General features: G+C 33.1%; 3 protein-coding genes across 6 annotated transcripts; 1 reads left to right on the top strand and 2 right to left on the bottom strand.

The window, feature by feature from the left end:
- Window positions 1-10,782: 10,782 nt before the first annotated feature.
- LOC117920752 (chlorophyll synthase, chloroplastic) lies at window positions 10,783-24,257 on the bottom strand. The gene is made up of 15 exons (XM_034838361.1): window positions 24,071-24,257; window positions 23,799-23,843; window positions 23,532-23,623; window positions 18,105-18,192; window positions 15,957-16,042; window positions 15,432-15,518; window positions 15,250-15,315; window positions 15,079-15,162; window positions 14,912-14,973; window positions 14,184-14,259; window positions 14,036-14,098; window positions 13,844-13,925; window positions 12,417-12,493; window positions 11,719-11,766; window positions 10,783-11,392 (listed from the first exon to the last, which is right to left on the bottom strand). Exons 1-15 carry the CDS (start codon window positions 24,162-24,164, stop codon window positions 11,330-11,332), a joined length of 1,113 nt encoding a protein of 370 aa, XP_034694252.1. The 5' UTR covers window positions 24,165-24,257; the 3' UTR covers window positions 10,783-11,329.
- A 13,448-nt stretch (window positions 24,258-37,705) lies between these two features.
- LOC117920214 (AMP deaminase) lies at window positions 37,706-54,748 on the top strand. 3 transcript variants are annotated; one of them, XM_034837621.1, is made up of 20 exons: window positions 37,706-38,283; window positions 41,299-41,480; window positions 42,031-42,241; window positions 44,061-44,239; window positions 44,339-44,390; window positions 44,508-44,635; window positions 44,778-44,957; window positions 45,196-45,263; window positions 45,397-45,539; window positions 48,441-48,502; window positions 49,516-49,629; window positions 50,287-50,427; window positions 51,467-51,619; window positions 52,064-52,117; window positions 52,195-52,305; window positions 52,398-52,571; window positions 52,661-52,741; window positions 53,220-53,318; window positions 53,957-54,080; window positions 54,186-54,748. In XM_034837621.1, the coding sequence occupies exons 1-19, from the start codon at window positions 37,899-37,901 to the stop codon at window positions 54,023-54,025; spliced, it is 2,586 nt and encodes an 861-aa protein (XP_034693512.1). In that variant the 5' UTR covers window positions 37,706-37,898; the 3' UTR covers window positions 54,026-54,080; window positions 54,186-54,748. The 3 variants fall into 3 exon arrangements, with proteins under 3 accessions (XP_034693512.1, XP_034693513.1, XP_034693511.1); XM_034837622.1 differs by having other exon boundaries at window positions 37,707-38,283; window positions 42,034-42,241; window positions 53,957-54,076; XM_034837620.1 differs by having other exon boundaries at window positions 37,707-38,283; window positions 53,957-54,076.
- A 6,629-nt stretch (window positions 54,749-61,377) lies between these two features.
- On the bottom strand, window positions 61,378-66,049 carry LOC117919812 (protein SCO1 homolog 1, mitochondrial). 2 transcript variants are annotated; one of them, XM_034837075.1, is made up of 7 exons: window positions 65,845-66,049; window positions 65,379-65,516; window positions 64,682-64,772; window positions 63,442-63,654; window positions 62,576-62,623; window positions 62,322-62,454; window positions 61,378-61,788 (listed from the first exon to the last, which is right to left on the bottom strand). In XM_034837075.1, exons 1-7 carry the CDS (start codon window positions 65,977-65,979, stop codon window positions 61,680-61,682), a joined length of 867 nt encoding a protein of 288 aa, XP_034692966.1. In that variant the 5' UTR covers window positions 65,980-66,049; the 3' UTR covers window positions 61,378-61,679. The 2 variants fall into 2 exon arrangements, with proteins under 2 accessions (XP_034692966.1, XP_034692965.1); XM_034837074.1 differs by having other exon boundaries at window positions 62,576-62,665; window positions 65,845-66,047.
- Window positions 66,050-72,089: the final 6,040 nt, after the last annotated feature.

The raw sequence follows: 72,089 nt of genomic DNA, 5'->3' as shown, positions 1-72,089 counted from the left end.
AACAACTTCATGTGTTCTTGAAACACAATTGACTTAACAACATTGGAATCACATTTGTTGGCAATAATTTCACAAGAAGCTTAACATGAAGAAAAAAAAATCAATATTGATCTTAAATGAGAATTCATAAAGTTTTTTAAGATTACAAGTGTTTGCATATAAATAAAAATCAATGTTGCAACCAATTGATTAACAGCAAATTTAAGTTTCATAAGTTAAATGCATTTAGATTATCTACCAATATTCCTAAACAAAACATTATAAACATAAGTAATTAGATTTATCGATGTTCGTGAATTTTTTTCATAAAAATTGTAGTTCAATATATCATATTTGTCTAAGTTCGATAAATTAAAAGATGATGTCTCATTCTACACAATATTAAAGATCTTTGGCATTTCTAATTCACACTTTCTAAATATGAGAAATGAAATTGGGAATTTGGTAGTTTAGGTTCCTTTAGCTCTAGATTTAGCTAATCAAATTATTGAAATTTTTTAATTTGTTAAAATTCAAATTTGATTTTATTATCTTCTTGCTATTATCTTTTAGCTAGTGAGGTTGAAACTTCTAAAATTGTACATTCCATATTATGGAAAAATTATTACTTTTTTAATACATGTATATATTATATTTATTAATTGTTTGCTTATAATATCAAGTAAATTTATTCCAAGATATTTGTTTCATATATTGTACAGCATATGTAATAGTTGATGTTAATATAATTCAAGTATACCTGATTATGAACTCTTGAAGAGATAAAATTATGCCATTAATAGCATAAAATTCCGTATGAATAATACTTTATATTCTATCATATCTAAAAGAATTCAATATGACCAACATGATCCCCATAGTAAATAATAATGCATGAACTCATTACAAGTCATGTAGACATACATTATGAAATCAAAAGTTTTTACCTAGTGACTTGTTTATCCATACCTCTGAAAGATAATATAACTTATAATGCAAATTTTTTTTTTTTTTTTTTATAAGCAAGCGAATATATTAAAGAAGGCTTAGAAGCCGCAAAGCATACAGGTAGTATACGAGGCTACAAACCCCTCAATCAAAAAACAAAACAACCCAACCCCTAATTGGAGGCTAACCACTCCAAGAAACCTATTAGGGAATTCGACTCCATATCAATTGTACACTTTAGCCCAACCCCAAAAGTTATACACAAACGAAGTTTTTAACTTCTGAAAAGCTAACACTCCTTCCTTAAAAGCTAGCCTATTCCTCTCCTTCCATATTGTCCAAAAAATGAATAGCGGGATGGATTTCCACACTTTTTTCCTTTTTCTCCCCACAAAAGAGCCTTTCCAACTACTAAGAACCTCCTTTATAGAATTTGGAAAGACCCACTGTACACCACACAACGCAAGAATGATATCCCACAATCCTTTTGCCATTGTACAATGAATTAAGATACGATTGATTGTTTCCTCTTCACATCCACACAAGAAACACCGGTTAGGGAATTGCCACCCTCTTCTCTGCAGCCTATCCAACGTGAGAACCTTCCCCCAAGTAGCTTCCCAAGCAAAAAAAAACAATTTTGGTTGGAACTTTGTCCACCCAAACATTGCTATGAGGAAAGTCCGCTCCTTCAGCATTATCCAACACCCTATACGCTTTCTTGACTTTAAACAGCCCGTCCGCTCCTTCCTTCCAAAGAACCGAGTCTTCCTCCAAAGTTACTCTATAATTCCTCAACTCAACTAAAAGATTGCCCGCCAACCCCAACTCTCAATCATTGAAGTCTCTTAACAGCCTTAAATTCCACCCTCCTTGACCCAGATTCTGATCCCAATAATCCTCCACTGTGACGTTCCTTTGGCCAGCCATGGAAAAGAGGTCCGGGAATCCTTGGGACAGCACATTGTTTCCACACCAAGGATCTAACCAAAACCTTATTTTATTGCCTTTTCCCACCTTGAACACCATATTTTCCCAACACCAAGCGGACTCCTTCAAGATCTCCTTCCAAACTCCAACTCCAAACACCCCATTTGTCTTCCTTGTCCTCCACCCAAACTCCTCTTGCCCATACTTAGCCTCAAGCACTTTTTTCCAAAGCTCCTCCTTAGCACGCACAAATCTCCAAATCCATTTGCCTAGAAGAGCTTTGTTCAACCCATCAAGCTTCCTTAACCCCAACCCTCCCTTTTCTTTATCCGCGCACACCACCTCCCATTTGACTAGGTGAGCCTTCTTCCCCCCATTGGCGCCTCCCCACAAAAAGTTTCTTTGAAGCCTTTCAAGCCTTCTTGCCACTGATTTAGGCATACGGAATAATGACATTTGATACAAGGGAATGCTGGCCAGCGTGTTCTTTATAAGAGTAATTCTCCCTCCTTTGGACAGAAATTGGCGTTTCCAAAGGGCCAGCTTCCTCCTCATTTTCTCCTCCACCCCATCTCAAATGGAGAAGACCCTATTAGGCGCCCCAAGGAGCAACCCCAAGTAAACAATAGGCAGCTGTCCCACCCTACACCTAATTTTAGCAGCCATTTCAAGCACCCCTTCCACCTCTCCTACCGGAATGACCATACTTTTGTCCAGATTAATCTTTAAGCCTGATGCGGCTTCAAACCAAAAGAGGATCCAGCTCAAATACAACAAGGACTTTTTTTTTTTGCCTCGCAAAATACTATTGTATCATCCACAAACAGGAGATGAGAGATATTGACGGCCTGCCCTCTACCTTTCCATATCCTACAGCCATAAATGAACCCCCCTTCAACGGCCCTCGTGATTAGCACACTTAGAACTCCCATTCCCATGACAAATGAGTAGGGGAAAAGGGAGTCCCCTTGCCTTAGCCCTTTTGAACTTGAGAAAAATCCAGCTGGAACCCCATTCACCAACACTAAATATTGGGCAGTGGAGATACAGCTCCACATCCATCCTATCCATTTTGACCCGAAGCCCATCTTTTGCATGACCTTTAGCAAAAATTGCCAATTGATGTTATCATACGCCTTCTCAATGTCCAATTTACAAATTAGACCTTTCTCTCCCTTTTTTTGCCAAGAGTCTATTATCTCATTTGCGATTAGGGAGACATCAAGAATCTGTCTCTCTTTGATGAAAGCATTCTGATCAGGAGAAATCACCTTTCCTATAACTTTTTTAAGCATGTTGGCCAGCACCTTAGCCAATAATTTATACAAACCCCCAAGCAAACTGATTGGCCTGTAGTCACCCAGTCCTCCACCCCCCCTTTCTTCGGTAACAAGACCAAAAAGGTATGATTTAGACTCTTAATGAAGGAGTTCTGTTCATGGAACTCCTTGAACATATCCAAGACGTCCTCCTTGACAATCTCCCAACATCTTTGCCAAAAGGCTATTGTGAATCCATCCGGACCTGGGGCTTTGTCCCCATTCATCCCCATTAATGCTGCATAGATCTCAACCTCAGAAAAAGGAAGCTCAAGGGCTTCCGCTTCTGAAAGACTGATCTGCTTCAGCAAAAAGCCCCCTATATCCGCCTTCCAACTCGAGCTTTCCGAGAGGAGCTGCTGGTATGCATTTGCAATTCCTTTCCTCACTTCTTGTTCCTCTATAAGCCTCACCCCATTTATCTTAATTTTATCCAGGGCATTGGCTCTCCTACGGGCATTGGCCATGCGGTGGAAATACCCTGTGTTCCTATCCCCTTCCCTAAGCCATAATTCCTGAGATAGCTGTCTCCAGTGCACTTCTTCCATCAACACCCACTTAGCATAATTCTCCTTAGCTGTTTTTTTGTGGCCTGACTGTTAAATTTCTCTCTTCTTCCACTGAATCCCAACGCTCCACTTGCTGAAGAGTTTCAGCTTTGTTTTTCTCCAACCTTCCAAAAACCTCCTTGTTCCAAATCTTTAAATTTTGTTTCAATCCCCTCATCTTCGCCGTTAACCTGTGGCTCGGCTTGCCTCTAACCACTATCCCTTGCCACCACCCCTCTATCAGATCTTTGAACCCCTCAGCTTTGAGCCACATGTTTTCAAATTTGAAAGGGGAAGGGCCTCTCCTTAGCCCACCACCCTCAAGCAGAACCGGGAAGTGATCGGACATTGGACGGGGCAATCTTCTTTGATTAACCCTACTGTATCGGTCTAACCAACTGGGAGTCATAAGAAATCTATCCAACCTGGCCCACGATTGATTATTGAGCCCCCCACTCCAAGTAAAGGATCCCCCTTGTAAAGGAATATCAACTAGCCCTAAATCATCTATGATCTGGGCAAACCTCCTCATAGCTGAAGTGATCCTCCCATTTCTACTTCTTTCAGCTTGGTACAGAATTGAATTGAAATCACCTCCTAAACACCATGGCTCCTCCCACAGTCCTTTAATTGCCCCGAACTCCTCCCACAAGCACTCCCTATCATCTCTGGAGAAAGGACCATAGACCCCTGTGAACACCCAGATTGCTCCATCTCCCACGTTCCTGAATCTACAGGAGATGGAGAATTGGCCCTCTTCCACCCCCAACATCTCCAACGATCTTTTGTCCCAACAAATCAAGACACCCCCTGTCGTCCCCATAGCATTCAAAACCTTCCAATCAAGAAATCTCCCCGGTCCTAGGCTCCTCACCACCTCTTCAGACATAACTTGCATCTTTGTTTCTTGAATACAGAACAGATCCACCTTTTGATTTCTGATAACTGACTTGATTACTTTCCTCTTGGATCTATCATTCACACCCCTCACATTCCAACTCAGAATTCTTAAATCCATTGGACAACTGTACTTTGGTTCCCTTTGCCCTGGAGAGGGCCTTTCTCCCTAGAATCCCCTTCATAATTAACAGAGCACTCCAACCTCTTAAGCTCCCTTTCAAACCTTGAAGTCTCCAACAGACCTTTGTCTACTATCTTCTCCCTCATTTTCCTGATTTTGCCCAAAAAATTCAGGAGTTCCTTCTCCAGACCTTCCGTTGAGAAACCCAGAAAATGACTAAATTTAACCAGGCTGTTTTCCTCCCAATTGAGCTAATCTTCCTTCCTACCTCTTGGAAAACCGTCTGGTCTACAGTCCACCCCGAATTTCTATCCATAGGATCGACATTGTTGACCTCAACCAAGTCCCAACAGCCATCCCTTCTCCCTGTATGTTCTTCTGCACTTGGTCTTCGTGACCCACTTCCAATCAGAATTCCCTTCCTTTGCACCCCAGAGTGGTCATAACACTCCCTCTCCGGAGTCCGACCGAAACAAAAGAGATTAGAAGAGGAAGACCCTTGTGCCCTGATACCCCCCATATTTACCTCTAAACCATACCTCGCAGCTTCTTCCTCTAGCATCCTTTCTGCCCTCTAATGATTTAGGTCCGGCTGCTGCCTTCTCCCCATTTCTTCTTCTCTGCATCTGACGAACTCTCTCTCCAGATTGCCATCTTTAATATGACCGTTGGAGCCAGAGGGAAGAGCTTTTAAAAGGAGCCCATTGTCCAATAGATGGATCTGGGCTAAGATGGCTTTCCCCTTATGAATATGGCCCAGTCCATAGCCTACAGCCCGCCCCGAACATCTAGATTGTCGCGGCCCAAACTGATCCCCCTTAGAGACTTCACTAACTGGAGACAAACAAGGCCCATAAGCCCAATTCATCTCCCGGCCTGGAACTAAGGGCCCAGTCTTTGAACCGGACCCCTGCAGCAGGCCCACTTGCGCCTGTGAGCCCTTTACAGCAAAGCCCACATCCTGCGACAGACGACCCGTCCCGTCCTCTGACTAACGCTGCGCCTCGAACCCCGCGCACACCATCTCCTTCACTCGTGGACCGGCGCGTGTATCTTCGTCACCTCCAACCTCCCTTCTTGGACTACTCCACGGCCCTATTTCCTCCCCTCTTCCTGCCTGAACGACGGCACCACCTCCCACCATAGGGTTAGGGTATATGTCATCTCTTCAACCCCTATCTCCAGCATGCCAGGGAAATTCTTGCCGTCCGATCTGACCAATATCTTGGCCCACTGCAACTCCTCCATGCTCTCCGTCTGTGAGTCGACATCTAAAAACCCACCGCACAAGTCTCTCACCCTTCTCAGCACCGACGGGACCCATAACGAAATTGGGAGCCCTAAAATCCTCACCCACACTTCCTTTCTTACCTCACCTTCCTCCAAACAACCCGATCTTGGATTCCAACGCTCCAATTCCATTTGAGCTCCTCCCACCGCCTTGTTACCAAAGAGGAGAACCCGTCTCGCTTCTTCCGCAAACTCAAATTCCAGCAAAACTCGTCCTTTTCCCAAGCTCGCCATCCTCATCTTGCCTTTCAATCCCCAGGTCTTTGCCATTTTCCAACCCAAGTATTCCAGATCTTCCCCTGCTACATTGCTAGGGCACCAGCTTCCGATCAGGCAATGCTCCAGCCTACTCAGGTTTCTACTTAACTCCTCCCGTCCCACCTCCACTCGAATGTTTTTGGACCCCTTATTCCACCAACCTTTCACCGTGTTCACAAACGACCTTCCCTTCACCATCTCCGGACGCGGCCTTCCCATTGCCCTCATTTCTTCTTGTTGATCTTTTTTGTCAATACTGAAATCCATCTAATGAAGAGCCTCCACCATCGCCATCCATCCCCCCTTGTCCCCTTTGCCTTTCGGAATACAAATACTGTATCTTTTCAACTCCAAATCAACAACCCCCAAACGCAAAAAGCAACCCCCCTGTTAGTAACACGCACCAGGGAGAAGCTTCTCCCCTTCTCCTTCCAGCCCTTTTCCCATCTTCCTTCCTTCACATCCTCGATGCACTGATGTAGGCCATCCATGAATAACCCTACACTATACAACCCCATGCGCACCCAAGACGACACCCCTTTCTTACTTTCCGTGATGGTGATTAGGGTTTTTCCTCCCTTCTCCACCATTTCCAGCTCAAAGGACTTGGACTCCACCCCGAAGCTCCTCGTCTTCCTTTTCCTCCTATTCTCCGCGCGACGAACATTCTCACTGCTGACAGCCTCACTCGCTCTCTCGTTCTCAACCTCTCTCGCTCTCTCACTCATCTTCTCTACATTATAATGCAAATTATTATTTTCATAAGACAAATTTTCTCATCATCAATAAGAGAAAAGTTGATTCCAAAAAAACAATGTGAAATTTCTTAGAAAGTTTTTTTTTTATGATACAAGCGAATATGATTTAATATCCCACAAGGACAATTAACTAATTGCTAAATAACTAGTACTACAATAGATAAATCTAAAACACATTTGAAGAATGATAAGCTTATGTCCTAGTATAACAAGTAGCTATGATAATGACAAATAAATCTAAGGTACGTGTGAAGTATGGTAAGCTTATTGGCTCGAAGGACATAATTCCTCAAAAGACAAAAACACAATAAAAACACTTAAAAACTTAATACTCTCAAAGAGGCCACAACATGACTAATCAATTCGACTTCAAAAATTTGATACTCTCGAAGTTGACTCAACATCCCACTACAGAGAGTCAACTATACTGCAATACCCTATACATATTACAACAAGATACTAAGTGCTCAAATTCGTAACTTGCTATCAATTATAGATAGTCTCCTTATGAACTAATGTTCATAATCTAACAAGGTGAAAGCTATCAGCCTATCAAGATTACCTCTATCACCCTTGAGGTACAAATCCTCCTATTATATGATCAAATGACATACTTAAACTCATTAAAAGCATGTCCAATTCCACTAAAAGAATTATTGCAATGTCACAAATTTCATAATCACACCTTAGGATCACCCAAGGGGACGCATTGTTTCAAAGTCCATGAGATATCATGGTGCCTCTATTTAAAATATCTATTGCTACTTCCACCAATAGTGACTCAATCTATATAGAATATATGATCACTTTACGATCTCACTCATAAGGCAAAATCACTGCTAATTTCAGCAAAAGCTTAATATTTTCTTAAAGTTTAGAGATAATACAATGTAGCAGCTTAGTAAAGTCATAACTCACCATAGGTCTTGTCCAATATGTAATCATACACAATAATGCACTCACCATGGGAACCTCATCCCGATGGTCAAGACCAATCATTCCTTTAATTAAGAGGTAGTGCACTACAACCTCAAATGAATTATCTAAGTTATGAATTGGTTGTGAAAACAATTATCTATTTGTAAGAAACTCATGACTTAGATCTTTCATACAACTCCTCATGCACCTAAATTATGTATAATACAAGAGATGTTAAGTCAGAATGCTTATAAAGTATAATACATGAAATAAGGATAAATAAAAGTGAAATTAGAATATCATTAAATAAATAATGAATTTCAAATTTATTACATCATATCATACTTTTAAGAGTTTTATCTTAAACAAAGAACCCCTAAAGAGGTATAATTTAAACAAATAATCTCTAAAGATGTACAAATTAAACGAAAGCCCCTAAAGAGGCATGGGTATCTCTGTACCTAAAACTAAAAGTGACCTCTATTAGTTATGAACATGATAGGAGAATGATAATATCAAAATAATGTTATCATTAACAATGCATCTATCTTACTTTAAATGACCTTTGACATCATGAGAAATGATAAAGATTTCAAATCATGAATTATGCAAGAATGTAAGCATAAAAATAAATGGCCAAAATGGAAAATGCAATACAGACAAATTAAACTCATTAATGAAATGAGGAGTATTTGGACTTATAATCCAGATGTCAAAAAATGTCGAGCTTGTTGAATGTAAATGGACTTGAAGTTAGCATTTGAAGATGTAAAATTGTTCAATATCAATAAGTCATTATACAAAAGTGTATTTGAGAAAATACAAAAAATAGTATAAGATTTCCTGTAAAAACCTTGCATCAACTCTTTTAATGACTCAATCATATTCCTAACTATCAAGATTGATCATCCCTGAAGGACATAATATGTATTATATAATGTATGTGAATCTATAGATATGTTAAAATCCCTGAAGGATTCAAAATGCACGAAGTAACCAAATCCCTAAAAGATTAACATGCCTAAAGCAAATAAGTCCCTAAGAGATTATAATATCTTATAATATATTTTAGATAATAATATGTAATATACGTTATTAAGTTACATCCTTGTATAAATTAAAATGGAGGTTTATAATTGTTACAATCTTATTGAAACTCCTAAAGGGTTTAGAAAAATGATTGATTATCTAATAAAAGATCTTGGAAAACCAAAATTTCATCTTGACTTGTAGATCAAGCATTTTTCAAATAGAATCTTAGTTCATAAATTAGCATAACACAACAAGTCTTTAAGCACTTTCATATAGAAAAATCACTTTCATTAAGCTATCTAATTTAGTTCATTCACTTAAAGTGAAAAATGACCTCTTTCATTAGTACATTGATGTATATTGCAAATTGTACATAACCAGATATAATATTTTGTCAATGTGCTTGCAAGATATTGTTTTGTAACACCTAAAAGACATTGGAATATAGTCAAATACATACTATGATATCTTGAAGATCAATCAAGCAACAATAATAGTCACATTTTCAAATCATTCAGAAATTCTTTCAATTCATAAAACAAAACATGAATGTGTATGACTAAGGTCAATGATCCAACTTATTCGAAAATCATATGGACTATCCTCTATCAAAGATCACACTACCAAGTTACATGAAGATAATGCTAATTGTATTGCATAAATTAAAGGAGGATTTATAAAATGTGACAAAACTAAGCATATGTCCCCCAAATTCTTCTATACTGATCATGAGTTCTAAGAGAAAGGTGAAATTGATGTTCAACATATTCGGTCATGTAATAATCTAGCAAATCCATTCACAAAAGTGTTACCTTTGACTACATCAAAAAAGTTAAAATTCAACATCGAAATACAAAGATTGGGAAATCTACTAGTTGACATATTGAATAAAGCATCATCATTTCTACATGAAAAGGAAAATATTAATATAAATATATTGTACTCTTTTTTCCTTCATTCAAGTTCTATCCCACTAAGTTTTACTGGTAAGGTATTTTAATGAGACAATTCTAAATGGTTAAAGTATTTAAAGGATATTATACTTTTTTTCCTTCACTAAAGTTTTTCCTACTAAGTTTTTCTTAGTAAAGTTTTAATAAAGCATATTATTATGATCATATAAGGGAAAGTGTTATAAAATATGAGAATTTATCAGATTATGAAAACTTATGGATGACCACCCATATTGATATAAATCTTTTTGTGACTCTCTGTAAATGAGAAAAACTTCTAATGAAATATTTATTCAATGTTCTTTCTTATAATTCTATTTTCTCTTAAAGCATTCTCATTTATTCTTTTATTTAACAACAATATATAATTTAAATCACATTTTTAATATAGATTTTTTAGATAAGATTTAAAAGTGTTTTAATTTTTAAATAATGAAATATCAATGAAATAAAACTTTTCCATATTAACATTCTTTTAGGTTTGGCCAACATCACTAATTTCTATCATTTTTCTATCCATTTTCATCTCATCAATATTGTTTTTGATCAATTTTTATCAATATTTTCACAATATATCTTAATATATCCATAAAATTCAACTACCAATACATTTGTGAAAATCAATATTTTCTTCCTTAGTTACACAAAGTATTAAGCCTTTTTAACTCTCCATATTCATGACAAGTGTTACCATCATCTAATTTACACTATAAATAATTTAAATAAGAATACTTTTAGATGATAAAAAAAAATTAATTCACCTTCCAATTATTTTAATACATTCTTCTAAAAAATTAACATAATATTCAGTTAAAATAATCATGCATGGACCACAAATAATAGGAAAATTAAACAAATAGATGTTTGCATGATTCTATTTTTAGTTTTTACAACTCTGTTAGGCCTTGCCAGGATAATAATAGAGCTTTACAATCCCACTAGTTACCTTCTAATTTTATTACTAACAAACATTAAGCAAATGGGAAAGCAGCCAAACATAGGGGGCATGTTTTTCCGTTTCTTCCCTTGAATATATATATGGCGCCTGAGAATGGGACATGCAAGCAATACGAGAAAAAGGGACCCGCAAGCTCAACAGTCCACTGAATACCCCAAATTTACGATGCTATTTTATGGCTTTGGACTCTACTATTCTAAAAGAGTGACCCAAAAAAAAAGTGAAGAGAACGGTGGAAATAACCGGCCGACATGGATTTAGATTAAGGCAATGAGGAAAAAGGAAAATTTGGCACGTTATTAACATACATGTGTAGCAGAGGCCGTGACACGTGGCATACTAGGTGTGCAACAGTGGATATTCAGTCTGCCACCGTACGCATTCTCTCCTTGCTTCATATGGTAGTTGCCACGTGAATCAATGGCTAGTTGCCAGAGCCGTCACCAAAAGACCAAGCACAAGAAATGGCTGTGCGCTAGCCTGCGGTAACGATTAAAGACAAACTTTAGTCATCCAATAACAGATGGATTAATTGAATGGCAAATTCAGATCAACTCCAGGAACGGGGTTCTGATTATGAGGGGGATTGGGGATCTTCTCCGGTACCATGTGTCTAAGTATCCTGCATAGATCATGCCTTGAGCAAAGATCTAAGCTGGGTACATGATGTTGCAACGAGTTGATGTTATGCTATGTGACAGGCCTTAACAGAAAAACATATAGAAATCACTCCCCACTCCTACTATTCAATGTTCTTGTGAATTAGTCTTACAGTTGATCTCTAATGATTATGAGGAAAACAATACCTGATATTTGACATCGTACTTGACGGGATCTTTGAGAAAGTATTGGAACTGCAGCAGAAGAACGCAGATGTTAGTATGAGACCAAAAGCAGAGTTCACCAACCCTTTTCAGAGCTCTATGTCCATTTACTGTAACTTCATCAGCCTCAAGAAAACAAAGGAATGCTTGGAAAAACACTGAAGTTTCTTTGAAGCCACTCTTATGTACAAGTTGGATAATCCCCCTTCCATAAGCCATTACAATATAATTTAGTTTCTAGAAGGCTCTTCTCACAAACATGTGAGAGGCAATAAACTGCACAATTTTAATTGACCCAAATAGAGAATCCCAAAACAATCAAATCCACTGATCTCACAATATGCATTGAGAATTAGAAGATAAATCCCTAGGTTATATTTTGATAAACACTAATTTTGCAAACTGTTAGAGATGTAATAGCACAGCAACAGTTTCCAGACTGTAAAACAACATTTACAGGGAATGGCACTGCATATAATTATACTAATGATCAGAAGGAGACGGAGTCAATAGTTTCTTCTAGGCAACAAGGATTTTGAATCCACTATGAGCAGAAATTAAATGGTGACTTTGACAATATAGTGTGCCCATTTGATATAAAAAATACCCATCTCAGTGGAAGATCCTAACAGTTAATGGTTTTAAGCAATAACATAAAATTGTCAAGAAATTTGCTTTACCTGGAAAATAACTTGTGGAATTATCAAACCAACAAGGGCTAAGGCATAATATGGTTTACCAGCCCCTAGTAGATACCCTGCAATAGCCAAATAATATCTGGAGTAATCAGTTAATGTATATTTATTTTCCAGAAACATGTCACCCTGTAAAATGAACCAGAGCATACTGAAATTGTGCGTGGCTGACATTCCAACCACAAAATAACACAACTATGCAAAGGCCATATGAAGCAATAAAATCATTGTCATTACTTTCGCCAGGTTTAGCCCAAATAATTTTTCTCTGGCAGGAAATCTAAATAGAAAAGCCCCTACTCCACACTGACCAGGATCCGTCTTTCAGCCCATTAATCAATCAATTGTTTCAAAACTACAGTCGGCCTAAGCCCATTTAGGTCCATTGCTGGTTCACTTGATTTCTCTCTCTTCATTGCCTTAAGGTTACTGCTTTCAGGGTTTCAATCCTTGATAAGAGTTTTCTCATTTTTCTCTCTCCAACAAAAAGCACCAAATAATTATTTTTCACTTAGAAAAGAAACATGGTTAGACATAAATTTTATGGAGCCTTTAGAGGCATTTTCACATTATGCTAACATCATATTTCATGACAGTGAGAGTGAGGAAACCAATGCAATTTGTATAAATAAAACTAATTTGTACAATACTGTTAATTTTACCAAATTCTGAGTTACACAATAATATTGAATGCTAATGCCAAAGGAGGACCAAGACACTCTTTCCAGCTTACATAAAAGAGAATAACCAAGAATCAAAAGATTGAATTTGAACTTTCACTATAGAAAAATAATTAAATAGCAAGCTCTCAATAGACACTAATGCATGATTCTGTCAATTTACAATTAAGCGAAAGGGTGACCTATAGGCACACATGCATATAGCGCACAAAAAATTCCACGTGATGGATCAGAGCCAGTCTGAGATTCTGAACCACCCTATTTAGGAGATTGTTCACCAAATTTCTTGAGTGGCCAACCAATTCAACACCATGAGACACTACAGCCATTCAGTACATTGATTATAATGTTGGAGAAACCAATTCAACACCATGAGAGACTATAACCGTTGAGTAAGTTGATTGAAATGTAGGATAATATTAGGACTTGTTCCGAATTTGCCAATGAATTGCAACCACCTAATGCACATGTTATTTACCCTAGAGCTGCACAATAATATATCTGTGCTTAGGTTCCCAAATGGAAAAAAGCTTGCTGTGACCCAATTCTAAATAAAGCTCTCCCATCAAGGTTCTAAATTAATATTGAAGTGTCAATTTATATATCATAAAGACATTCACTGAACATAAGAAGTCTTCATTTTATAGGGGTTAGCAACATGAATAATATTGATGCAAACATTAAAAAAAGAAAAAAAAAAAAAAAAAACCAACAACAGCAAATATTATATACCAGCCACTGATAACTGAGTGATGTCAATAGCACCCACACAAATCCATTTAGCAGTTTCAGCACCAAATGCCACCGGTAGGGACTGTTCAAACAGAATTACCATAGAAATGGTTACAACTACTATATATATGTGTGATTGATTATTTAGTAAAAGGATAAGATATGCAAACATGTAAAAGAGACAGGAAAAACCTGAAGTCCCAATGCTCTATCTCCTTCAACACTTTTAAAGTCATTTACAATGGCGATGCCCAGCTGACATGAAATGCAAAAAATAAATTATTGTTTGTCGGTTCTTATTATGCAACACATATGTTAAGGCACATCTGTGAAAGAATACCCCAGCTATGCTGTACAAGAGGGTGAGAACAATTATATCAGGATTAAGAGTCCCAAACAAAGCTTGACCAGCCCACCTATCAATAAACATTTGAATCCAAAAAAAGTTACTCAACACGATGAACCAAACAAATTTCATACTAATTATTAGCATAAATAAGAACTATAAGAGACAATGAGAATATAAATTCATGACGTTAATTGGGTAGCCTAGGAGATATATGTCAATGGCATGGTAATTGGGTAGCCTAGGATGCATATATGTCAATAGCACACTGATAACATATCTGATATAATCCCATGCACGGAATTCAACCCAAAATTTGATAGGTATTCCCACATCAAGGATGTCAGATCTCATAGATGCAATCAAGATAATTATCTAAGCAATTGTATCCTTGGAAGCATTCTTAATGATTTGCAGAAGCTAAATGATTGCCACAGAAAATTTTGAGTGATAGCAAAGTATGAGGACAAGTCAATTTTTCTGTAGAAAAGGATTCCTTCATCAAAATCCCTTAGATGCATCATAAACCAACATGTGCATCATGCATGTGTTGTCATTACTGGCCAGACATTACTGATTACTAGACAGTACCATGCAGTTTCCTCTTGAAAGACTGGAAGTAGAAATGAACACATGAACTAGATGGGAAAAAAAAATTGGATGATTTCTAAATCTGTCTATATCAAGTGTACCAAGGATTTAAAAAGAAGAAGATATCGCACCATGGCAAACTAATATAGCTAGCTCCTAGAGCAAAATTTCCAATCCACCCATTCTGTTTGAGCTGCAATAATATTCAGAACTTGATCAGTGATAAATTAGCTTTTATTATCCAACAGTCAAGAAATTAGAATGGCTTGACTAAAATGTTAAAAAGATAGGAAGCTACCTTTAAAGGCGGAGCAGAGTATATGTAAGACAGCAAAGATCCACCCAGAGCAAGGTAAAAAACTATAGGAAAGTCATGCCCTGCCTATAAGGCTCAAAAAGAGTCAGGAACTGATAATCAACTAGAAGAATTCTCAGCAAAAAACATGTAATGCCCATTTAAGAGACCTACCCAAACATCTAACAAACCAGCCAAGCCAAGACCTCCAAGCAGAAGCAACCAGATTTGAGTAATAACCTGAGATTTTCACAAAATAAATTAATAAATAAATGAAGACAAGGTAAAAGGTAATCATCAGAAATCAAGATTTTGGCTCTCATATATATAACATGCAATTAGCCATTATTACATACCTCATTTTCGGATATTGCCCCTGAAGGAATAGGACGATAAGGTTCATTAATTGCATCAATCTCTCGATCATACCAATCATTGAGTGTCTAAAAGAAAAGGTGACACAAGCACAAAAATTTACATTAATCAAATTCTTAAGCATCCTTTCAAGCAAAAGCAAGAACAATTTTGAGTGCATTTGGGAGTGGTTCTAAGAGTAGTAGAAGCACTTCTTAATGCATGGAAGTGCTGTCCTTACAAAAATTATGTATTTGGCAAAGTTTCAGAAATCACTTTCAAAAATCTAGAGAATCAATTTAAGTGATTCTTGAACTAGCACTTGGTAGATGCTTCTTTCAAAAGTCATCTTTTCATTATGTATTCTATCATCAAAAACACTTTCAAAACACTTCTTTGAATTATATTCAAATACTAATTGATTCTCCATGAAAATGTTTCTGATAAAATTGTTATAAGCTAAAAGTACTTTTACAAGAATTACTCCCAAATCCCAATTGGGTACTTCCTCTCCATCAGAAAAGTACCTGTGTATAGCCAGTGAGACATGGGCCAGACATAATCATGCAAACAATTGATTTGGCAACATCCTCCAAATTCCAGTGGAAGTTCCCTAACATGTGAGCAAAATCTGGTCAGAAGCAATTTAAGGGCAAGAGAGCTTAGAAGAAACCTTGTTCCGGCAAAAATTTGCCAGGGACCATCAATTAAGCACCAAGGGATAATAAGTTCTGGAGCAATTGGATAGCCTATTAAAAGCATCAATAGGTAATGTACCCAGAGTATCAATTGAATAAATAAATTATCAAGTAATTAAGCACCCAGAGCAGCAGATCTGCTCATTCACACTGTTTCAGCAACAAAAGCTTTGATACACATGTTTGTGCAATAAATGCAAAGATAAAATCATCCACATGCAAATTTTAGACAGAATAGAAGACAGATATAATTCCAGAGCCTGAAAACAATATGATGGTTGCCTACTTCTAGCATATACACATTGAACTTGAGCCTTGCTCCAATGGGTGTTTCCCATTCTTCCTTACATTTCTACCAACCCCATACAATCTTTATAAGTTCATCTTTTCCCTCATAACTATGAATTTTATTCAAAATATTTATCAAATTGAGATGGACTCATATAGTATATATTGGGTAGATGGTGCGGTGTGGAAGAGTGGGAGAGACCCAGTGGAGCAAGGCTCAAGTTCATTGTGTAGATATTAGAAGTGGGGAAACATAAAATTGTTTAAGTGCTTAGGAGTTGGTATCTATGTTATCTTTCCTTTATAATTTCTCTATGGTATGGTGGATCATTTCACTCTATCTATGGATGTAGGCATGGTGGGCCACACCATATCCTTACAATTTACGGCATCAACACTTCTATTGTCACAACACACTCATCAATAGAGTATGTTACTTAAATGCTTGTAATAAGATGCTGATTCTTAACCCAAATCAGCAGTAATTAAATGAGGAAATAGAGAAGTGACACATAGGAATCCGCACCCATTAAGCCACAACAGAAAATAAAATCTGTCATAACAAATCATAGACATATAGGCATGTATGCATATCCTGGATCCTTCTTAGATCTTTGAGACCAAAACTCAGAGCTTTTGTGAAAAAATAGAACATTGTTTGAGGAAATTTCACATCCATCCTACAATTTTTGGCACTAAAATGAAAAAAGAATTCAGAGAAGAGAATAACACAATAATATCATTTAGTTGGTTTACTAGGGTATCTTACAGAGCAAGAGGCCAATTCATGAATAGAAGTAAAGCTAATAAGAAAAGAAGTCTTTTTTCCCCTTTTCAGTGGTGGGATAGGATGAAAGAAGAAGTTTTGACTATAAAAAGTAGGAAATTCCTTGAATAGGAGAAAGGGAAAAGGGAAAGCTCCTGAATCACAGTCCAGCAGATAAAGTGGTGTAAGACTGTATTTTGATGAAGAAAAGGACAGGTCAGCTACGAAGCAAGAATGCGTAAACCTTTAGGGACTTATGCATATCTCCAAATGGTGGTAGAAACACTAATATGGTCTCATATTGGCAATTTTGTCACTCAAAAGGCAAATAATGTGGTGTAGGCCCTGTTTGGTAATTGTTTTCAAAAATAGTTCTGACAAACAATTTTTTAGAACAATTTTTAAAAATTGTTCTTTGACGTTTTGTAGAACAAATGTCTGTTTAGGAATTTGAAATATTTTTAACATAGTTTTAATATTTTAAAATATGTTGTAAAAAGAATTTTTATATCTAGTGCTTTATTTTTAATCATTCTACATGTTTGTATAATAATATTTTAAAACAACCCTCAAAAAACAAGTGAAAACAACTAAAAACAACTAAAAGATGTTCTATGAAAATACCCTATTTTTTGTTCTTAAGAACGGAAAACAAAAAACAATTTTTTGATTGTCAACCGTATTTTCTTATTTTTCTATTTTGGAGAATAGATAACCATTCTCGAAAAAAGATGCCAAACAAGCCTGCAAAGTTCCATAACATTGCTGTAGACTCTCTAGATTAAGCCCCATGAGCAAGTCCAAGAACATACTGAAAGATTTAACAAATTCCAAGTAAGAGCAAAAATGTTCAGCATAAATGTTGGGCCAGAGATAATATTAATTCCACAATATATATATATATATATATATAAGCAGAGTACCAGAAGCAGCAGCTCCACAAACCACTCCCCAAACCAACGGGGGCCAAGTAACAGGCTTTGTAAGTTGAAGACGAATCTTCCATTTATTCTGCACAATACAAATCATACAATCAACTCTAGTTGCAGATTTTAATCTTCATATAATTCTGCTAAATGTCTTTCTAATAAAGAAAAACACCTCCAAACTGCAGATAATGTCAATTTATTATTAAAGAACAGCACATAAGCCAAGTTCTAGGTCTGAAAATTTTAACCTAGTCTCAGGAAATCCACTTTTTCCAGTGATCATACTGAAAATTTTGTTATCACATGTTACCATACAAGAACATGTGCTAATCACAAAAATGGTCTTCACTTGAAATACATGCATTTCTATACATCAAATTAGGCTTACTGGCCAAAGAGTCAGAGAATCTCAATTCACACATACACTGAGTGGGAAAGTTACACTGTTAAAAACATGGGAAGAAACCATGAATGAACATTCCATTTTAAGTGGCTTCTTCATAAGATGCATGATTGGCCATTTGACCCTTTTTGGCCACCTCACTGCCTTGATTAGCTTCATCTAATCCCAAAAATTTTGAATCGAGATGGATCTACATTATGTGGGGCAAACCTGAAACAATTTTTTAATCTCAGAAAAGTTCTCACCAAGTAAAATATGAAAACCATTGTACAAAGTCCAGTCAAATTGGCAACCATTTGCTTATTAACCTTCTATTGAGGTTCATCACTTCCAACCTTGGCGAAAGATGTCAAGAATCAGATTACTTGTTATTTACCTGACATTTCATGATATGATTGATATCAATGCCGGAAAAGCCTCTTTTATCAAAGTAGCTTGTAGAGCACAGCTAGATTGTAAAATCCCATGACGGTTAGGTAGAGAATTGTGCCACTTTATATGCTAGACTCCTCTTAATTATGTAGACGCATAAGGCCATGCAAACCTTTGGTGTAAACCAAGTAATATCTAAAGGGTTACTGGAGATAATCACTTGTTGGGCATCTATTTGCCTATCCTTACAATCTGATGAGACCACAACAAAGACGTCATGCATGCATGAGAGGTGAATATGAGATCTCACATCGACTAGGGAGAGAACCACTATAGAACATCTTAGGGATAGAATTGTGACACTTTATAGTCAGCATCTTAGGTGCCAATCTCATGGGACGCAATGAGAACATTGTTCTAACATGGGGGGTGATTGTAAGATCCTACATTGGCTAAAAGGACAAGAATGACACTTTATATGTAGTGAACTTCTCTTAATTATGTGCAAGCTTTTGGAAAAAGCTGGACAATATCTACATAGGGGGTCATTGCATAGATAGTCTAAGTAAATGGATCCATTTTTTCTTGTATCCTAGTGTGAAGGACTTTACAAATCGACAATCACATTCCAAAATGTATTCTAACTAGTTTTCCAATTTATGATTCATCCACCTAAAGCTTCAAGAGGGTACAATTCAAGATCAAATATGTCTTTTTAGCATATCCTAGGGATCATAAGTGACCTAGAGACCACATTTTCATTATTAAAAATTGAAAACTATTACCAATTTATTTCATATTTTAATGGAGTGTTTAATTATACTAAAAAATACTTTTCCAAAAATATATGTTACTTGGACTCTTTCGTGTGCAGTGAAGGCAACCCTTCTTGGATGGAATGGAGTGTTTGTGGGGAAAAGGCGCAAGAGAGCTTGGCAAATGGCTCCTTTATGCATATTTTGGTGAGTCTGGAAGGAGAGAAATAGACTAGCTTTTGGGAATGAGGAACTCTCGCTTCAAAGGTTGAAATATTCTTTTGTATGTAATCTTTGGTCTTGGGTTAGGGTTTCCTTAGTAGAGAGCCCTTCTTCTCTTGTAAGTTTTTTAGACTGGATAGGCTCCTAGTAAGGGAAGGCGGTGTGTATACTCCCTGTATAGTTCGAAGGCACTGGTTTTTTGGTGTTTCCTCTTTTTGATTAATATACTTACTTTTTACTTATCAAAAAAAATATCCTTTAGAAAGTTTCCTAAATAATTTGTAAACCAAGAAAATTCCTAAATTTTAGGAGACTTAGTCTCCATTTTTCTTTCCTTCTTCAAGGGTGGGGGGGGGGGGGTATTGAGGAATTTATGATTAAATTATCAATGTTTATAAAACCAAAATAAAAAATAAATAAGTAAAAAATCTCTTTTTAATCAAAGGGAAAAGAAAAAAATCAATTCTCCTTACTTTTAATTTTGACGAACATCCTAAAATCCTCAACCATTTTCACCATGATACAATTAGGAGATTCACAAGGTGCATGTTACTTCTAATGGATTTTGTGAAGGGTTTATGATATGCTAGAGGGCAAGCATGGATTCTTTCATGGCATTTCACAAACTCATGGCATAGGAACACTCATGAAGAACAAGGTCATGTACCAAGATAGAACATGGTTGTGACTTTGTTTGGTATTCTTATAACCTCAACAGAACTTCTAGTGGATTAGTTAGCAAGCTATGATGGTCCCACATAGTGCTATTAAAGTTGATCACCAAGAAAATTGAAGCAAAAGGTGTCGCATTTAGAAGACCCAAACAAGGCATCTTCGAAAAGGCTATGTCTAGGCAATCTCCTCAACCAAGGCAATGGATGACAAGGCAAGCACCATTTTGAAGAAAAGGTGGAGTTATTCTTAGGCTCCATTTGGGATTCAATTTTATGTTTTTCAAAATCACTTTTGCAATAAGTTTATAACTAATTTGTTTGGTAAAGTATATAAAAGTGGTTCTCAAAGAATTTGACCTACTTTAGAAACAATTTTAAGTAGGTAAAAGGAATCTTTTCAAAAGTTATTTTCCAAGAATTGAAGCCCTTTTATTTAAATTGCTTGTCATGACTTCAAATAATTTCCTTTCATGATTTCACATGTGTACATATTATCTATCATCTTCTTCTACTTCAAGACATATCTCTTATGATGTATATTTTATATTACTTATTATAGAAGGCATAAGAAATGCCATCATAAATATGTTCACTTGAATTTAATTAAAACATAAAAATGAGTGTATTCCTTTTAGAAAATGAAAATGAAAATGAAAATGAAAACGAAAATGAAATTACTAAGAATTGGTTTTTAAATAATATAATGATTTATTTCATCAAAAGTTGATTAAGCTGTAGCAATACCAAACTGACACCTAAATATTAGTGCCTTGATATGGATGGTATCAATACTCAAGATCAATATATATCATTGTGTTGGATACATTCTCCTCAACGTTCTGCCTAGTAATATAAGAGAAAAATAGATTTGGAAGTTTTAAACTATAAGCCAACCAACCTAAGGAAATAAGAACATGAATTATGGATAATAATTTTTTTTGTTAAACAAATTCAATGCTTCTCATGATGTTGTGTGTGATATTTGATGTATTAAACAACTTAATATTACTTTGTTTATTCCACCAAGAAAATTTAAGGAATGAAAGCTTATTAGTATCGGTTGTTGAATGATTAGCCCAATAATGATGGCGAAGATGATGCTATGTTATGTTATATATTTTTAGTATGACAATATATAGCTAAAACTATACATATACTTGTTATCGCCTAGCTATGCTTTATTTTTCACCAATGAGGCCCATTGAAATTAATATTTAGTTTCTTGATTATTCCTACGGAAGGTTAGACTAGTTTTGACACTGTTTCTTTAACCAGGTTCCATAGCATCTGTAGGATTCACTATTATTCCTAAAATCATGGGAAATCTAACTCCTTTAGTTAAGGAGAGATTTTGTCGTCTGCTCCTTTTATATTTTTCTTTGTATTCATAAACTCAGCATAGAGTGTAATGGAAAGTATGAACTCTTTTCTTCATGAATGCATATTTCTGTTCTTTATTTCTTATATCAGAACAAGTTCAAAAACTGCTCTTTTGATTGCCCTTTGTTCTCTCGGTTTTTCTAGATTTTTTTTTTTTTTTTTTTTTTTTTTTTTTTTTTTTTTTGCAATAGCTACACCTACGAATGCAAGTCCGGGTCCTTTTTAATCACTATTGTGAAGTTGAATAATACAAACTTTCTCCTTTGGTCAAAAGTTGTACAAGTTTACCTAAGGGCAAAGGGTAAACAGAAGTTTAGCTTAGAGGGTCCCAAAGAAATTCTGGGGGAAAGCTATCTTTATTGCTTGCTATTAAATTAATAGACTTCCCTCCTCCAGTCTTAACTTTAAAGCTCCATACTCAATACTTTTTCCCCAATCATTAACCCTTAACTTTTCGATGTGGGACGCAATTGGGTCGTTACAATATACCACATTACGGCTTGGTAGCAGCCCTCCCCCCTCCCCCTTGCCCCTTCTGGGAAGAGGGCCCTCCCTGCGTGGTGCATGCTCTAATACCAATTATTATGCACACATTGGGTAGAACTCACCCTTGAAGACCAATTATTAAGGGGAGGGTGCCCAAGTGCTTATATGCCAAATCACTAACCCTTAACTTGCCCAAGTGCTTATAAGCCAAATCACTAAACCTTAACTTCTCAATGTGGCACACAATTGGGTCCTTACATATTGGGGTTGACTGTCTCTATTAGAGATGATGTGATGAATGGAAAAGTCATTACTCCTTATGTCAAATCAGAAGTTCAACTAGGAGACATCTTCACAAAAGTTTTCCACGGAGTTTGTTTCTACATCTTTGTTTAAAGCTAGGCATTGAAAATATTTATGCTCCAGCTTAGGGGGGGTGTTGAAATTAATATTTAGTATCTTGATTATTCATATGGAAGGGTAGGCTAGTTTTGATACTGTTTCTTTAATCAGGTTCTATAGCATCTCTAGGATTCACTATTATTCCTTAAATCAACGGAATTCCAGTTGTTTAGTTAAGGAGAGATTTGTGGTATACTCCTATATTTTCTTCGTATCTACAAAATTCAGCATGGGAACTGGCTCCTTTGACAACACTAGTCCCATGGCCTTCCAATAGCCAGTTGATTGTTTACACGGATTCCCCATAAATTGATGTCACTCTTTTTATTTACATTTTCATATTGTATATTGTTGTTTGGGGGCTGAGAAAATGTAAATCTAGGCAGTGAGAAAATACCCAATTGATTATGATCAAGTGGATAATGTAACCATAATGAAAGCTGAAGGGACCATTATCCAAAAGAAAGTAGTTGGAATCCAAGTCTTTGTTGGTATTGGCTGGGTGAACCGTCTTGAATATTCCATTACAGATGAGGATTCAAAGAAAAAAGGAAACGGTGATTCAAAAATAAAAATCAAAGAAACACGCTGATAATCATGATCGTAAAAGTGAGGTAACGTGCCATGTTGTTTGAGAATGGTCTCAAAATCATCATAAGTGAATTCACGAGCATTGTCAGAACGAAAGATTTTAATCTAGAGTAATGACCAAACACTAACAACTCACCGTTTCTTTGGCAGCTCCTTTAATGCCGAGAAGCTGATTGAAGTTCGAACCACTGCCGGCCGGTGCCTTATCCGGTGCCTCAGACTTCACGGCTACACACAAATAACAAACACAAAATCTCAAAATCCCCACGAGAAAAAAAAATAAAAAATTTAAATAAAAAAAAAAAAATCAATGTATCATCCGAGCTTTAGCAGGAGCTCAAAATTCAAATCACTTAAATTGACTCAGTCAACAACAAAAATAAGATCCAAAAGTCCAGAAAACCTTCATTTGCATCAGTCTCAGCAGCCCTAACCACAAGTCTCCTCCCTAAGAACAACACAGAGTCTTGTAAGCACAAGCACAAAACGTATTTCAACCTCAAAACTAAAACTTGAAGCTCGTTGACTCGCCGAGAAAATGTAGGAAAAAATAAGTAAAAAAAATAAACAAAATCGAAACCGAAACAAATGCTGCAAGATTCCAAGTTCCCAATTATTTTATTATCAACTATTTTCTGTGAAACCAAACACGGAGAACAGATGGTGCAAACTGACTGTGGAGAGAAAGAGAAATCGGGGGAAGGAAACGCGGAGTGGTCCTGGCGTTGGAGAGTCTGACTGATGACACTGTGTTGAGAAGGGAAGCCATTGACGAAGAAGCTGCTTCAGAGATTGGCGGAGAACGAGAGTGAGTGAGATGGGTTTGGGCTTAGTGATAACTGTGCCTGTGAATTGTTTCGGGTGAAGAAAAGGGGAAGTTTGCAGTGTAACTCAATGTATTTTAACTGATATCAGTTCGGTTACGTGGCGCGACTTGAATGGTTCGTGTCGCGTTGATAGGGCCAACATCCCCAAACTACAGTACATTTGCCGGCAACATGGTTTATTTTATCTTTTTTGTTTTTTTATTTTATATACAAAAGTAACTTTATTGTGAAAACTTTCTTTAACACCGATTACCAAACGCCGCCTTATTAAAATACTGTTATTAAAGCTATCTCACCGTCACCACCAAACGCCACCGTTTTAAGGACTTGAAATGGGCAGGAAAGAAGAATGAAATTAACCTCTTCTCTAGTTTTTAAGTAGTTTTTTTAAAATAACTTTTACGATATTGTTTTATTTTCAACCCTTCTTTGTATTTATATAATTATTTATCAAAACTATTCTTTAAAACATAACTTAAAATAATCAAAATATATTCTCAAAAAGCATTATAACTTTATTTGAAAAGTGTTTTTAAAAATTGTTTTTTAATATTTTATATAATAAAAATCAGTTGAACGTAAAGTGTTTTTAATTTTTTTTTCATGTTTTAAAATATATTTTAAAAATAAATTTTATCTATAGTATTTTATTTTTAATCATTTTTTATATTTATATAATTATTTTTAAAAATAATTTTGAGAAAACGACTAAAAGATATTATTTAAAAACACTATGAACTTATTTAGCAACTGTTTTTTAGCATAGAGTCGTATGACATGATGTGATCAATTTAGAATTTATTATTTTTTTCACAACATTTTAATTTTACTTTTATCAATCCTTATTTTATGCATTATATTTTATGAGCATTCATGTCTAATATATCTAACATTATGTATGAATTAGGTATTTTACGAGTTGCATAGAAGATCCAAGTCATTGGTTTCTTGAAAATAGATAATTTATTCACAATTAATTTATAGGTCTAAGCAACCCATTAAAGATTGTAGTGTACTAACTCCTAATTTGAAGGATGGTTGGTCTTAACCATTATGATGAGTTTCCTATAGTGAATATACTAGTCTGTATGATTATACATTAGGTAAGACATATGGTGAGTCATAACGTAAAGTTATCGAGTAGTTATGGTTTCACCAAGCTGCTATATTATATTGTTTCTCGACCTTAATGTAAATTGAAATATAAAATAGGAAATCAAGGTAGAAAAATTACATACCATTTAGGGATATGGTCAAGTTCACAACTAACTATTCAACTATCAAAAAAAAAGTTTTATCAATTATTTTATGTATTTAGATAACATCACTAATAAAAAATTTATTTTGAGAATTAATTATAAAAGTGTTAAGGAAATCCTTCAAAATGGTGTTAAAGGCTTTGTTTTAAACAAAGTTTTGCATGATAACAACTATTGTATCTATCTTCAATTTTCAAATTGAATTTATAAAAGGAACTTTAATTATCTTGTAGATTTTCTTATAAGAGAATTTTTATAAGAAAAAGATAAGTGCATCTAAACGATCTCCTCATCAACAATCAAGCCTAGAATCAAATAATCATGTGCAATATCAAAATTATCATATGTCTTCTTCAGAATCTTTTTTGTATAGAATAATCATAATAATATTTAAAGAATATATGAAATATAAAACATGCAGGTTTTAACATATCTATGTTTAATCGGTTAGCTATACAAAAGCCTACTACTTATGAACCCTCGCATCTACACAATCTTCAAGGTTTTACTACTCAAATCACAATACCCAAGAGCTCATCTCTTGGTCATCCCATTAGGGGTACCACATAGCAGACTCTACCACTTTTAACTATACCCCTTAGCCTAGCATCGAAACCCATAATCCCACATTAAGGCCTCCCCGTTACTACATTAGTGTTATGAAGTCCTAAAACAACACCTCATGAATATATGTGTTATGATGCCCATTAGATATTAATGTCCAAAAAGTCTAATAATTTATTATATTATAATGGCATATGTAATATCATTGGTTGTAAATATATGCATGATAATAAATAATTTCTTGAAGGCAAGATAACATTCATTTTTTGAAAGATAAATATAAATTATGTGCATTTTGACGAAATAAGAATTTAAAACTACAATTAAATTGTAAATGATGGCTCCACAAAGTCCGAATCTTCTCTTAATCAAAAGAAAATTTAAATGGACTTAGATATTTGGAAATTCCATAAAAAGGGAACTATGATTCTAAGGTTCCATTAACTTTTTCTTAATTTGATAACACTCTAATTGAAACATATAAATTTTTTAAAAATATAAAAGTTAAATAGATAACTCCAATTAAGATGAAACTTAAGTCAATGAGTTCTTTGATGAGTCTAGAAACCTTAGGATTTAATTGCTCAGTCAAATGGCCATCAAAAGGCCATTAATTAAGTCTCAACCTAAATCGGTTTTAGATTTGCCCAAAACAAAGTATGTTGCAATACTAATCACTTTCTCAAATTTTCTCACCAACCAAAAAGTCTTAAAAATTATGAAACTCTCCAAATCTAATATATGAGAGTCTAGAAAATTTTTAAAAATACTTTATCAACCTAAAACAAGTTTTAATAATACCAAACTCTCAAAACTTAAATTTGTCTTAACATACATTGTTGAAAATCCATTAACATTTACTTAATTATTTTCCTGTGAAAATAAACTCATATTCACATGAAAATAAACTCAAATTTAAATTTCTCATTTTTTGCAATTTTCACTTCACAATATGCTTTCACTTCCGCTATAATTTGGGGATCAACAACAACAGTTGGGGAGGAAGAATGAAGGAGGAAGAGGAGGGTTGGGTTGGGGATTTAGGTGTTTTTGAAATGAAATAACTATTTTGCCTTTGGTTATGTGGAGAACACATGCACCTTTCGTCCAAAAATATAACACTGTTACTTAAAAAATGTACATTACATGTAATTATAAAATATTGATGGTACATTGCTCGATTTTGAACTAGAGGGGGCAATATGCAAATTACGGTATAAGTTTGATAAGTAAAGTGTAATAAACCCTTAAAAATATTAAGATTTTCACGTATACAAAAATGTAATTTCTACTTACATGTTTTTTGAAAAAAAAGTTGATGAAGAAGGAAACGAAAACAGAAAAAATATATATATAAATGAAATTGTTTACCTTTAAAGTTTCCTTTAAATAAAGATGAAAAATCTTACTATCTAACTTCTATACCATTTTAACTCAACATATTTTTAAAGAAGAAGGAGAAGAAAAAAAAAAGGAGAAGATAAAGAAGAAACAATACAAAAATAAAGAAATGTGATTTTCTTTGATATCCTTATCTACATTAAAATGTGATGAAACTACCATTAGCTACCACTAAAATTTTAGGTATATTTCTCTTGTAGTGCTTAATTTGCCATGTGTCTATATATGACATTTGACAACCCTTAAGTATGACATATTGCACTTCTAATATATCTACAAATTAATTACACTTATACTAATAGTCTTGTTAATATAATTATTTTTGAGCTTATTTGAATAGTTTTTTTAAAAGTGTTTAACTTTTCTAATCATTTTTAATTTAATTGGGTTCTCTCTCTCTCTCTCTCTCTCTCTCTCTATATATATATATATATATATATATTTAAAAGTAAAAAAGATTTCCTATCTTAAAATCTAGGATGTTACATAAATATAATATATCATTTAATTTACTAATGGTCATCTTTTATACAATAAAAATGACTTTTTTCTTTTACCTTCGAATTATCCTAAAATATCTATATATCATTTTCCTCTTGTCCTTATCTTACAGCTTTTTTTTATTATTATTTTATATATAATAGTGTCATTTTATCCTAAATCTTCATATTTTTATGAACAACTTGATTGTGGATAGGTTCTTCATAATCTTCTTATCCATAAAAAACATATTGTTGTAAACTAATTAGATTGTACTTTGAAATAGTTATCAACAATTAGAACCTAACATGAGGAAAAATAACGATTGTTATAAATATCGTTTTAGGTAAAGCAGGTAACTTTTTTTATATTTGGTAATTTTATTTTTTGTAATCTTGATTTATTATTTGTTATAAATACTAAAATTTATATGTTTTTATTTAATATAAACTTTTCTTATCACAAATTTGGTAGTTATCAACCAAAATATAAGAAAGATGAAGTTTGCTGGTAACTTGACATGCAAAAAGACAAAACAAAAAACAAAAATAAATAAATAAGTAGATGCTTCATGAAATAAATAAGCACATGCTAATGATAATGATATGTCCTTTCATTATTTATTTATTTTCCTTTTTTAATATAATGTCATTGTGATGAATTGATTCGCACCCATGACCTACCTACCAAACCAATAATACTTAAATAGCCAATTGTGATCACCATGTCTCTAATACAATAAAGCTGTATCAATAAATGACTATAGTGACTTGTCCATGATGACTATATTTCCTTTTTTAATATAAGCTCTTTTTTTTTTCTTTTTTTAATTTGGTTAATAATTCAAACATTTTAATTCACAAAAAGTTGATGTATAAAAATAATATGAGAGGAGGGATGCTTTTGCATAAAAGAGTAGAAACAAATTTCAATACTTAATTTTTTTTTTTAGTAGATGATGTCAATTTCTTTGTACATTAAAAATTATAATTATGTGAAATAAATCATAATCTATATCAATGATTTCATTATGTAATTGCATACATTTTTAATGATTCTAATATTTTGAAAAGATATTTTGGGTTTAACCATAAGTTAATAGTTTGCATTTGATCCGTCAATCCTAGATAGAAAGAAGAAAACTTGTTTCTTGTTGTCGTGTAGGAGAGATTTCCATAGAAAGAGAATTTCCTTTTTCTTTTTTAAATAGTGATAATTTTTTAGTAGTCTTAAAACTCCTATAAACTTAAAGGTGTCCATTGGGTCGGGCCGCCCATTTTGGTCTATGGCACAGCACGACAAAATGTTGGGCCTAAAGAAACAGCCCATGCGGCCCGTCGTGCCCACAGTGCCGGCCCACTTGGCCCTTTTAAATTTCACAATTTGTTTTATTTCTTTTTATATTGAATAAAAGAATTATTTTTTTATATTTCATTTCCTTTTATATTCCATTATTTTAAATTTATTTTTATTTTGATAAAAAATAAACAAATTCAAATATAATCTTTTTTTACTATTTTTAAAAACAAAAAACTAACATTTTTATAAATTTTACAATTACAAACTCAATAAATATAAATGTAAAAAATAAAAAGTATAATTATTAGAGGTGTATAAAAAATAAAAAATATAATTATTAGAGGTGTTTAAAGTAACAAAAATAATTTTTATTTAATAATGAAAAAAAATTAAGAAAAAAATGACTTAAAAATTAAATTAAAATTTTTAACAAAGTAGGTAGCCCATGGGCCATGGCCCACCGACACGACCCGTCGACACGATTAGCCCGTGGACTTATGGGTCGTGTCGGGCCACCTCTTTTCCTTACATGGGCCGGCCCAACTTGATACACTTTACAAGTGGGTCGTGCTAGCCCGACATGTTGGCCCGTAATGACCCGATCAATATCGGGCCATGTTGGCCCAACACGTCCCATTGGACACCTCTATATAATAAACCGCTCCCTTTATTTCTCATTTATTGGGTCGTGGGTTAGGTCAACCCACTTGGTCACTCAAACCTAACTCCAACAATTTCACAATTTGTTTAATATTCATGGGTTTTATTAGTGGATATATTTTTAATGTTTTAATTTATTTATTTTCTTAATCACGTGTAAGGATACATCCATACTTTAAAATATAAAAAAAAACGTTACATTCATGATTATCAAATCTACCCCCATAACTTTATACGTCTAATAATACAATTAATAAACAAGGTTAAGAAAATTATCATTTAAAACGTTAGTATTCCACTAACAACTTTTTCCAAATCATTGTAATATCTTACAAAAGCAATCACGGATATTATGATTATTTAGAACGAATTAAAAAACTTTAACTTTTCTATCATTACTTTTTGTAATGATATTGTGAGTAGATTATAAAGTAAACAAATATTTTAGTCCTTATTGGAGATTCCAAGCAAGATTTGTTCCAATAAATATATTGCTTCCTTTCTATCATTACTTTAGATAATTGCTTTAATAGTTTTAACCTATGTCTTAAATTATTCACCTATAATTCAAGTCGGAATCTAGGCTACACTTAATATGGATGGGCCAGGCCCATGAGAAAAGAGTTACAGCCCAATAACAATATTTTTATGCTCTTGGGCTCAGCCACTGAAGAAGGCCCATTTAGAATCCATCTACTCCACTTTGACCATCTTAGTAAAAACAAATTTTAATTTTTAGAAATTTTAGGGTTTGTTTGACCATGTTTTTTGAAACTTGTTTTTAAGAACAAGTCCATGTTTTTCTTTTGCTTTTAAAAATGAGTGAAAACAACTTTTACTTGTTTTCTAAAAATTATTTTATATTTTACTTTATTTTTAAAAATTATTTCAAAAAAACAATGACCAAATAATGTTAGAAATTTTTAAAAACTATTTTTAAATCACATGACCAAATAGGCTCTTAATTTTTTTTTTTGTTCTTTCATATATTAGAGTTTAGAATCTTTAATAAATTCATAGCAATTATCGGGAAATATGACACTTTGTACCACATAGAATTGATAGACATGAGAATTTTTAAGCTTAACATATATGCTTTTGGGCTGCTTATTAATTTGATTATTATTGGGCATATTTGGAACAATGGAATAAATCATTGATGTGTGGATTTTTTCAAAATAAGAATAAGAATAAAAAAAAATCATAACTAGGTAAAAAAAAAAAAAATTATACTTGTTCTAAGATTTTGATTCCTTCCTTAAGCGTCATTCCCATTTCTTATTCCAATGAGGAAGGTACCTTCAACTAGTGAAATGAACCAAGCATGTACCTCTGAATAAGACTCAGGTGCTTTATGCTTGAGCAGTGGGGATTATTATATGTGCTTGTGTGAGTGAAAGTACGGTGGAATGTGATTCCTGACTCCACCACCCACCAAGCACGAAGCAGGTGGTTGCAATTGCACCCTCCATTGATGCCGGTGTCTACATCCCAAAATGGTCCCCAAGAACATTCACTAGCTCACAAGGAACAAATTTTGTGAATATCATGCCAATTTGGCAACAAATCCATTGCTTGTCTGTTTCCTTTTTCATCGATATCGAATCTTCAAAAGTAAAACCATAAAAACATTTAGATTATGTTTAGTTATTGAAAAATATTAAAAAAAGAAAAAAAAAATCAAATATTCAAATATTTTTTAACTTTGAGAATAGCTTAGTTCGTCTGACCTTGGGTTTGTTCCCCAATGGTTACCAATTCAAATCCCCTTAAGGTCACTAGAGGTTTATTCGACCGTTCATCCATGATTATCAATATATATATCTACGGAATAGACCAACTTGAAGCGGAGGTTAGTAGCGGGCCATTTTACCACCCGCGGTAACAAATTTTCCATGCCACTCATGGTCAGTTCATCCCCATCTCCCAATGTCATGCATCGTATCCAAGACTCCACTTTAAAGTATCTTTAAAAAAGGTTATCACGCATTAATCTCTTAGGTATAAAGGAAAACATTAAAAAGTGTTGCACGTAACACGACTCTTTATTATGGGCATTAAAGTTATAAATATAAGATTTGCTTTTTATTTGAAAATTAATATATGTGTCATTTGAATTTCATATTTTGGATAAAATTTAAAATTTTAATTTTTTATATTCAAGCAAGCTATTCAAGAATATGAATTAACTAAAAATGAATAATTAATAATTAGATGTATTAAGTACTGGAAAAAGTTTAGGTTATATTTGGTTCTAGAAAATTTAATAGAAAATGTAAGGGGGAAAGAAAATTAAGAAGAAAAGTAAAAAGTAATAAAAAAATATGTTTAAATTTAATAAGTTATTTTTATATGTTATTTTGGACTCATTTTACTTATTTTCCTCTGTTATATAAAAAATTAAATAATTTAAAAAAATATAAATTTTAACAAATTTTAATTGTATTTAATTTAATTTAATATTTTTTATAATGAATCAAACATGAGAAAACTATTTTCTTTAATATTTTTTTTTCTTTTCTTTGTACTTTATGAGAACCAAACATAGCCTTAACATGATGAAAAATATCTATCAGAATTTTTATTTTATTATTGAACATAGATGATAAAATTTAAATAATTGAATGTTGGTATAAATAATAAAAATAAGATATAAAAAGATAAATGAGACTAATGTACATTAGTATTGTGATTAAATGTAAAATAATACTTCAACCATAAGGTTAGGTTTGGTTCACGGAAAATTTGAGGGGAAATGTAAATGAAAAAAATATACAAAAGAAAAGTAAAAGAAAAATAAAAAATAAATTAAAAGTGATAAATTAATTTTAATTTAAAAATACATGAGTTTTTAACTAATTTTAATTACATTTAATTTATTTTGATATTTTTCATAAGACAATCAAACATGGGAAAATCAATTTTTTTGTATTTTTTATATTTTTTGGATACCAAATATAACTTAAAATTTCCAATTTATAACAATAGGCAAATAAATGAAAATAAGCTTTTTTGGAGTTACAAATATGCAAATTACGGAAACACTATCAAATCAAGTTTTGATACCATTTTAAACTACCAAATTTCCTAAACATTTAAGTTTGTAAAATTTGAATTCAATATATATACCATATTTTTAACTTTTAATTAATGTCATAAAAATGGATATAAATTTGAAAATAGTAAAAAAAAAAAATCTATACTTTAATAAATATTTTTTAAAATTATTATAATTTTTTTTCAAAATCCCCACCATTGTGGAAAATAAAGACATGGGCATTCATCTAAATGCAATCCAGAGAGTGAACACGATGTAGTAGCCCATTTGGGCAGACAACGTGCTGCTTTATCAGCATGTGTACTAAGAAACACTAAGAAATGAAAAATGGAAATTGCCCATCAATGTACTATATCCCATGATGTGATAGCCCAGGAACCTTTGCTGGATATGCAAATCGAATTTTCATTTCATGTCTCAAAAATAAAATAAAATAAAACAGTAAAAATAAAAAATATATAAATGTTATTTTCAAGACCTGCCACGCAAAGAATAATAGAAAGGGTTTCAAAGGAGCATCAGAAGCTATTTCCTCTCTTTACTTAATCACAATCATGCTTATTTTAATAAACTATCAATGCCACGTCATTAAATAACAATACAAGCTTGTCACCCTCTACTTACTTTTTTCTGAGTTACAGAGCAATACTATATTTGTAAATTATAATAGTCCAAACTCAGTGGAGGCCACGTCACACCTTGTTCTTGTAGATTCATAGCCAAAGGATTAGATTAGATTAGATATATTTTTGTATAGATATATTTTTTTTTTCTTGGCAGCATATGTTTGTTGGTGTCTGCATTTATATTATGGGAATGCACATAAGGGGAACCAAGGACGCTGGTGGTCCATGGATCACGTGAACCGTATCATAAAAATAGGCCTATTATTTAGGTGGCCCATTTCCCATCTACTCCCATCAATCATATCTCCTAGGTTATTTTTGAGACTTTTGATAAGAGTATGGTGATTAAAAAAAAATATTTTTAAATTATCATAGGAAAAAAAATAATTCCAAATATATGATAGTTTTTGCCACGTAAGAGAGAGGGTCCGGATAAAATTTTTTTTAACCGAAAATTGTCTTTTCAAAAGATGATTAAAAAAAAAATTAAATGGAAGTCGTCTCTTTAAGAGACGATTTCTCTTAGGAAAAAAAAAATCCAAAAGTGAAATCATATCTTCAAGAGACGATTTTCTCATTTAAAAAAAAATATTTTTAAAAAATAAATCCCAAATAAAAAAAAAATCCCTAAGGGAAATCGTCTCTTGAAGAGACGAGAGACGATTTCCCATTAAAAAAAATTAATATTTTTAAAAAATAAATTAAAAAAAAAAATCTCCAAGGAAAATCGTCTCTTCAAGAGACGATTTCCAATTAAAAAAATTAATATTTTTTTTTTAAAAAAAATCCCAAATTAAAAGAAAAAAAATCCCAAAGGAAATTTTCTCTTGAAGAGACGATTTCTCATTAAAAAAAATTAATATTTTTTAGAAATAAAAAAATATCCCAAAATTAAAAATAAAAAAAATATCCCCAAGGTAAATCGTCTATTGAGACGATTTCCCATTAAAAAAAAATTAATATTACAAAAAATAATTTTTTTTAAATCCCCCCAAAAAAAATGCCAAAGGGAAATCGTCTCTTGAAGAGATGATTTCCCTTAAAAAAAAAGGTTAATATTTTTTAAAAAAATTTTTTTAAAAAGAAAATCTCAAATTTTTTTTAAAAAAATCATTAAATTTTTTTTTTTAGTGAAATCATCTTTTAAGAGACGATTTCTCTTTAAAAAAAATATTTATTTTTTATTTAATGTGAAATCATCTCTTGAAGAGACAATTTGGCAAAAATAAAAAGAAAAAAAAAATTCCCAAATAGCTAAGCCCATAACTAGCCCGTTTGCTATTTTGAACAAGACTGTTTGCTATCATAGTTAACCCGTGTGCTATTTTGAAAAATAACTTACAGTTACACTCTATCAATTCCATTTGAAACTCAAACTTTAAAATTCTAAAAAAGAAAAATTATTCATGTGATTACGTTTAATTTTAGGAAAATAGTAAAGAAAGAAAAAGGGTAAAGAAAAATGATTTTTTTCTAATTTTGTTTTATAACAATAATATGAAAATAAATAAATTAAGTAGAATTAAATTAGTAAAAAATTTATATATTTTCAAATTATTAAATTTTTGGAAAATTAAAACAAGTGAATTGAATTTAAATCAACATATAAGAATAGTTTACTAATTTTAAATATTTTTTTTTCATTTTTTACTAAAGAGAGAAAAAAATATTAAAAAAAAAATGATTTTTTTAATAATTTTATTTTATTACAATAATATAGAAAAAAAATTAAATAGAATTAAATTAGTAGAAATTTTACGTATTTTCAAATTATTGCATTTTTAGGAAATTAAAATAAAGGAAATGAACTTAAATTAACATATAAAAATAGTTTTATTAATTTTAAATATTTTTTCATTTTTTTTCCTTCTATTTCTAAGATTTTTTTCTCTCCTATTTTCCTTTAAAATTTAGGAACCAAATATAACCTAAATTATTCCCCACGCCAAAAAAAGAAAAAAAATGAAAATAAAAACAAAAACAAAATTTTGTCCACTTGTCTACTAGCTGGATTATGGAAGCAAGTGTGCAGGGGGATCCGATCAATTAAAAGTTAGAACAATCCCATCCAAATCCTCCCCTTTAAATAGGCAAAAAGAATATCAATAGTAAAAAGGAAAGAAAGTACCCGCATTTTCCTCCCACTTCATTTGTCCTACACATCACTTGTGTGATCTTGTGGCTAATATCCAATGTTTTCCCATGATCCAAACAGTAATTAAGATTACCTTTTAACTTTTTCATGACTGATTTAGTGTTGATCTTCATGGATAGTTGAGTTCAAAGATACCCCATGTGACATTAAAGAAATGGTATAAAGGAATCCCAATTCCCACATTCCCCACTGTGTTCTGCACTAAGAGCAAAGAGCATATTCTGAACTTTCATGCCTACATGCCTTTTATCTTATCCCTTAAACTAACCTATTCTTTTGGTGTTTTCTCCCCCCTTCCTATAATCACAAATTATATGTCATTTTCTAAATAAAAAATATTATATATAAAAAAAGAAAAAGAAAAAATTGAATTATATTGTAAAATCTAAAGACATGCTTGATAGCTATTTTCGAAAATAATTCCCAAAAATTGTTTTGGAAAATAGATTTTTAAAATAAAAGTGTGTATAAAAACTTAAAATGTTTTTAATATTTTTAAATATGTTTTATATATAATATTTTATTTTTAATCATTTTACTTGTATAATTATTTTTTAAAATCGTTATAAAAAAATAAGTGAAAATATTTAAAATATGTTTTCTAAGAGTAAAAAATAGTTTTTGATTATTAATCGTGTTTTTGTTCCAAATAACATAAAATCATTCCAAAAATCCATTCCTGAACGGACCCTAATTATCATTATTATTACTCCAAGAGTATCCACAAACCATATTTAATAATAATAAAAACAAAGGAAGAATCACTAGATTTAACCCAATAGAACACTGAGGGCCTCCTTTTTGTTTTTTAACATGTGTTGGAGATTTTGTGCATACTTGTATTGGTGAGGATAATGAAAAGGACTCCACAATCCACACTTCAAATAACACGAGCCCCCTCCCCTATCCCAAACCCCTTTTATAACACCCACACCCGACATGGGCTCCACCCTACTCCTTTGTTATTTCCCATTTTTTTTTAATTTTTTAATACACCAAAAATTTAATATCAAACTCCCACTTCATTCCAACTCATCTTCATAAATTATTCAGATGTGACACTCGCCATCTTATTTTAATATCAAGAACGTAGTTTTTGTTTGTCGTATTTATGGATTAAATTTAATCGTAATTTGTAATTAATATGATAAAATCACCGAACTTGAATTAATTTTAGAGAATTTTTATTTTATAATTATTTTTATATGAGTGGGTGAAAATACATTTTTTTTAATTATTCTAAATATTATCAAAACATTATCCCACTTTTGTTATTTTTATACAAGAAGAGTAACATTTAATAAAATTTTAATGATATTAAATTTGGTTTGGTCAACTTAATTTAAACTTTTGGTTAAAATTAAACACAAGACCTAGTAAAAAGGATAATTATTTTTTATATTGTAAGACTTAAATTAGAGAAATTTTAACTGTAATTAATTTTTAACAAATTTTTACTCCTTTTAATATATAAAAAAAAACCAAAATTTAAAAATGGATAGAAAATTTTTAACAAATTTTAACTCCTTTTAATATATAAGAAAAAAAAAACCAATTTTTAAACAAAGATAGAAAATGGTAACAACTTAGCATGACTTTGAAGGGTAAAAAAATAATCCCTAAATTGTAAATTTAATATATATATATATTTTTACCAATTCAAATATTTACACGTAGATTAAATAAATTATTTTTATAAAAAAACAATGAGGATAATTTTGTTAAATTTTAAAATTTGATCAAATAACAGAAGAAAAAGGAGATGATTGTTATAAAAAATATACGCGAAAGGGAAAGATAGAAACAGATCAGGAGTAAAATGATTTTAAAAATAAAGAAGAAAAGGGTGATAGTTATTGTGAGAAATATTAAATATGAAAATGAAAAAGATAGGAAAGCGGCGATGCTACGATTACGAAGACAGCACTGAGAAAATCTATTTATCTTCCACAAGAGAGGAAGTGGCGAATATGTCCTCTTCCCTCTTCTCCCTATAAATACTTCCACCAAGCCCTTCGCATCCTCTTAATAGAACTAAACTCTCTCATCTTTCTCCTATTCTCCTCTTCTCCTCTTCTTCTGCTGTTTTCCACAGTAGTAGGGGTAGGGTTTCTTCCACAGAGTTTGTAAGGTTTTAAAGAGGGAAACGAAGTGTCGGGGTGGTGGCGGCGGAGATGGATTCATACGCTATCCATCTGGCCGTGGCGGCTCTGGTCGGGGCTTCTTTTGTGGCAGTATCAGCCTATTATATGCACCGCAAAACCCTAGCACAGTTGCTTGAATTTGCGAAGACGGTAGAGAGGGAACGGGAGCGGGAGGAGAACTCGGACGGGGTTGGCCTGGGAGACTCGCCGCAGCATTTCAGGAAGTACGGCGAGAAGCGAAGGAGCCACAGCAGCGGTCGGAGGAAGGGGAGCGGCTACAACAAGCGAGGCTCGTCGTCCTTGCCGGACGTTACCGCAATTTCCGGCGTCGGTGATGGAGAGGACAGGCGTAACGGGGAGTTTTCCGTCGACGGCATTCCGGTTGGCTTGCCACGGCTGCACACGCTTCCAGAAGGTATGCCTTTGTCGGACTTTTCGCCGGATGATTCTTGATTACGTGATTAATACAACTGCTAAAACGCTGATTTTTATACTTGAATATCATTAGTTTGAGGGGTATTATTGCTTTAATTCACATGCTCCATCAGGCCATTTGGTTGAAGGTGATCGGGTTCATGAAATAAGGTTATAAACAGACAAACAGTCCAGTCGTGATTGGGAATCTCTTTGTGTAAAGAGATTAATAATGTGTATTTGTTACATAAAGTTCTGGTCCACAGAGCAATTTTTTGCAAATGTATTATATGTGTTTCAGCCTAATGGCCAGATTTCTGTGGAGTTAGGAGTAAAGCTTGTCTGTGCAGCGGGATCTGTTTCAGTTTTTCCCTTTTTTTGTTTTTTGTTTTTCCCTTTGATCGATTCCAAATTTTTTAAACCTTGATCTTCAAATATGATTCCTGTTATTGAAGTAGTGTCAGACGTGTGATATTGGATATCTAAGGTTGAGGATTCATCAATATGTTTAGCAAATAGTTGAGATGATATTTGCCTTATTCATAGAAAGCTTATATGGAAGTGGATGAAGTGGGCTACCCGTTCTGTCTTCTTTGTTGTTTTGATAGGTAACAAATGACAACCACAACAAATTTGACTGGTGCCAAACTGGTATTAAAGGGACTCATTTATATTGAAAGCATGAAAATGATTTAATATTTTAATCATATAAAAATGAAAAGAGAGACTGAAAATGTTCTATTGAATCTAGTTAATTTTTAACTTCAGAATGTGTAGCATTGGAATACTTGAATTTGATTGAGTCATATAAAGAAAGGATGGAACCTTGAAGGTTTGAAGTTTTCTCTAGAGGTTTTCATGTTGTTTTTTCAATAGGAGGTACTGTGCAACGGAAAACCAGATTGTTTCTGCAGGAAATGGGTGAAGGTTCTAAGATTACATAAGTGGAAGAATTGAGAAGAATTTAGAATTGCCCTACATGATATAAAGTGCCGGTCTAGATATAGCAGAAGAGAGAAACGTGATTCATATGCTCCACCCTTCCTGCTTGTTATACACGATGTATATTCTTTTTATACCTGTAAAGCTATATCTAGTTTTTTAGTTTAGACAATATATCGATTGGACATCAAATTTTCACATATATGAACTTTGGTTCTGTCATTCTGTTTCAATCTCGTATTCATGGTTTAGAATTTTAAGGAAATGATTGACATGTAGCATGCAATATTAATCTACAATGTTGGTGGGAGGGTTCCTCATCCTTCTCTTGTACTTCATTTTTATCAATATATTCCTTTGTCGTTTTCTATCAAAAAAAATATTAATCTACAATGTCTTTAGGCCACTGAATATTAACTCAAGTTATCAATCGGTTTGGATGAAGGAATTTAGGTGATGCCTAGGACATTTGGTAGCCCTAGTTTTGGCATGTACTAGAAAATAAAAATATAAGTTTTGTTTGCCTTTTCTTTTATACATTTGCTCATAGTTCTGAAGTGGAGACATCCATGCATCTTCCATTGTGGACCATGGAGCTCTTGGACCATGAAGCTCTTGTGGACCATTGTGGAGACTCAATCTCAATTTCATTGCTTCTTATATGATGTCAACTTATGAATGTAAGCCAAGTGCACACAAGTGGTGCTTAGGAAAACTCTAGAAACCTCTTAAAATAAAATAAACTGCTCTGCACTACGTCAATTTTTGAATTGCATGACTTTCTTGGTGATGTTTATTTGGGTCTTTACCATTTAAGTCTAACACATGTTTGGTAAATTAATTAAATAATGTATATATATATATATATATATAGAGAGAGAGAGAGAGAGAGAGAGAGAGAGAGAATCATTTGAGCTTCTATTGCTTTCTTTTATTGGTTTTTCTTGGCAAGAATTGGGGTTACTAAAAATCTTTATGAAAAACTATAGGGCTCAGTGTATTTTAATAGCTGACGAACTGTTCAAATTCTTTATTCCAAATTGCGAGAGCTGTCATAGTAAATTATGCTACTTCATTCTGTGGGTTGTTTGGTGGTGGTGCTTTAACTATTGGCATCTTCCAGTTAGTAAAAAGAGAGAGACAATAAACCAAACAAAAACAAAACAACCTGAAATTAAGAGTCTATTATCTCCAGCAAAGTAGAATCACCCTCTTTGTTAGAGCATCTGTGGCTGAAGTAGCCATCAATGGACCCAAAAAAGTATCTTTTTAAAAATTTCAAAGGAAACCTATCTTCTCTTGCAACAATTTGGAATGGTTCCAATGCTGGAGTAAACAAAATTCCATACTCAATCTCATGGATACATATACAATTCTGTGGAACTATAGTATCGAACTTCTTGATAACATTTTCTTTATTATAAATTCATTTTCTAGCATTTGATTGTTTGGAAAATGACGCCTATTTGTCTGTTTTGGTGTATTTGGGGAGAGTGAAATCGAAGAATCTTCCAAGAGGAAGAGATGTTAGATACGAGCTTGAGGAAACTCTTTCTTTGGTCCCTGCTTGAGTGGTCTCAACAATTTGTGGACTTGGACTTGGACTATCTCTCTTTTCGGAATTTGTTGGGTGATCGGGTTGTTGTTTAACTAATCCTTCTTAGGCTTTATCTTTCTTTTGTTGCTTTGTTTTGGGCCTTCTATGTATACAGCCTGTGTACATAGCCCCCTGTTTTTTGGCGTGTTTTTAATCTAATGGTCCTCTTTGTCTATCAAAATTTTTTTTTCTAGCATTTGACTGTACCGCTGAAGGATTTAGTCACACATGTGAAAGTAGCCTAGAAAGTCGAGGGAATGCTTCCTTGCCATTCTTAACCCAGTTGACACATTATGGCTCCTTTCACCAAGACATCCTCCTTAAATAAGAAATAATTGCATCAATTTCAGCTCTATTAACAGTCCTGAGTCCGAAGGATATGGTCATTATGATATTTGTACTTGCATTGTTGTTTTTTTTTTTGGTTCTTTTCAACATTTATTAATTTTATTTATGAACACTAAACTTCTTATTCAGGGAAATCTGGGGCCCTTTCAAATTCAGCCAAGAGAGCAGGGCATATTATCAGACCGACTTCTCCCAAGTCTCCTGTTGCCAGTGCTAGTGCCTTTGAGAGTGTGGAAGGATCAGATGATGAAGATAATTTGCCAGACAATTCTAAACTGGACACTACATATCTGCATGCTAACGGAACCACTGTAAGAAAATTATCTGCTTATCAATTTGCACATGTTTCTTATTTGTACATTCTGAACTTTTAAACTCTCTCTCTCTTTCTCTCTGAATTGATAGTCTTGTTGTATAATGCTAGAAGTTTGTGTTTGAGTTCCTTAATACATTTTTCTTTTGTATAACTATAAGAACAATGCTTTTCCCTAGGATATATACTGTTGGATGAAAGAGAATAACTAGTCAAGCATACAAAAATTTAAGGATCTACTGACATGCAGTTTCTAAAATAGAAACTACATATCTGCATGCTAATGGGACTGCTATAAGATTATTATCTGCTTATCAATATCCACATATTTCTTATTCATGCATTTTGAACTTTCAAATTTTCTCTCTCTGAACTGATAGTCTATCATGATAGAAGTTTGTGTTTGAGTTCCTTATTACATCCTTTTTTGTTGTAGTGTATGGACAATGCTTTGTCCTGAGAATATATACTGTTTGCTGAAAGAGCATGACTAGCAAGCATAAAAAAATTTAAGGATATACTGACATGCATTTGAATACTTATTTAAGCAGGACCCAGACAGTAAAAGCTTGTTCCCAAATTTACCTGATCATGTCACTGCAAATGGAGAACAACTGCCAATAGCTGCTTCGAGTATGATTCGTTCGCATAGTGTATCTGGTGACCTGCATGGTGTTCAGCCTGATCCTGTAGCAGCTGATATTCTAAGGAAAGAGCCAGAGCATGAAACTTTTGTACGACTTAAAATTTCCCCAACTGGTATGGACTCCCTCTCTTCTCTCCTCGTGAACTTTTATCATGGGGTGCTATCTTTTTCTGCACATGTCCAAACTTGGACATATGTGGAGTGCTTTGTTTTCAATATTTTATGGAGCATTGCTTGTGTGTGTTATCAGTGTATAACATGCAGCGGATAATATGATGCAATGCAGGAAAAAAATTTAAGAAACATAAGAAACAAAAATAGTGATAAATTTTTGCTCAAAATTTGTGCAGTAAATATTTAAAATAAACCAGACCAAGTCACCAAGCCAGTGGTTCAGTTATGCTAGGTTTAATCAGCCCTTGTGCTGTATGGTTTGCCGAAACTTAAAAAAAAAAAAAACTACTTTATTGGATTTGTGAAAAGAAAATTAAATGATTTTTTTCTTAAATTTGCCAAAAAATAGTTGAATTGCATGCTTGTACGGTATTCTGGTTGTTGCTATTTTGATCTTCCCTCTGCTTGGTTGGAGTGATGAATTTTATCTCCTCTCCTATTTTCTTCATGGAAAAAATTAAACTCAGGCTGGCTCCCTCTGTGCATAGAACCATGAATCAAGAAAGCTGGCTACTCTTTGGTGTGATCTCCACCATCATTGTTTTCTATCACAATGCTAATTTACCCAATATTAAATGAAATTTCTCATCAATCAATAATTTGCCATGGATTTTTGTAAAATTCATGATCAAATCCTCCATTGAAATGCAGCATTTCTTGCTGCAGTAATCTTTTCTAGAGTCGAAGTTTATGCAGCCACATATTGATAGTTCAAAACTTCAAACAGACATTTAATTGATATGGGCCAAAATGGATAGGCATACCCAAGTTGGTTATGATATGATTTGACTCCCCATAGTAAATCCAGTGCACCAAGTATGGGACTTGTAGATTTAATATATTTGTGTTATCTATCAAAAAAAAAAAAAAAAAGTATGGGACTTGTAGAATCAGCTCAATCAGTTTCATTGATGACACCTTAAACTTGCAAGAGCTATTCAGATGCCCAATATTGAGAGGGGCAAGATCTATATTATGCCGCTGTCATAGAATCTTATTTTTCCCACTTGAACGCTGCATACCCCTTCTTGTTACAATTATGGTATACTTCTCCGAGGTGGACAATAGGCAATATTGATTAATAGGAAGAGCTTTCCTTCTTCTCCCTTAATCTCCATGACATATGACTAATGGGCATTCAACTTCTGCTGCTGTCGATCTCCTTGGGAGTGGTCATCAGCTGAACCTCCAATCTTAAAGCTGCTATTGAAATACAACTAATGGGTATTAACATCTTAAAGCTGAAAATGAAGATGAATAGATACTGAATAATACAAACAATCACTTGCTTAATGTGTGTTTGCAAATAATCGTTTAGATGGCAGGATCAACATAAATTGTAGCCTCTCTAAATTGGAGGGGCTATTTTGATCCCTATTAAAATTTAGGGAGTTAAGTGAAATTATGCTTACAAGTAATGGATGTAAAAAATTTTAGTGTCATATTGGCTTTGTATTAGTTACTACAGGCTAATATGTCATCCTGTATCAATATGTTGTTCCCTATAATTCAGATACATATCATGCATATCTGCCAATTTTTATAATGCTTCCCCCATCTTTTCCCTCTGGCTCATTGTTATCCTTTCATTTGTTGTTGGTTTGCTGTGAAGCTACTCATTCAAAAAATATCCTGTACTTGAATAGTTCCTAAGTGGTCAAGTTCAAGAATCACAGTTCCAACTCTACATTTGGATTTGCATCTTTTGATTTAAAGTTTCAATGGTTATGACTTTTTTTCTTCTCTAATTTCTATTAGAGGTACCATCGCCTGATGAAGAGGAGGTCTATATTATTCTAAAAGAATGCCTTGAAATGCGAGAGAGTTATTTATTCAGGGAAGAGATTGCTCCATGGGAGAGAGAAGTTATCTCTGACCCAAGTACACCCAAGCCTGATCCAAATCCATTTTCTTATACTCTTGAGGGAAAAAGTGATGTGAGTTTATGGTTTTGATTCCGTGTTACTGTTTTCTGTTTCCTGGGTTACAGCTTACCGTGGTTTATTGCTATTAATATGTTCCATTTTTTCCCACAGCATTATTTTCAGATGGAAGATGGAGTTGTTCACGTGTATGCAAATAAAGATTGTAAGCCATCAAGGAATTTGCTTATTGTACCTTATTACTCATTTGTATGATCCTTGAACTATTTTTCTTCTGTTAGAGTGTTCATTTTTTAAAGTTTTCCACTATTTTCTGTTCCAGCAAAAGACAAGCTTTTCCCAGTTGCTGATGCAACAACCTTTTTTACTGATCTGCATCGCATACTTAGAGCAATAGCAACTGGGAATATTCGAACCTTATGTCACCATCGGTTGGTTCTTCTCGAACAGGTAGATGCTACTTTTCTGTATTTGATTGTCACGTATTTGAATTTTTTTTTTGATTGTCATTTATTGAAATGTATGCTCTTTTTCTTTTTTTACCTTTTTTTTTGTAAATGGCAATCTGATGGTTGTTTTGGTTACCAATCAGAAATTCAACCTTCATGTGATGCTTAATGCGGATAGAGAATTCCTTGCACAGAAAAGTGCACCACATCGTGACTTTTATAATGTCAGGAAGGTCGATACACACGTTCATCACTCAGCATGCATGAATCAGAAACATCTTTTGAGGTTTATCAAGTCAAAACTGAGGAAAGAGCCTGATGAGGTAACAGTTCGAAATAGTCTGCTGATTTGTTGTCAATGCTCCTTTTTCTGGTCGCTCTATCTATGGCAAGCATTGGAATCATTTCCAATGTTATGATTATTTCTTGCTACAAAGGCAGCAATCAACTTTTATCAATTTTTTGTTCATGATGGAACTCATGCTGAGTGAGATTTCTTTTTGGAAGATTATCCGCTTGCAATTTATCTGATGCCTTAGCTTGTTTTCTCCTTCTACTCAGGTTGTTATATTTCGGGATGGGACATATCTAACCTTAAAAGAAGTTTTTGAGAGCTTGGATTTAACTGGGTAATAAAAATTGCCTTTTTTTTAATACTATTTGACCAAGATGTGTGTGTGGGGAGTGTAATTTTTTCCACCTTTTAGTCATTTACCATTTTGAAACTCTGAATATAACCTCACTGAACTTTTGTTTGAACAGGTATGACCTGAATGTTGACCTTTTAGATGTTCATGCAGACAAGAGCACATTTCATCGTTTTGATAAGTTCAATCTCAAGTACAATCCCTGCGGTCAAAGTAGGCTCAGGGAAATTTTCCTTAAGCAGGATAATCTTATCCAAGGTATGGCGTGCTTGTTATATGTTTAATAGGTTAAGCTTGAGGAAAAAGTGCTAAACAGACCCTTTTGAACAAGTTTTTTTCAATTTCCAAATACTTCATTGTGGGTCTTCTACTGCTCCATGCCTTAATTATATTCAGTTTGAAGCTAATGGATAGGTTAAAGTAGTTCTGGTCGTTTTTTTTTTTTTGGTACCTCTGAAGTATGATAAAGAACTACCAAGAATGACAATAGCAATATTATTACATGGAGGGGAAATTTAAACTTAAAATTCAATGAAAAGAGTTTCGCAAGCATTAACAAGTCCAGCTCCTATGCTCACCTTCACTTCATTTGATAAGTTGTTTAATAAGCATAAATAAATCATATTAGAAATGCCAAAGAGGTGTAACTTAAGTACACAACCATATGAGTTACAGCAACACAACATATTATTCCTTCTACAATATTAGTCCTTTTACTTGATTTTGGAAACTAGTTTTATGGAGTTTTAATTTTTAATTCTTCTTTTTTCTTTTATTTCTTTATCATGTAATACTTATATAAGTTTCTAAAATTTATTAAAAAATAAGTAATTACATGAAAAATTTAATGCTTTGGCAAAGTTTGAATGAGTGGAGAAGTTGGTAAAACCTATTTCTCTAGGATCTGTTCATGTTGTATAGGGGTGCAGTGGGGAATGTTTATCTTTCCATTCATGACTTTGTAGATTATTTTGCGTTGTGGTTGCTTGAATTTTCCTTTTTGTTTTCTTTTATTTTGTCTTTTTCTGCCATGTATACTTCCGGTGCACTTGGGTTGTCCTCCCTTATTATCGTGCGCCTTCTAATGTGCACTACTTTTTTTATGATACCCTATTACTTGGGCAAACAAATATAGAACAAGAAATGTCCATATGGAGTAAACTCTTTGATTATTTAAGTTGAACCCTCTTTCGGTCCCCTTGGTATACTGCTGGTGTATGTGGGCTGTGCCTCCTTCCTATTAGATGCCTTTTCTAATAAGCTAAAGAGCTCTTTCTTGCCTATTAAGAAAATAATAATAATAATAAAATAAAATAAAAACTCAGAAATGTTTACATGGAAAGTATATTAGGTGTCTGGTCTTTTCATTTTATTCAAAATTAAGGTTAAGATATATTTTCAAAATATTCTATTGCATTGATTAATAATGTGTACAGAATGTTATGCTATCATAGAGTCGCAAACTTTTCCATTCTTTTCATCTGAAAGCTAAAGCATGTAGTAGTACAACTTTGAGTATATATGATTCATTACCTGTAGTTTGTAGTATGTGACGTCAATATATCTGGTTCCAGTTTGCCAAGTACAATTTATGTGCATTCAAAGGCAAATGCTCCAACTATCTTCAAATTCTTTTTATGCTCCACAGCAGTACCTCTACTTTTGTTGTGCTATGCTTCCTCCTCTTGTGTGCCTCAACTTCTGTTATTTAGTGCATACACACTCATATAGACAACTAAATAGTAACTCTTTTGATAAAACTGCTTGAAGTTAAGCTTTCTTAAAGAATTGTCAATATATTCCAATTTCACCATTGTATTCCTTTTTTTATGTATCTACATTTCTATTCTGTTTGAAATGTGTTAGCATTTTTCATATTGGGCATTATAAGATTCTAGTGCCTATGTTTTGCTATGACTCATCTACCTCGGATCTGAATTGAAACTTTGATGTCATGCTCTTAAATGAATTGAAAATTGGAACTTCTAGGGTGCGTTTGCTATGTGGCAGTAGATATGGGAAAGGAGGTGAATTATAGTACCATGTTAAACACAATATCATCTACCATGTTAAATAACCTATTAAAAAAAAATTCATGGGCAAATCAAAATCCTGATAAGTGTGAGATTTGATTTTAAATTAGAATGAATTCTCATATTCCTATTCCTATTCTAATAAGTCATCCAAACGTACTAGTGAATGGAAAATGTAATGGATTTCTTGTTCTTATTCCTTATTCTAGTGTTCCAAACATGTCCTTGAAGTATGTTGTTTTCTTTCTATGCTTTGCCTCACTTGTAAAGATTTCTGAATGATTTATTCCTGAAGGCATTTTTTTTGAGGTGTAACTTTAACTTGGGCGGGTTGGCTCGGTTGTTGGCTAACTTGTTCTTAACTCGAATTAAGAAACAATTAACCTAAGCTCAAGCTCAATCCAACCTGACCTCTAACCTAAGGTACTTAACCCAAACTCAACCCAACCTCATTTTTCTAAATTGTGTTGAATTCGGGTTGGTCGAATTAAGGTCGGGTTGATAGGGTTAAACTCGGGTTGATTGGATTGCATGATTCAAAATTAATTCATAGTGGTTTTTTAAAAACTTTTTTTTCTATATATTTATACCAAAATTTAAATAGTAAATATGAGTCTGACAAAATTTCAAAGTAACAATAAAAAAGTAAAATAAACTTATATATCTTTCTATAAAAAATATAAAGTACATAATATAATTATGATTTGATATTTTTTCCTTAGAATCCAAAAAGAAAATGAATATTATTATATAAGATATAAACCTTATAAACATTATAAAAACATCAAATTGGGTTTGGGTTCTCCAAACCTAGGCTCGAGCCCAATCCAAATTGAGCTTGAGTTGAGAAAACTTAACCAAGCTACACAAATATTAAAAATGTTGCCTAAGTCCGTGCAAACATTGGGTTGGGTTGGGCTAACCCGACCAAGTTCACCCCTGGACTAGTTTCTTTATATAAACAGATTGCTACCTGATGGTGGTTTCATTTAATAGTTGCTTTTGGGAGATTAATTTTTCTCAAGCTATTGTGAAATATTCGGCCTTCTTTTTACTCATCTTGAGAGCATCGTAGCTTTCCCCTTTGGTTATTCAAATTGTAGTCTTATTATATGTGGTCCTACAGGCCGTTTCCTTGGTGAGCTGACAAAGCAAGTATTTTCCGATCTCGCTGCAAGTAAATATCAGGTGCTTCTTGATATCTCTATCACAGATGCATTTGTTATCATTTTCTTGAATTTTAGTGACTATGCTTTCTTCTCCAGTTTCTTTCTGTCATTCACTCAATGTGGTGCAAGCCAAGAAGTCATGAATGCTTCGAAAATACAACCTGAGTTCCTCATTGCTTTTAGTGATACAAAGAAGTTTTACATTTTCTTTTTCTATTTTGGTTTGGGGGCTTCTAGTGTTGCAAGGGGGGTTTTGGCAGTTCTCTTTCTCATATGCTGATTCTCTCTCAGAACTATAGAGGACTCAATGAGAAATATATTTGGTAGAAAATTTATGTTTATTTTCTAATGTTTTTAGCAGCACACTTTTTGCCCAATCCTGGCAGTCATTTGTCTATTATGATTTTCCTATGCACAATTTCTTGTGCTTTTTTGACATGTGCTTATTTGCTGTAAGCTTGATTTGTAAATTAAGAGGAAAGGTAAAACATAAGGTCTCACTTGCCTTTGGAGAAGCCTTTGAAGGTGGCGCAGTTTTCTAATTCATTTTATGATTTTTTTTTTTTTTTTGATTTTTAATTTTTAGTTTGGTTTAGTTTAATTGGAAGACAATTCATCATGCATCCATCCCTCGGAGGTTAGGTGTTTGATTAGGCTTTTGATGCTCTTAATTTCAGACTCTTTTGTAGATTTTTACAACCTTTAATTTAGAATTTGGGTTTTGCTAATGACTGAATCGTTCTATTGGGCTGACCAGGGTATATTCTAAATCCTTGATGGTTGACTCAAGTGGCAAGGGGTATATATATATATATATATATATATATATATATATATATATATATATATATATATATGTATACACATAACTATTGCAGAAATGTATGCAAGAGTTTATGTTTTTTTGCACTACCAGTCTACAATTTTTTTTAAGGGAATCTTCATCTGCATGTGTGTGAGCCCATCTGTTTTTGATTTATTTGTTTATTTATTATGGTTTGTAAATTCCTGGTGCTAAATGTTATGCTACAGATGGCTGAATACAGGATATCAATATATGGCAGAAAGCAAAGTGAGTGGGACCAACTTGCCAGTTGGATAGTGAATAATGATTTGTACAGTGAGAATGTTGTTTGGTTGATTCAGGTATTTCCTTGTATCCCTATGAAATTTCCCTTATAAGTTTATTTTATTTAGTGGTAGGTTATATACAGTAAAAAAGCCCTTGTGTGTGCACACATCTTTTGTGTTAGTTAATTTAATCATATCATGAATGTTATCTTGAAACTACTTTCTTGGCTATTGGCCTATATTGTGCGGTTGAGGTTTCAGACCGCAAATGTTTTAACCTTGGACATTTACTTACATTTTTCTGCTAGTAATGAATCGGTATCTTCATAATTTCAGTTTAAATCTGCCAGTTGGATAATATGTTTACAGTGAACTGTTAATACTTAGAGCCCGTTTGATAATGATTTTGGAAAACACTTCTAACATTTTTAACACTTAAAAAAATTTATCATTCAAGTGTTAGAAAAATTAGAAACGTTTTCTAGAATTACTACTAAACACACTCTTAATATCTGATCTGTATGTCAATTTGGTTTAATCATACTGTAGATTGTTTTGGTGTTACTTTATATCTGAAGGTTCTCCTCTGGAACCTGTGATTTTGAGAATGCTGGGAAAATTCATATACTCTCTGGAATGTATCTAACCTGACATTCTGGGGTTTGTTAGCAAAAGAAAAATGTTGGATTTTGTTATTGTTCTTACGGTATAATAATCCTTCTGTTTTTCCAGCTTCCCCGGCTGTATAATGTGTACAAGGATATGGGAATTGTTACATCATTTCAGAACATGCTGGACAATATCTTTCTTCCCCTGTTTGAGGTTACTGTGAATCCAGATTCACACCCTCAGTTGCACGTTTTCTTGAAACAGGTTTGCCATCTCTCTTTTTATAAAATCTTTTCATTCTTCTTTATGTTGGTTTGCACAGTTAATCTACATTTATATATTTCTGAGAATGTTGACAGCTGAATGGTAATTGTAAATTGCAATGATTATTGAATTCAACAATCATTATAGGACTGTACCTTAACCGTTGACCTCCCTTAGAAACTCTACTGGACTGTAAATGATAGAGATTATTTGGTGGTTTGACAGCCCTTCCAGTTTGTTGGATTTAGTGTGTAGATGTTGTTGATTTCTTCCGGCTTATTAACTTGAGAAGTATGAAAGCTGAGGTTTTGCCGATACTCCGTGAGGCTATATTTTTTAAATTAGCCATAAATAAGTGGCAATGGCCTAATATTATTAACGAAGTGATTGCAGAATGAAAAAAACATAGTGGAAAAGAAACATCTGTTTTCATCTCTCTACTGAAGGAACACCTTTATTGCATTGTGTTGAATGCTTTTTGTGCCTTAATAAGGTTCCAGTGGATTGGAGTTTCATAACTTGGATGGATTAATATATTTTAAATTGCACGAACTGCTTCTCATTGAAAGTTTCAACATGTCGTTTTCTCATAATTCAAGAGGTAAATGTAAAAGATGAAAAGCTGGACAAGTTTTGGTGGAAATTCCCCAATCTACCAGAAGATTAAAGAAAGGCATAAGATGCACTAAAGAAGCTTCTCGTGAATTGGGAACCCCTCTGATGATTGTTTATGGGTTTTAAAGTTTGTTGGAGAGCATGATGTACATTGTGCGCTATAGCTTATCTCTCTGACGAAGCTACACCTTACAGAATTTCTGAATTGCTAGCGCAATGGCCCCCTGATCCCTACCCTGACACACTGAATATGACTTTATATACACAATATTTTTACTTTATGGAAATGTAGTCTATAAATTTTTAAAATTTAAGTAACATGTGTTGCTTTTGGTTTACATTAGATCCTGGCTTACTTTTTCCCTCTGAAGCAAGAATTACTTGCTATGGTATTTGAGTAACTATTATTTCATTGGATTTTCAGGTTGTTGGCCTGGACTTAGTGGATGATGAAAGCAAACCAGAAAGACGTCCTACAAAACATATGCCTACTCCAGCTCAGTGGACCAATGCTTTCAATCCTGCATTTTCATACTATGTCTACTACTGTTATGCTAACCTCTATACATTGAACAAGGTTCGTGCATGCACTTAGAAAATATCCTCCCCTACTTTTATTTTACCATATATGATTACCAGTAATGCTTTTGGTTTGTTTCAACATATGGTTTGATAGTTTTGAATGTCATTGTTCATTCTAATATGGTTTTGATAGCTTTCTTCAACATATGGCTAGCATATCCCAATGATGCTTTTGGTTTTGCATTTTCCTGTGCTCTCACATGTTTTGACAGATTTTCTCCAAAATTATTCGGATATTCCTATAATCTTTTTAATTTGGTTTTTCTCCCGTTCTTGCATTCTTCCTTTCAGCTTCTTCTCCAACATGAGTCAGATGTTGCTGTAATTTTTTTAGTTTTCCATTTTTCCATCCTGTAATCTCAACAAACTCAGTTATGTTTTAGATGATTATGTGTTGGACAAAATATAGCAAATTTTAACCCTTTACTTTGTATCTTAGCTACGAGAGTCAAAGGGCATGACTACTATCAAATTCCGTCCACATTCTGGGGAGGTATGTTATGTGAAGAAGTTGATTAACTTTGGTTCATTTATTAGATTGTACAGATACCTCATATCCCCTACTTTCAGGCTGGTGACATTGACCACCTTGCTGCAACCTTTCTTACGTCTCACAATATTGCACATGGAATTAATTTGAGAAAATCTCCTGTACTTCAGTATCTGTATTACTTAGCACAGGTAAAAAGGGAGATGATGCTGTTTTGAGTATATCTACACTGACTTGATTATTCCATAGTGTCTGATTGGCTGTGATTGCATGTTGGTTACAGATTGGTCTGGCTATGTCTCCTCTGAGCAACAATTCCTTGTTTTTGGATTATCATCGGAATCCTTTTCCTATGTTTTTCCTTCGGGGCCTCAATGTTTCCCTCTCTACAGATGATCCACTACAAATCCACCTAACAAAAGAACCCTTGGTGGAAGAATACAGCATAGCTGCTTCTGTAAGCTCTCTCTCTCTCTCTCTCTCTCTTCCACCAGGGTATTAGAGATAGATCTGGTACTTTGTTTATGATAATTCCTCATCTTGCAGGTATGGAGGCTGAGTTCATGTGATTTATGTGAAATTGCCCGTAATTCAGTCTACCAATCAGGTTTCTCACATGCTCTGAAGGTAATTAATCTTATTTTGAAGTGATAATAGGCATAGCTGATGATTCTGGAAAGCCAGTGTGTAGCATAGGTCATGAGTTTGAGTTGGAAGTTCTTTTCCTATCATATTCTTATCTTACTAATAACCACATATCTTGTGGCAATTACAGTGGGATGTCTCACTGGATCTTGGGAAGAGCAAATGGTCAATTATTTAAGAAGTTTATTTACATATAGAGTTTTGAAATTCATGCCCTGATGTTTCTTTATCCAACCTATGCATGACACCAATCCTGTTTAGTAGCCCTGTTCTGTGCATTTTTATTGCCACCTTGCGTGGAAAAGTTCAATTATATTACATTTATCATTCTTCGAAAGAAGGCTTCCTCAAGAAACTCCCAAGATGCTTTCCTGGAAATCATATTAATGATGATGATATGTTCTGATGTTTTCCCCCTTCCTAAATTTCATGTCTTAACCATTAAGTTTTCTGTTTTTAGTCACACTGGATTGGCCAAGAATATTACAAGAGGGGACCAGATGGAAATGATATTCGCAAGACAAATGTGCCTCATATCCGGGTGGAATTCCGTGAAACGGTATGGGTTTGATTCCGTCTTTTCTCAAGCGTTGCTATATATGCTTTTCAGCTTTCATGCTTTAACATTTTTTTAAGGCCTTGTCTGGATCTCAGAAACTGAGGGAAACTCTAAACTAATACTATGGGAAGGGATGGAGGGGGAATTAACCAAGTTTTGAGTCTAAATGTCTGAAAATTTCTCCTCTCTCCAACTTCATTCAATTTTCATTATATTTCACTTTCTTAATATTTTTTTATCTCAGCCAAATATGAAAAATCGAACTTCTGAACCTCTTTTTTCCCTCAGTTTCTAAGATCTAAATGAAGCCTTAAAGCTGCTTTTTAACATGGGGGAAAGTTTGAAGTGATTTTCATGGGTCCAAGCAGATATCTTATTGGTTACTATTAATTTTTATAATCCTCATGAAGGAAAGTGGATATTAGGAAAAACTAGATCATATAAACAGAAGGAGCAGACATGCTTTTAGTAACACTTTGAATATGAATATAAGTGCTTCATAATCCTCCAAGAAATAAACTGTTTTCCCCTCATCTTCCTTGAGGTCACTTTCCAATTCCTTTTACCTGATTTTATTTCCTGTTGAAACAAATGGAGCCTCAAAAGAATGAGAAAGCATGTGATAATGTCATTTGCAGATCTGGAGAGAGGAAATGCAGCAGGTTTATCTGGGCAAATTCAAACTCCCTGAAGAGATTGAAAAATAATTTGCTAGCTGCATGCTCTCACACTCTTGAACATTAGTACGTCTTCAAGATGTAGGTATCAGTTTCTCTAGTGTTTTTTTCCTTTCTTTTAAATGACTTTTGAATCAGTGTGAAAGGTTTTATCCTTGCAATAATCCGGGTTTCTTCTGATCAATTGCAGGATGTGGAAGAACTTGCATTTTTCACCTGTGCTTATCCAGCAGGGAAGAGACCATTTTGGCTTGGGCAGGCAAGCTGAGAAGTGACTTGGCATGAACGATGAGATGAGAGAAATCAAACAAGGACATCAATATACCACGTGAATGAAATCACAAGACAGAGAGATCCCTGAAATCTGAGTGAGAGGTGAATAGTTAAAATACAGCCCATAGCTAAACCAGGTCATCCTGTTGTCTGAGCAAGTAACTCAATAAAAATTTTGCTTGTGTTTTAGGATTGGGTAAAATAATTTGATATATATCTTAAAGCTTTAATTTTGTGGTGCGGAGGTGGGTCCTGTGTAACATGCAATCAATACATGTTATGATATATCCTGAGAAGCAGGAAAGAGTAGAGTAGTAATCTCTATTGCTTCTTCAAGTTTGACCTTTTATAATTATAATATGATGCATTATAGTAGTATGTGGCTATTTCTTAGATGGAACATTGCAGGATTGTAATCCTCTCTCTGTAATAATAAATAATAATAACCATAATAAAATAAGGGGAGTATATGTTATTTTATGCATGTTATTGTAGGAATTACTTACAATAACAATCATGCAAAATGGATTTATTTATCATAAAAAGAGATCCGTTGTTCTTGATGTTGCATAATTATTATTTGAACAAGTTATGTCCTAGTCTGAGTAGGAAAATCATTTCTCCACGTGTCCATGGAGTTTTGAAAAATCTCTTGGAGTTGAGAAATATGTACATACATATATTATTCTTATTCTTATTTCTTTTGGGAATAAATATGATGATTTTAATTCTTATATTTGAAAATCTTATAAAATTGAAATGATTATTTATTTTTATATGTAATAATAGGAATGAAAATAAAAATAAACTAAAATAAACTATAATACCCTTATTGTTATAAAACAAGGATAAATGCAACGCAAATAAAGTAGTAAAGATAAAATATATTTTATTTTAACAATATATATTATGGGAAAAAAGAATTAGAGAAGAGTGTTGAGAAAGATGAGAGAATGAAAGACAAAGAGAATGAGAAAAAGTAAGAAATTTCTTTCTTGCTTAAGGATACATATTACAGGGGATGGGAAACCCTTTTATAGGCTTTTCATATGACTTCTATTAATATTCCCATTAATGAATATTAATGGAAGTCATAAATAATACTTAATTAACATCTATTATAATTAATGTAGTAACATTTATTACTTCAGTTATAACACTCCTCATTGGATGTCCACCACATTGAAGAATATGCCTCATTAAAACCTTGCTAGTAAAAACACTATGAGAAAAACCTAGTGAAGGAAAAAGAATACAATATTCTTATAATTCTTAAGTTGCTCTTGGTATGTTAGAACTGTCTCATTAAAAATCTTGCCAGTAAAACCCAGTAGGGACAAAACTTGGACGAAAGAAAAAAAGAGTACAGTACATTAACACCCTTTTACAAGCATACTTCCCCTCATGTCGATATCATTAAGTTGACGCATTCCAATCCTGTGTATTAACTTCTTGAATGTTGAGGTTGACAATGATTTTGTGAATAAATATGTTAGATTATCACTTGAGTGTATTTGTTGCACATCAATTTCATCACTTTTCTGGAGTTCATGTGTATAAAAGAATTTTGATGAAATGTGTTTAGTTCTATTTTTTTTAATATAACCCCCTGTTATTTGTGCAACATTATCTTCAAATAATATTGTCGGGTCATCTTTGATATAAGAGAGTCCACATGATTCCCGAATATGTTGGATCATAGATCTTAGCCATATGCATTCACGACTTGCTTCATGAATTGTCAGTATTTCTGAATGATTTGATGATGTGACCACCATTGTTTGTTTGACATATTTCCATGAAATAACAGTACCATTGCAATTAAACACATACCCTGTTTGTGACCTACCTTTATGTGGATCTGAAAGATATCTTGCATCTGCATATTCAACCAATTGTTGCTTTGATTCCCTTGAGTAAAATAGACCCATATCAGTAGTTTTGCGAAGATAACGCAATATATGTTTGATACCATTCCAATGTCTTCAAGTTGAAGCGGAACTGTATCTTACTAATAAATTGATAGAAAAAGTAATGTCTGGATGTGTACAATTGGCAAGATACATAAATGCACCAATAACATTAAGATATGGTACTTCAGGACCAAGTAATTCTTCATTTTTTTCGCAAAGATGAAATAGGTTTTTTTTCACATCAAGTGATCGAACAACCATTAGAGAACTTAAATGATGCACTTTATCCATATAAAAATGTTTCAAAACTTTCTTAATGTATGTTGATTGATATACTAAAACTCCATTTGGAAAATGCTTAATCTACAAGCCAATGCAAAATTTTGTTTTTCTAAGATTTTTTCATCTCAAATTCTTTTTTCAAGTAATTTGTTGTTCTTGTGAGCTCTTTAGGAGTTCCAACAAGATTTAAGTCATCAACATACACTATAATAATTGCAAATCCGGTTTTTGATTTTTTTAATGAAGATGCATGGGCATATAGGGTTATTCACATACCCTTCTTTTAGCAAGTATTCGCTAAGGCGATTGTACCACATGCGTCCATATTGCTTTAATCCATACAAGGATCGTTGTAACTTGATTGAGTACATGCTACGAGGCTTTGTACTATTTGCTTCAGGGAATTTAAATCCTTCAAGGATTTTCATGTATATATCATTATCCATGGATCCGTATAAATATGTTGTGATAACATCCATGAGACGCATATCTAGTCCTTCTGAGACTACCAAATTAATTAAGAAACGAAATGTGATTGCGTCCATGACAGGAGAGTATGTTTCCTTGTAGTCAATACCAGGTTTCTACAAGAAACTTTGTGCTACTAATCGCGTTTTATATCTTATGATCTCATTATTCTCATTGTGCTTTCGTATCAATACCCATTTGTACCCAACAGGCTTTACATCTTCAGGTATTTGGACTACACGTTCAAAGACTTCTCGTTTTGTTAATGAGTTTAACTCTGCTTGTATAATTTTTTTTTCCATTTTGGCCAATTATTTCTATGTTAGCATTCTTCCACATTTTGTGGTTTGAGATCTTCATAATTTCTTATGATATCAGAGGTCACTTGGAAAACGAAAATATTGTTAATAACAATAGTATTTCGATCCCATTTTTCTCCCGTGTGTACATAACTTACTGAGATCTCACAATTTTTAGGTACTTGTGCCTCTTCAAGGGCTTCTCGTTCAATATGTGCCTTTTTAGGGGTTTTTTGTATTATTTGTGCCTCTTTTGGGGTTATAGATTTATCAATTTTAAACTGATCAGCCATTTTGATGACCTCTTCTAAAGTACTAAGTTTTTCTTGTGTTCTCCTCTTCCGGGGAGTTACATCCTTTGAGCCGACATGTCTACCATGCTTCAGGCATATCTTAGATTCATTTTTTAACTGTCCTACATGATATCAATCCGTGTTGGAGTATTTGCAACCGGGATATGTGACTTTGTCACTTTCTTTGTATCAATGAATGCATCTGGTAGTTGATTTGTAAGATTTTGCAAATGAATGGTTCTTTGAACTTCTAGTTCCCATTGACTTGTACGAGGATCAAGATGGGTCATAGTAGATGTCTTCCAACTAATTTCTCGTCGTTCTTTAGGAATCGACTTTTCTCCTCCTAATAACGGGAAAACACTCTCATTAAAATGACAATCCGCAAAACGGGCTGTAAAAACATCGCCTATCAAAGGTTCAAGATATCTTATGATAGATGAAGAATCAAAACCTACATAAATCTCAAGTCTTCGTTGGGGACTTATTTTAGTGCGTTGTGTAGGTGCAATTAGTACATATACTACACAACCAAAGATTCGTAAGTGAGAGATATTTGGTTGTTTTCCAAGCACAAGTTGTGAAGGGGAGTATTCATGGTAAGTTGTAGGTCGAGTATGGATTAAAGCTGCAGCATGCATAATAGCATGTCCCCAGGTGGAAGTAGGTAATTTGGTTTTCATTAGTAATGATTGACCAATTAATTGGAGACATTTGATGAAGGATTCTGCTAAACCATATTGGGTATGAGTATGAGCAACAGGATGCTAAATATTTATTATCCCTACTGACATGCAATAGTTAATGAATGTTTGAGAAGTAAATTTGTCAGCATTATCAAGACGTATTGTCTTAATTGGATAATCTGGATATTGTGCTTATAATTTGATTATTTGTGCAAGGAGTCTAGCAAAGGCAATGTTATGTGTAGAAAGGAGATAAACATGTGACCATCTAGTAGAAGCATCTATTAAGATCATAAAATAACGGAATGGTCCACATGGTGGATGGATAGACCCATATATGTCCTCATGTATTCTTTCTAAAAAGACTGGTGACTCAGATATGACTTTAGTAAAAGACGGTATGATTATCAATTTACCTTGTGAGCAGGCAACACATGAGTATTCATTGGACGAAAGAATCTTCTGGTTCTTTAGTGGATGCCCATGTGAGTGTTCGATTATTCGACGCATCATCGAAGACCTTGGGTGACCTAGCCTGTCATCCCAAAAGACAAAAACTTTTTGGGTCGTTGAATTTCTGGTTCACGATAACATATGATTCTATAGGCTTTATAGTTGTATGATACAACCCAGATGAGAAAGCCGAGAGTTTTTCCATTATAAGCTTCTGACTATATATAATGAAAGTAATGTAAATTTATTCTATATTATCTTCATTCATAGTTTCAATATGATTTCCATTTTTGCGGATATCTTTAAAACTGAACAAATTTCTTTTGGATTTGCTAGAATATAAAGATTCATTTATATGGAATCTAGTTCCATTTGGTAGTATTATGTTTGTTCTTCGAAAGCCTTCAACTAAGTTTGTAGTACCAGATATGGTACTTACATTAACTTTTATCAATGTCAATTCAAGGAAATATCTTTTATCTCGAAGAATTGTATGCGTGGTTGCATAGTCTGCGAGACATACATCATCCTCATTCATCTTGAGACCAAATAACACATGGATTTTAGATATAACTAATATTAAAAAAAAAACAAGACATAATGTAAATAACAAAAGAAAATCAGATGTAAATATAAGACATAATACTATATTATTTGATATATAAAATAACATCAATCAATGTTAATTTTCTCATCATTTATTAAATGGTCTGTTTTTTCACTGAGACCTCCAAAAAAATCAATGTCATAGTAGGTTAGGTCCAATCCATCACCATCAGTAAAGTTCATCTTTATCTCTTTTCCTTTTGTTTTTATTGATGCTTGGTAAAGGTCAACCAAATGTTTGGGCGTACGATAGGTACATGACCAATGCTCCTTCATACCACATCTAGAACAATTATTCTCATGGTTCTTAAGAGGTTTATCTTGTAAACACTTCCCATTTTCTTGTTTTGCCTCAGTATTGTTCCATTTCTGGTGATGCAATAAGACTTTCCTTTTCTGAGAATTTGATGAATTTTTACTATAAGAACCATGGTATCAAGGATTTCTTTCGCAACCACGACCACGTCCTAATCCACGTCCACAAGTTTGGGACGATATTACATTCACTTCAGGGAATGACTCAAATCTAGTTGGACGAGACTGATGATTTATCATCAAAAGCTCATTATTTTTATCAGCAACAAGAAGACATGATATTAATTCAGAATATTTTATAAATCTACGTTCTCAATATTGCTGCTGTAGGAGCACATTTGAGGCATAAAATGTAGTAAAAGTTTTCTCTAACATGTCTTCTTCTGTGATTTTTTCTCCACACAACTTTAATTGAGAGCTGATTTTGAAAAGTGTGGAGTTATATTCACTAACAATTTTAAAATCCTGCAACCTCAGGTGCATCCAATCATATCGAGTTTTTAGGAGAATCACAGTTTTCTGGTGGTCATATCTTTCCTTCAAATTACTCCATAGAGTAAGAACGTCCATTACCGTAATTTTAAACCTTCATGGAGGTGATGACAAAGGAAAATCAATGCTTTTGCACGATCCTGCAGGGATGCTTAATTTTCTTCTTTGATCGTGGCTCCAAGATTCATTGCATCAAGATGTATTTCAACATCAAGAATCCAAGATAGATAGTTCTTTCCCAAAATGTCAAGTGCCACAAATTCAAGTTTTGTGAGATTCGACATTATCAAATAACTTCATATATATATATGATAAAACAATATTATTAGAATGAGTTATAATAAATTGATAGCATTGTTATAACTTTGATTACAAATATAATCAAATAATTTGTTTATAACTTTTAACAATATGTAACAAAACAAATTAACAATAATATAAATATGTAAAATTTTATTCTATATAAATAACTTCAAGTTTAAGATATGAGAATTACCTTTAGAGCAGTTCGTGTTGATAACGTGTTGTAAAACAAGGATAAATGCAATGCAAATAAAGTAGTAGAGATAAAATATATTTTACTTTAACACTATATATAATGGGAAGAAGGAATCAGAGAAGAGAGTTGAGAAAGTTGACAGAATGAAAGACAGAAAGAATGAGAGTAAATAAAAAATTTCTTTCTTACCTAATGATACATATTATAGGGGATGGAAAACACTTTTTCCAAATGACTTCCATTAATATTCCCATTAATGAATATTAATGAAACTCATAAATAACATTAATGGTTTTCATTAACGAGTATTAATGAAAATCATAAATAATACTTAATTAACATTTATTATAATTAATGTGATGTCATTCATTACTTCAGTTATAACACTTATATATAATTTAAAATAGTTGTTTTTTCTATTTATTTTAAAGAGTTTTTGGCTAAAAAAATTAAGATGAAGAAAAATGATATTTACTTAAAAAACAAAAATTAACCATAAATAAATCATACAAACCTAATGAAAATAAAGAATTAAAATGGTAATTTTAACATATTTTATATCATTTCCATGAAGATAAGGTCCTACTTATGAGTATGAATCAAGATTTCATTTATGTTAAAATTATTTTTATAGGAATGGTGAGAATAAATTAGATCTCCATTCCACTCCCCATTCCAACTACCAAACATGGTGATAATTATGAGTTGAAGGAAATTTGATGATATTTACTAGAATATGATGTGTATTTATTCAGATATACTTAGGAAGAACATTGGCAAAAATGGTGCTGGAAATATCCCAATCAAACAAATAAGACGAGAAGAACAACTCTTCCAATAGATGGTGCCTTTCTAGATCTTCCCAAGCAGATCTATGAGACTTATATGCCAACAGTAATCAACAATCAACTTTATCTATCGAAACAATTTCCCAATATCTGGTAGAGTTTACCAACTTATCATATCAACATCCTCCTACAACAGAGATTTGCAAGGAAACAAAAATAAATACCGGGGAAAATTGTAAGTGCTTTTGCCTGAGGCGATGCTCCAAAATTCAAGAACTAAAAAATGTCTTTCAGCAAGCAACCATGAAGTAGTAATCTTAGGGTTTGTATTTCTTCATGGCTTCGATTATCCCATTAGCAAGTGAATCGACATCATTATTCTTCCCAAAATTTTTCACAAAATCCATCTTAGGACCCATCAAGTACCTGCATAAGATTTCCACAGCCACCATAAGATTAGAATTTGACAAGACCATCCATGGTTAGAGACCACCTTATTATTATATTTGACAACACCAAGGCATATATGGACGACAACCAAATCTACTAATCACACATAGAGACACCCTCATAAGGCAATCAAAATTTAGAAACCCCGGTTACAGATTTCATTCCTCTTTTACAGATTTCATTTTTTGTTTGGGTATGGGGTATGCTGCATTCTAGCCTGTTGTAATCTCTCTTTTGTCAGTCATGTTTTCTGCTTTGTATACTCCTTGTGCAAGAAGGTGCTCCCCTTTTTATTAACTCTTTTCTAAAATATTCTATTTGCCCCAGCAGGACATGTTCTATCTATGCAACACAGTAACTTATTGACACATTAAAAAAATAATGATAAAATTCTCATAAAAAAAATTATAAAATTAGCCTGTGCCCATAATATAAACAAAGATGGTGAGATGACATAATTAAATAGTATAAAATTTTCGGCAAGGGATACACAAGAAGGTAATACGCACATCATGATGGAGTGATCTACAAGGTAGTCTGAGCCTTCCTCTTCTGTCTTCATATAATAAACTCGATAAGCACGAGCAGCTTTCCGTACCTCATCCGGGTTACCAGTTAATCCAATTAAGTTGGGATGGAACTCTGGGTCAGTAAAAGATAAAGCAAAACAAATTAATTTAGCCACAGTTTCTAGAAGCATTTGCAACTATTTTAAGTAATGCTTTCTTTACAATGGCCTGAGAAATCCAATCTAAAGCAGTACCTTTGACATATTCGTGCACTTGCTCAACAGTATCTCTCTCAGGATCAACTGAGATGAAAACAGGCACAATATCAACCCCTATTTTTGCCTCTGGAAACATGGGAAGACAAGAAAGTTAAAATTGGTAACATTATAATACCATCACATGTTCAAGTCAACAAAACTGCAGAAATGGCATAAGATGGGAATCTTTAATAATAAAATTCAAAGCAATTGACCTCTCCTCCAACCAACATGTATCTTGCAACCTGGAAAATGATCTGGACCTTGTCCCTTTTTTTTTCTAACTTGTGAATTAGGATAGATCTATTAGAATAAATGCCTAGCAAAAAAGGGGTGCAAAACCCATATACAGATGGAGTGTAAATGCCGGTGCACAAACAATATGGAAAAGTAGAATCTAATAACACTATCTAGGCAACCAATCCCCATGCTATCAACAAAGGGTTCAGCTTAACATCTCCATTTACTTGCATTAGCTATTGGACACTTCATTTCTTCTTCTTCTTCTTCCCATTTTTCATTTTAATCACCTTTCAAAAAAGGCCTCAAAAAGATTTTTTTTTTTTTCTCTATCAGAGAGAGAAGTCTTTGCCAAAGAATTTATCATGTAAAAAATTTAAGGCAACACTAAGACAAAACTAGTCTCATATGCCCTTGAAATTAGTCACATCTCAAAGGAAAATTTTCATCCAATTTTGAGACCATTTGTACTACAATCAAAACCAGAGGATGAAAAAACACCATGTCATTGTCCTTAAGAAACACATGGGATGCATTACAGTTTCTCAAATGGCATTAATGTTTCCAATTTTGTGACTTCAAATGTAGCAGAGCTCAATCATGGGGAAATGTCAGCCACTTACTTATCTTATCAACTGCATCAGCCACCTTTATTAGCTCATCTGGGCAGATATCAGGGCAGTGAGTGAAACCAAAATATATCAATGTCCATTTTCCAAAAAAGTCTTTCTCAGTAACATTTTTGCCCTCATCATTGATAAGATTGAATGGGCCCCCAATGGCTGCTTTTCCAGCAGATGGTCCCTCTTTTACTGCAGTTGAGGAGGCATTTATTTCTGCAGAAATAGACCTTCAATTAGAACATGTAAAAAAATTGAAGAAACGATAAATAATCCTTAAGGATCAAAGTACCTTTTCACTGCAAACCAATCAGAAATCTATTAAAAAACAGTAATATATAATCAATTTTATGGAAGACTTTTTTTTTTATATAGGTAAATTTTGTCCCCAATGGGACTTGAACTTGGAACTTCTCACAAACCCTCCCCATCCCTTTACCACTTGAGCTAGGCCTCAAGGGCAATTTTATGGAAGATAATAGGATTTAAATAATTAAACTATATCATATCATATGAAAAAATTGAATGTTAAAATTTTGACAAGTTCAAATTAACAAAATATAAATTTAATATATAAATTTATCACATAATCCACAAAAATAATCTTGTTCAATTTTTAACTATGTTTTTTTGTTCCTAATTCTAACTAGACATATGCACTTATTGTATTGTTATATATATATATATGTATCATCTTCAAAGTTCTAACTTTTCAGACTCGTCATCATTCCTTTTCCATCAAAAAAGAAATAAAAAAAAGTAATATATTAAGTAAAATTTTTTATTCACTAATCACCACTATTTTCATTGTCAATATTTAAACCATTCAAATGAAAATTCTCAAATATTCATTATAAAAATAAACTTACTTGACTTCTAATATAGTATTTGGCACCAAGAATGCAATTTTTCGCACAACATTATCACCTATTTTTCCTTTTTATAATCGATTTTTACTATTTTAGTCTATTCTAAATAATTAATATAATAAAGTCTTTTAACAAAAAAAACAATTAATTTGTTTTTTTTTTTAAATTATAGAAAATAGTTGAAGATGTATGGATCATTGTATCGTAATATCAGGCATCGGATCGTGTATTGTATAAATGTTGTAAGCTACACTTTAAAATAAGATATGGATGGTGATATGTGTCAATTTCCATAAAAAATGTATTGTATCGTGCATCGTGTATCGTAAGTTTTTAACAACTATGCATATATCTAACTCACCATAGTAATCTACCTTCAATGTGTCGTTTCTTTTCATTATCATAGTAGAATACCAATCCTGCTCCAGTGAAAATCAGCAAAAGAAAGCTCAACCATGAAACAGGCTGCAATGAACAATTCAGAAAATCACTTTAATTCTCAAGATCAATGAAATTAATAAATTGAAATGCCTTGACATGTGAAACTGTTTGTGGCAGATACTCTTTAACATTTTATAAGGAAAAGATTTAAAAAAAAAATGACTACAGTGAACGGTCCACATTTGAAGCATTTGAAAACAATTATATCTGTATAAAACTTGATGCAGCACTAACAATGAAACCGATAACAGAATCTCTATACCCATTATACGAAATAAAAAGGGCCAAACCAAGACCAAGTCTAACAATAAGCAACTTCATTTACACTTAAATTTAAATACATATTTTTCATACATGAGGGAAAAAAAACCCCTCTTTCTCTCATAGTTTTGCACAAAAATGTTTTATAGGATAGATCCTTTAGCTTGAAAAGATTTGGCAGCAAACCCTTTCTTGACCACAACTTAAATCAACCTATTTTGCAGCCCATTGCAGAAAATTGACAAGAGTAATAACCAATAGTGGTCGCATTTCCTAGTCAAGAATCAACTTGAATTCACATCAAATAGAACATAAGAAAAAAAGAGAAAAAAAAATGTGACGGAATAAATTCAGTATAAATATAATTACCCCGCCTCGAACAGCTTTTCCGGCATCACTGCTCTGATCCGATTTTTGCCCTTCCCCAGAATCAGATTTAGCAGCTGTACTGCATAGATATCTATGGTGCATCATTAGAGTCTGGATTCCAGGTCGAAGAGGCATAATCTGGAAAAAGGAAGGAAAAAAACAATAACTAGAAACATCAGACATTTACCCTCTGTTTGCTTTGTAAGAAAACTCGAAAAAACAAAGACCAACAATCGCCTCAAGTAACCGCTGCACTAAAAAAATATTAAAAGAAAAAAGATTCATTTTCCAAAAAATAATTAAATAAATAAAAATCGACTGTTAATTCCAATGCGTTCCAACCCAACCAACGGGAGTTTTTTTTTCCTCAGTAACAAAACAGAGAAGGCAATAGAGATGCAAAATTACACTAGGTGTAAATCCAATTACATAATGGGTGTAGATGGTAGAGGCAGAGAATACGAACCGATTGGGAAGAGAAGTGATTGCAGAATTTGAGTGGGGATGATGGCTGTGTGGAGGAACATCGATTGAGAGCGCGAGAGCAGAGATACCGACGGAAGTATCGGAGCTGAGCGCTTCGAGATGCGAAGTTGGCCATGGATGAGCGCAGCGTTGGTCTTCTCTGTCTCCCAAAAACCCTATTTAAAACCTTGGTCTTGGGGTTTAGATTATGCCTAAGAGTCCGTATGGACGTATTTAAAACTTCTAGTTTGAAAAATAGTTTTTTGAAAAAAAAAATTTAGGAATAGAAAAAAATTTAGCAAACGCTTTCAAAATTTTGAAAAATTAGTTGTAGTATTTTACCAAGAAACACTTATTATTTAGTAAGAGTAGGCGCCCTCAAGAGTTGGTTGGTGAATGACCAACTTTTTGTTCTTAAAAATTTTGGAGTTCCTTCGTATTCGTATTCCTCGAACTATGATTAGTATGGGTGAAATTCTGGGGTCTCGGGCTTTTATTTTGAGGAAATAAGTGATTCTTTTAAAAATACTTCTAAATAAAATATTTTCATTAAAAACATGTCGAATAAAAACACTTCAAAATGCACACTTAGACCATGCTTTTAAAAAGTTAAAATAGAATTTCTACTGCTTTTTGAGAAAATACTTTATAGGTGTTTATTTAAAAAACAGTTATAAAAAAAACACTTCCACTAAAAACGAATTAAGTACTGTTACAATACAAGATATGATAAAATATTTATTAGGATATTATATCCATCATATATGAAATGCATATATTAGGATATTATTTCTAATAAGATATAATAACTCTTAGATATATATACAACCGGCATGATAATTTAAGATAATATATAAATATATAATGTTATATTTATATTTAGTTTGCAAATGAATTAAAAATTAAAATAAAACATATATTATTTTTTTAATATTTGATATTGGTTTAAAATAATAATTATATTAAATTTAAATATTTGCTAATAAAAAATATGAATTTGTTTTTACATAAAGTATATATATTTTTTAATTCTTCTTTTTTAACCACAAATTTAAAATTTTTAATTTTGTAAAATAAGAACTATAAAAAAAATCAGATAAAAAATGAATTTATATCTACATAGAAGGGATATAAAAAAGATGACAGATAATATATCATACTAATTATACTATCTCGTGTTTAGTTGAATATAACATAGAATAATTTATCATATCTCATTACCAATCAAACATGTATAGACCACAAAAATTTGTCCTAGGGTCATTTTTAATAGTTTGAAACTTGTTTAGAAAAAACCTTTTTAATAGTAGCAATACTCAAATCCATTTCGGGGCATCTCATTTATGAGATACACCAACTAGACTTTCATAGCAAAGGGCCTTGTGTGTACAAGAAGGAGCAAGGAAGCATGATAGTGCTCTTAAATTTTGTATATAGATGACAATCTACTCATTTTGAATAATGTAGGGATATTGTCATCTGACAAGATATGTTTGTCTACTTAGTTGTAGATGAAAATATAGAAGAGGTGTAATATATTCTTATGTTTAAAGCCCTTTGGGATTGTAAGAATAGGAAGATTATGCCATGTCTCTTACTTATCAAAAAAAAAAAAAAAAAAGATTATGCTATGTCTCTTACACTAAAAAACATTTGGTAAAGTGCATGACGCAGGACTCTAAGAAGGGTTAAATACCCTTAGGTTTGGAGTTGTCTTTCTCATGATTAGTGTCCTTGGACATCCAAAGAAGAAAAATAACATTGAGGTAGAATCCTAGTCTCTATTATGCAAGGTTTTTAGAATCAGATTGGTCATTGAATAAAAAAAGTTACATGTTCACGGTTTATTGGTTGGATCGACAGTTGAACCACAGTTGAACTGATGACATCATAAATATATATTTTTATATATTATTAAAATAAAAAATAAATTCTATCTAAATCTTGACAGCATCTACTCGATTTGTTTAGTTTTTTCACATTTTTTTTTTTTTTTACCTATAGAAGTCATCAATCATCATTTATCATTTCTCTAACACAATATAAAGTGTTATACATTCATAATGTCAATCAACCCAATATTTATCAAATAATCAAACTATTACTACCCTACATCAAAATATGAGCAATAAACCAACAATGACCAAATTATCAAAGAGTTGTTAACACATTATCCATAATAGATAATATCATAATATAAATGTCAACCATAACACTTCAATAGTTACTCAAAATATAACATGTCAATGTTTGAGTATTCATGAATATTTTTTCATACTAATAAATATAAAATTCATGTCTTCATTCATTTTGAAAATTGGGATGTGGAGATTCAAAATGAGCATATGGAAAACCAAAGTTCTCCACATCAAGCCCTTCTACAGCCATGCCACCACCATCCCCGTCATCTACAAAAATATTGTAAACCATATCTAGTTAATCTGTCAGACAAGGAAAAGAAAGAAAGAAGGAATAATAATAATAATAAATAAATAAATGAACAGAGAAGGAAGAAGAGACAAAATCGAGTCTTGTGAAGCCATAATCTCCTTAAAACAGATTCACCTTCTCTATTGGTGCTTTGAGAGTTGCAAGACGTTTGTCTCCCAAGATAAAACGATTTTTGAGTGGCAGCAACAACACCTTATAACCACTCTTAACAAATTGAACTGTGTCTGACTCTATCATAATAGAAGAAAGAAAAAAAGATTTGATGATTTCGACGCTAGAATTCAAAAACTTAACCCTAAAAGAGAGTCTGAGTCTCTCTTTATATAAACTTCTAAAGAGGAGAAAAATATTGTTCACCTTCAAGAAGACAAAACATTTTGGCTTCTTGAGGCTTTTAGGTTTCAAGAATTGGTTAAATTCATTCACCTATTTAAAGTACCTACACATTTTCCAATTTCAAGAATGGGTTAAATTTCCAACAATTCCCCACATGAATTAAATTAACGACTAAAGACATGACAGACTTTGTGATAAAATTCAACGGTTGAAACTTGCATAAGAAAAGTAGGTGTTACCTTTTTAACCTTCCCTTGTGGAAATATGTTTACTTTACTAACTAAACAGTAGACATGATGTCTTTGAACTATTTTTTCATTTGTGTAGACGATGACATATCTCACACAGGAATCTTCCTAACACATTTAGTTCTTACTATTATGTTCATTTTGTCCATGAACATATGCCTGGTTTTGTACGAGTTTAATAAGAATTGTACCCTATTCAATTCCCTTAGAAACGGCCCCACTTCACTCTTACATAGGTGATCTCTTAATTAAGAGTAACTCACATTACCTTACTCGAATTTCTGATGCATAAGGATCATTAAAAGCATAGTTTACCATTTCCTCTTACGAGTATCACTATTTCATCATAGGAATGGACAAGGGAAGATCCCCACAATGATCTAACATAGTCTTTATAGTTTAGTTGTCCCTTTTGAACCTAGATCTTGGGATCTCCAGTCAGCTAGGTTGGGTATCCATTGTATCGACTTATTCTTTTATGGGCTTTAGTCCCATTTTCCTCGATGAATTTTCAATTAACCCTCTATTTAACCCTTTGGTTAGCCGATCTGCAATGTTATCCTTCGATTTTACATAATCAACAGGGATAACCCCAGTTGAGAGTAGTTCTCTAATGGTATTGTGTCTACAACGAATATGTCTAGATTTACCATTATACATATTGCTTTGTGCTCTATGAATTGTAGATTGACTATCACAATGTATGCAAATTGGAGGCACAGGCTTTGGCTACCTTGGAATATCCTTTAGGAAGTGGCGTAACCATTCAACCTTTTCTCCACATTTATCCAGTGCTATAAATTCAGATTCCATTGTGGATCGGGCAATAAACGTTTGTTTTGAGGATTTCCATGAGACTACTGCACCTCATAGTGTAAACACATAACCTCTAGTATATTTTGAGTCTTTAACATCAGATATCCAATTCACATCACTGTATCCTTCAAGTACAACTGGATATCTCGTATAGTGTAGCCCATAATTACGAGTAAAATGTAAGTACTTTAGTATTCTTATAATTCTTTGCCAATGCTTGGCTCCAGGATTACTCGTGCATCTACTCAGTTTACTAACTACATAGGCTATGTCTGGTCTTGTACAACTCATTAAGTACATTAAACTGTTTATTACTTTAGAGCAGTCTATTTGAGAAACACTCTCACCTTCATTCTTGGACAAATGTAGAGTTATATGGCTACTCCAAAATTATTTTTATCAAACTTTCCAAGAATATTCTCTACATAATGTGATTGACTTAAGATACGTCCATATGATGTTTTTATGATTTTTATTCCCAATATTACATCAGAAAGTCCCATGTCTTTCATGTCAAATCTTGAATTTAACATGGTCTTTGTAGATGTGATCATCTTATCATCACTACCAACAATAAGCATGTCGTCTAATATAGACATACAATGACATAACCCTATTCAATATCTTTGACATAAACACACTTGTAACATTCATTGATTTTGAATCCATGTGACATAATAACACTGTCAAATTTCTCATGCCATTGTTTTGCTGCTTGTTCTAAGTCGTACAAAGATTTCATCAATTTACACACTTTCTTTTCTTGTCATGGAGCTGAAAACCCCTTTAATTGCTCCATATATATTTCTTCATTTAAATCTCCATTTAGAAAGGCTGTTTTTACATTCATTTAATGTACTTCAAGATTTCTCAAGGCAACAATTGCAAGTACCATCTAAATGGAATTTATTCTCCTCATAGGAGAATACGTGTTGAAATAATCTAGGCCTTTAGTTTGTCTGTAGCCTTTGATTACAAGTCTTGCTTTGTACTTGTCAATTGACCCATCTGCTTTCATTTTTCTTTTGAAAATCCACTTAGAACTTAAAGGTTTACAACTTGGTGGAAGATCCACTAGTTCCCAATTATGGTTTTGTAATATGGAATTGATTTCACTCTTAATAGTCTATTTCCACAGAAGACTTTCTGTAGAGTTCACTGCCTCTTTAAAAGTTCGAGGTTCACCTTCAAGCATATATAAGTACAAAAATTTGGACTAAAAGATTTCTTTGTCCTAACCCTTTTGCTATGTCTAGGTTCTACCTCAACTTCTTTATTTTGATCTTGACTATTTTTAATAGTCTCATGCATTCGTTTTGATGAACTTGACTCTTCTTTGGATTTACATGGAAATACATCTTCAAAGAACAATGCATTCCTTGATTCCATTATCATGCTTTATGAATATCTGGAATATTCGATTCATAATCAAGAAACCAATAAGTATTACTGTTATGTGCATAACCAATGAAAATGCAATCAATAGTCTTAGGTTCTATTTTCACCTTTTTAGGTGGAGAAACTACCACTTTAGCAAGACATCCCCACATTCGTAACTATTTGTAAGATGATTTTATTTATTTCCATAACTCATATGGAGTCTTTTCTACTTTCTTTTTAGGTACCTTATTTACAAGGTAATTAGCAGTCAAAATGGCTTCTCCCCACATGTTCTGTGGCAATCCAGAACTTATTAACATTGGATTCATTATTTCCTTCAAGGTATGATTTTTTTGCTCAACCACTCCATTGGATTGAGGCAAATAAGGTGTTGTGGTTTCATGTATAATCCCATGTTGAGTATAGATGTTAACAAATGGCAAGTCATACTCACTACCTCGATCACTTCTTGGCACCTTAATTTTCTTGTTGAGTTGATTCTCAACTTGATTTTTATAGAGAACAAATTTCTCTATAGATTCGTCCTTACTTCTTAGCAAATACACGTAATAGTATTTGGTGCTATCATCAACAACAGTAATAAAATATTTGTTACCACCTTTTGTTTGTACAAATTTCAAATCATATATATCACTATGAATTAAATCAAGGGGTTTAGTGTTTCTTTCAACACTTTGAAAAGATGACCTTGTTAGTTTTGCCTCAACACAAGTTTCATACTTATGTTTGGAATTAATTTGGAATGTTGGTATATGATTTAAGTTAATTAATCTACGTAAACCATGCTAGAGATTGGAAGACTCAAGCATGTAAGTAGCAGACTAGCTTTATTCATATTTGACTTAATAATAGTCATTACATTGAGTTTCCACATTCCATCACTCATATACCCCTTTCCAACATACATTGCACTTTTGCACAAAATAAATTTGTTTGAATCAAACACCAATCGAAATCCATGATTTCTCAGCAATGAACCGGACACCAAGTTCTA

This window comes from Vitis riparia, chromosome 8 (assembly GCF_004353265.1).
Source record: "Vitis riparia cultivar Riparia Gloire de Montpellier isolate 1030 chromosome 8, EGFV_Vit.rip_1.0, whole genome shotgun sequence".
Classification (NCBI taxonomy): Eukaryota; Viridiplantae; Streptophyta; class Magnoliopsida; order Vitales; family Vitaceae; genus Vitis; species Vitis riparia.
Note: the sequence above shows the minus strand (reverse complement) of the source record. Positions and strands in the feature narration are given on the sequence as shown.

What these genes read in the sequence shown, in the direction of transcription:
- LOC117920752 (XM_034838361.1), bottom strand. Translation starts at nt 24,164, where the DNA reads ATGGCTTCCCTTCTCAACACAGTGTCATCAGTCAGACTCTCCAACGCC. An exon ending in ATAGAGCATTGGGACTTCAG is followed by an intron (nt 13,926 to 14,035) that starts GTTTTTCCTGTC and finishes CTGTTTGAACAG; the next exon opens with TCCCTACCGGTGGCATTTGG. An exon ending in TTCCACAAGTTATTTTCCAG is followed by an intron (nt 11,767 to 12,416) that starts GTAAAGCAAATT and finishes CTTCTGCTGCAG; the next exon opens with TTCCAATACTTTCTCAAAGA.
- LOC117920214 (XM_034837621.1), top strand. Translation starts at nt 37,899, where the DNA reads ATGGATTCATACGCTATCCATCTGGCCGTGGCGGCTCTGGTCGGGGCT. An exon ending in TCGCTGCAAGTAAATATCAG is followed by an intron (nt 48,503 to 49,515) that starts GTGCTTCTTGAT and finishes GTTATGCTACAG; the next exon opens with ATGGCTGAATACAGGATATC. An exon ending in TCCGTCCACATTCTGGGGAG is followed by an intron (nt 52,118 to 52,194) that starts GTATGTTATGTG and finishes CCCTACTTTCAG; the next exon opens with GCTGGTGACATTGACCACCT.
- LOC117919812 (XM_034837074.1), bottom strand. Translation starts at nt 65,979, where the DNA reads ATGGCCAACTTCGCATCTCGAAGCGCTCAGCTCCGATACTTCCGTCGG. An exon ending in GAAAAGCTGTTCGAGGCGGG is followed by an intron (nt 64,773 to 65,378) that starts GTAATTATATTT and finishes TGTTCATTGCAG; the next exon opens with CCTGTTTCATGGTTGAGCTT. An exon ending in AGTGCACGAATATGTCAAAG is followed by an intron (nt 62,455 to 62,575) that starts GTACTGCTTTAG and finishes TTACTGACCCAG; the next exon opens with AGTTCCATCCCAACTTAATT.